Below are 57143 nucleotides of genomic sequence, written 5' to 3'. Positions count from 1 at the left end.
GTCGTTCCAATTTCCTTAAGTCATCCATAGTAACAGTTATTCTACTCATTAGGACCTCAGCATCAATGCTGTTTAATATACTTAATAATTAATAATACCTAATTAATGTACCTAATCCTGTTCCCAATAACCCAGCTGCATCCCGTGGTGCAGCACTAGCTTTACCCTCTTTAGAGATCAACTAGGGTTAAAGAGAACTTGCTGTTGTGCCACATTTTTAATTATGTAAGGACCTCTGTTGAGGATGGAAAGAGTTAGACTAATGAGAGGCCGAGTTGGTACAGTTTCAAATATCTGCGGGGTCAGAGGCTTCTTATCCTTTGCAGTCAACAAAGATGTTGCTGTATCGATCATAAATTCAAATAGTAATTCTGTGCCTCTGTAACCCCAAAGACAGTACACAATTATATGTTTGGTGAAATTAGAATTGTGCCAGCAATCAGAATTTGGTTCAGTTATTTTGTTACAATCAGTACTATAAGTTTGTGGTCTGGAAGAACCATTATAAATTGTCTTAATTTCAGTTGGCCTATTGTAAGCAGACCCATTAGTTTTTCGGCTACTGATTTGTATTGTCTGGCCTGAAGTGGCTTGAAGTTCAGCCATCCTAAGAGAATCATTCCAACTCCATTCATGTTTTGAAAATATTTTGTTTCCATCTAAAACTAGAGAGATTTAAGTCCTTTTTGTTTTGAGATGTTCCAGTGATTGTGCTATACCATGACAATGCATGGTTAGATGTCACAGTGAAACACCTCAGCTCCATGTACAACCACAGTAGCTAAGTTTACGTTTCCCCTGATGGCACATGTTCTCATAATTGAGTGTATTTAACATGGGCTTGGGACCATGGCCATTTTGGGTCTTTTTGTCTATGAACCAAAAGGGATTGCATTAAGGTCAGGGTATAACATAGCATTATCAATCCAAACTGCATATTTGTGATTCTCCACATGCAGTTCACTCAGGATTCCTGTGAACACAAAAGGAAATATGCTTGGTTGTATTCAACCGGCAGGGTTAGAAAGAGGGTGAAATAACAGTCTTTGACTTCCCATGTGTAGGGATATTTGGGAGTAGTTAGTACCATTGCTATTATTCCAATGTGAGGCATTTTCACTAGCACAGGTTGGCCAGTGTAAAATCCTGTAGGATGTTCTTCTGGTTTATAATAAACCTTTGGGGTGATTGTATTGGTAGATGCACAGAAGGCTTTCACTATCTCTGCCATGCTTGGAACTGCGGCAGTCAAAGGTGTGATGTTAGCATTTAACTATCTGTAATCCACTGTAAAATGCTATTGCCTGGTCGGTTTCTTTGCCGGCCACACTGGTAAATTGTAAAGTGAATGAGTCCTTTTAATAATGCCTCTTTCTTCCAATTCTGTTACCACCCCATCAATTCCCCTAAGTGTTGCTGCTGGCAACAGATATTGCTGAACATTTGTGATTTTAGTGGGGGTAAGGGTATGACTGTTTGTAACACACAGTTTCACTGTGCCTGAATCCCTCTGATGTGTCGTGAAACTCCATACAGTTCCATCTGGGAGTTTCCACATTTGCCCATGCAGTATGTCAAATCATGAAGTATTAGTATATGCAGCAATGACTAATACTTCTGACTTGATTAATTTTTGTTCCTATGTGTAATTTTTGCAGTGGGGCAATCTTTTTCCACACCATCAATTCTTGTGAATTTAACCCTGCAATGACCAGGTGTTATGCCCAGGGTTTGTGCTGTCTCATGTGCAATTACCGACATTTGGGCCCCAGAGTCAATAAGAAAGTTTACAAATATTTTTCAGGGTCCAAAAGAATAGCAATGATAAGGTCAGAGTGTTCATTAGAGAGCCATTGAATTGCTAATACCCACCGAGCAGAGTGGCTCACTGCCCTCTGTTGGGATAGGAGGTTTTTTGGCAAGCTTCTGCCTTGTCAGTTAGGCTCAGTGCAGAAGGTGTACTTTCCTTATGGGTTGGGAGTTTTTCAGTTAGGCAATTCTCTCCAGCTGGAATAATTTTCTTACCCAGAGATTGGACTAATATATGGAGGTCCTCCATAGAGGCACCATACAAGATTGGTCAGGGTGCACCCAAAGCTAGGGCCTTATGCCACAACTCACGCCGTTCCTTATTAGGTTTGAACCTCTCTTTGAATTTGGGGTATATGGATTTTTGAGTATGGGTTTGGCAAACTTGCCAGGAGTGATCTGGGGGCTTAGTACTGGATGAACTAATCCAGCCCATTCAGCATCCATACTTATCTATGTCTTGTTCAAAATCACTCCAAGTGGGAATGGGGGAGTGCAGATTTTGTTTACGACCACAATCACCATTCCTGCGAGCAGCTTGTATGCAATCCTGGGTATTTGCCACAAACATCTTAAGAAAATCAAGGAGTCCACGGATGAGAGGGGTTAATCAAGCTGGGTCAATAGGAGCTAACATCGGGGATTTCCTGAATTCATCTCTTTCATATATCGCCTGAATGCAGGCTGCTTTCTGTACTGCTACAGCCAGGTCAGAATTGCTTGTGGCTCTAATTTCCAGTCATTCCTCTCTCTCCTGGGGATCTATACCACCTGCCCAGTATGCAGCTTGTGCAGTTATAGAGTAATTATGGTCTCCTGGTGTGGTGGTTAAAAATACTCCTGGTCCCCAAAAGCCTCTTGCTTCTTCCTCACTCAGCATAATTCAATCTCCTTCTTCAAGAGAAACTCGACACAAACACTCAACTTCTGATTCTCCTGACCACCTTGAGAATTTCTCCTGTATTTTAACCAACTCTGCTGATGACCATAGAATTGTTCACACAGTAGTATGGATCTCATCTTCATCGTCAACAGTAGTCTCAGTTTTAACCAAAGTTCTCAAGGAAATCAATTTATGTTCAGAATCAGCAATTTCTTTGACCTCATCATCACTGTCAAACCAAATATCACCATACCAGCTTTCAGGGTCTGCACTATACTTTAGGCAATTGCTCCACAATCTTTCCTGTCAAATATGGAATAAAAGGCTGATAAAAAGCTTTGTCCTTTTTAATAACTAGAGGAGTACAGTTTATTTGACAAATGCCACTATTTCCTATACCCATCCTCCAAGATATTTTCATAGCAAGGAGAGTAGCTTGACAGGGATTGACAGTAGCTTGACAGGTTTGAGATTGAGAGTAGCTTGACAGGATTCATCTGTGAATCCACAAGGATGCCTTGGAGCTGGATATCTGACCAGGTAGTTCCGAATGATCACCACTAGAGCAGAGCCCTGGGATTCGCCCAGTGACCTGTGCACCTCTGCAGCTGACTGCTGTCAAGGTCAGAGGAGAAAAGTGAGGCCAGTATGGGCAATAGGAAGACAACAGAGAAAAGCAGTCTTGTGTTTGTGGGCTGTCAGAATGTCGCTTCTCCAATACGTCTTTACTGCTTACTTTGAATAGGAAACAGCTCAAGGAAAGCACAGTGTTAATGTCCCAGACATAAAGGATATTTTACAAAAAGCAGTGGAGTCAGCACTAGGCAAGATACTTCTGACGCTCTTCTATCACTCCTGAGTCACTTGGACGTTTACATATAATACCATGAGCTGCAAGGAACCCACAAGGATCACTGAGTCCAGTTCCTGGCTCCACACAGGACCATCCAAACAAATCAACAATCAACTCCTCTGTCTGAAAGCGTTGTTCAAATCCTTCTTGAACTCTGGCAGGCTCAAAGTACTGTGACCATTGCCCTGGAGAGCCTGTTCCAGTGACTGACCACCCTCTTGGTGAAGAACCTTTTCCTAACACCATGCGTGACCCTTCCCTGATAGAGTTTCATGCTGTTCCCTCAGGTCTTATCACTGCTTACCAGAAAGAGGAGATCAGCGCCTGCCCCTCTGCAGTGCATTAATGTCTTAAAATAATGACAGCTGTTTCATAATCTAGCAGGCTCTGCAGGGAATGATAGCAAGGGTATATGGGACATAACTTAGGAGTGGTGTGGAGTTGTATAAGGAGTGTGAGGCCACAAGGTCTGTTGAGGTAGTATGGGAGGGTTGTTCTGGGCTGTAATGCAGCCTTATCCATACAGCCTATAAATAGAGCTGCTAGAGTGATCTTTCTTCCAAGCTGTTCCTGGGATTTCCGCCAGATCAAGCCACTTTGGACACTCAGATACCATGCTCAGGGACTCTCATATATCTGCAGAGATGATTATCTAGCTATTCTCTTCCAGGGTCACTTCTCGGAACAACCTTATGTAACAACACCCACGCACATTTACCTCCATTAAGAAAAAAATATATACTTTCTCACATGGCTTTTAGCTATTCATAAAGACAATACCAGCCGCTTCTCCCCCATGCACATATTTTCAATTCTCCACTACATTGGTGGGATATGACTTTCCTTTACAAAAGCCTTTTTTCTTGGTATGTTGTATTTCTGGAACAGGTCATCTTGAATGCAATCACGCAATGTGTGCAGGACAACCAGGGGATCAGGCCCAGTCAGCATGGGTTCATGAATGGCAAGTCCTGCCTGACCAATCTCATCCCCTTCTATGACCGGGTGACCTGCCTGGTGGATGAGGGAAAGGTTGTTGATGTACTCTACCTAGACTTCAGCAAGGCCTTTGACACAGTCTCCCATAGTATTCTCCTGGAGAAGCCAGCAGCCCAGGGCTTGGACAGGTACGCTCTTTGCTGGGTTAAAAAATATCTTGATGGCCAGGCCCAGAGAGTGGTGGTGAACAGAGTGAAATCCAGCTGGCCACTGGTGACCAGTGTTGTTCCCCAGCATTTGGCATTGGGGCCCATCCTCTTGATATCTTTATTGATGATTTGGATGAGGGAATTGACTGCACCCTCAGTAAGTTTGCAGATGACACCAAGTTGGGGGGAAGTGTCAGTCTGCTGGAGGGTAGGAAGGCCCTGCAGAGAGACCTGGACAGGATGGGTCAATGGGTAGAGGCCAGTGGGATGAGGTTCAACATGGCTAAGTGCCAGGTCCTGCACTTTGGCCACAACAACCCCATGCAATGCTACAGGCTTGCGGGGAGAATGGCTAGAAAGCTATGTGGAGGAAAAGGATGTTGGGGGTGCTGATTGATGCTTGCCTGAACATGAGCTGGCAGTGTGCCCAGGTGGCCAAGAAGTGGCCAAGAAGGCCAATGACATCCTGGCTTGTATCAGGAATAGTGTAGCCTGCAGGACCAGGGAGGTGATACTCTGCTCTGGTGAGGCAGCACCTCAAGTACTGTGTTCAGCTTTGGGCCCCTCACTACAAAATGAAATCGAGGCCCTGAAACATGTTCAGAGAAGAGCTACAAAGCTGGTGAAGGGCCTGGAACACAAGTCCTATGAGGAGCGGCTGAGGGAACTGAGGTTGTTTGGTCTGGAGAAGAGGAGGCTCAGGGGACACCTCATTGCTCTCTACAACTCTCTGAAAGGAAGTTGTTGGGAGCTGGGGATCAGTCTCTTCCTGTAGGTAACTAGTGATAGGACTACAGAGAATGGCCTCAAGTTGTGCCAGGGGAGTTTCAGGTTGGAAATTAGGAGACATTTCTTCTCCAAAAGAGCATTCAGGCATTGGGACGGGTTGCCAGGGAAGTGGTGGAGTCACCATCCCTGGGGGTGTTCAAGAAAAGGTTGGACCTGGTGTTTAGGGACATGGTTTAGTGGGTAACGTTTGTAGTAGGGTGATGGTTGGACCAGATGATCTTGAAGGTCTTTTCCAATCTTAATGATTCAATGATTTCTATGATTTCCCGGTGTGTCCTCAAATTGTATTCATTATTAGCTCCTACTGTTTTCCCAGTGCAACCACCAGGTTTACTGAACCACCATTCCTTGAAATGTTTTTTGAAAACTGGCATTCTGCTAGACAATTTCTATACATCCAATAGCAATGTAGTTTTAGTAAAAGCTCACACATCACAGTCAACAGTTCAGCTGTTTCATCCCGTCTGGTCTTGGTCACTTGTTGCTATTCATTTTGTCTATTTGGCAACAGGCAGAATGTACAATCACCATCATTTTATTAGCTTAACAATTCTGGCATGGAAACCAAACCAGTTCTTCCCAACATCATTTTGATTCTCTGCTGCTACTAGATAACATTCCAAGTTAGCAATATGAACTGGTCTTGTACACAGAGACAGTAGAAATATGAGGACAGTTGTAATTGGGAGCAAGCCAAGTGTGTTGTTCCAGTTTCTTCTGCCTTTGCTTCTGCTTTTGTTGCCAGAAAGAAGGAAGAAGGTAGTTTGTTGCCCTCAAAATGCCAAGGTATAAACGATAGTCTAGTAATGAAGTGCTTTCTAATTAGGCTGCCTCAGGAAAGGCAGAAGGTGAAATAAGGCATTCAGGGTGAAATAGCCCCACAGTCCAACAGGTGATAAGCAATTCTTGTCAGTAATTTACACAGAATATGGATTGCTGCCAACCTCACAACTGTTGAAAAAACCTGAAGGTATGTATTACTGCTTTATGACAGAAAAAGAATGATAAATTTAGGATAGAGATCACCTTTCACCCCAAATAATATATATCATTGACTATTTTGCAGTGCTCCACAGCTAGTTGAAAGACATCCTCAGTGCCTATCCTCCATTATTAAAACAGAATCATTGCAGTATCATACAGTTTTCACAAGTTTAGATTAATATTCTTTTCTCTTTACATAAATTGAAAGATATTTTCTCTTTACATAAATTATCTTTCAACATTTATTTAAAAATTGTCATTTAAAGTCATGCTGACTCATTTTTCAAACGTCAATACATGTGTTTCTCTTAAGTGCAGAAACACTTGCTGAGTTCAGAAACATATAAGATGCATCTTTCCATGAATATGCATGTATTCTGTCACCATTTTTCATTCGAGCCTAAAAATAAACGTGCAATATGTAAAAAATCTGAGAAAAGCTATGGAGGAATCTTCACTCTTTTGCCCATGGAATAGGAGACGATTGGCTAAAAGGCTTCAATAAACAGGACATTATGAAATAAAACTGGGGGGTTACCATGGCTTTAAATTACAGTGAGAATCACAGCCAGGTTGACCTCGTGCTGGGCTTTAGCCTTTCTGATTTTCTCCCTGTATATGCTAGCAACTTCCTTGAGCTCTCACCGAATTGCCTGTCCCTTCTTCCACGGACATAAACTCTTCTCCTGGAGACTCAGCAAAAGTTCCCTGTTCAGCCATGCCAGTCTTCTTCCCCAACGACTCAACTTACGGCACACTGGGACAGCCTGCTCCTCCACCTTGAAGGCTTCCTTTCTGAGCAGCATCCAGCCTTCCTGGATCCCTCTGCCCTTAAGGACTGACTCCCAAGGGACCCTCCCCGCCAGTGTCCTGAACAGTTCAAAGTCTGCCCTCAGGAAGTCCAAGGTCGCAGTTTTACTGAGTCCCCTCCTGACTTCACCAAAAATAGAGAACTCGACCATTTTGTGGAACACAAGTCCTATGAGGAGCGGCTGAGGGAACTGAGGTAGTTTAGTCTGGAGAAGAGGAGGTTCAGGGGAAACCTCATTACTCTCTACAACTCCCTGAAAGGAAGGTGTGGAGAGCTGTGGGCCGGCCTCTTCTCACAGGTAACTAGTGATAGGACTAGAGGGAATGGCCTCAAGTGGCACCAGGGGAGGTTCAGGCTGGAAATTAGGAGACATTTCTTCTCAGAAAGAGTGATTAGGCGTTGGAACGGGTTGCCCAGGGAAGTGATAGAGTCACCGTCCCTGGGAGTGTTTAAGGAAAGGTTGGAGGTACTTAGGGACATGGTTTAGTGGGTGATATTGGTGGATGGGGGATGATTGGACTAGATGATCTTGAATGTCTTTCCCAACCTTAATGATTCTATGATTCTGTCCTGTGGAAGGTACTCCTATTCTTGCTTTTCTCCAGAACCAGTCCCACATAACTGCAACACGATTTACAGCATAGGGAACAGGGTTTATCCCCCTAATGAACAATTATGGGATAAACTCTTTTCCCCTTCATTCTTCTGGGTGTACTGCAATAACATTGACAGAATAATAACCTGTTAAGATGCAGTGATAAAAAGTCAGAAAGGTAGATTAAAACATCACATGATGAACAAATATATATTTGCAGATATAGCAAACTAACTTTCAACTAACTGTGGAGCACTGAGAATAGCTACACTGGATGAGACCAAAAATGTCCATCCAACCAATTTGTGTCAGTTACAGATATACCAGGTTATCAACTGTTTGGGGGACTTAGTGTGGGCAGGTTTACTTCACAGGACAACTTGTTCTAGGAAAAGTATCTTCTCATGAGTACCTGATGGAAAAGATACTGGGTAAGTGTAATATGATCAAATTTATTTAGTTCTGTGAACAGGTGTGTTGCAACCTGCACTAACTGCAGTTAACTGAGGAGTCTTGCTGGGAGCACATGAATAGAGAAAACAAACACTCTTATCCATAAAGAGCAAAAAAATTCTAAGATAACAAAATGCACAAATTGTACAGGTTGTGGTTTGTGTATCTAACCTGTCAGCTACCAAGACAGGCCTACATTTACATTTTACATATTGCTTGACAAAGCCAGAATTATGAGAACTCATGAAGATGCTGTTTCCTTGATGAATTTAACAATCCATGTAAACAGAAGAATTTTACAGAAACCATGCAGATGAATCAGCTGGTATGACAGGTGTTCAAGAACTGGCATAATAGATGTGTAGCATTTTTCTTGACAGATAAATTGCTGTAAAAGACTCCAGCCATACTTATCCTTTGGATAAATTCATATCTGCATAGAACATGTGAAAATAAGTAATATGAACCACAACCCATCAAGCAAGATGGACAATAGATTAATCACATCAATATCACATCTATACCTGCATAGATATATAAAGTGTTTATAGGATGTACCTGGTATTTTTACCTGAATTGTCTTAAAATGTTATTTCAGCTAATCTTCCTGGTACATTATGCTTTCAAAGTCTCTACATACAATAGTTTGTCTAACTGGTTTTTGAACCTAAGTAAGCTTTGAAGGTTCAGCATATCTGACTAGAGATGGAAATTTTTACTTAGCCACAAGAAAAGTCTTCTATATTTCATTAGTTTAATGGAAATATTATTCCCCTACTCATACAATAGGAAGGAAGGTAGACATCTATACTCCTGAATTATTTAGCTCCTTGGTGCCTTACTGGGATGCCTCAAAAAGTCAGCATGCTCAAAGCCCAGACATGCAACCTTTCCATGTCTTTGTATACTCTTTTTCCTTCAGTGTAATGGCTCCACAGTTGCCTGTTTGACAGTTATCAACAGGGGACACTCTCTTTTGTAAATAACACTGGTATCAGCATATAACCAGGAGATGGAGAACCCTCTTAAAGAACAACTTTGTGCTCTGTAAAACAAAAAGCAGCAGCAGTTACGGAGTACACACCATGCTGTTCCTTTGCTGAATAAATGGTGTACAGGGGTATATAGGGCTGCTTTACATATATTCACACTCTGTGAAGAAAAGTAAATGAATGAATGTTAAAACCCAAGAGGTTCTAGTTAAAAGGTCCTTTTATCTACTGGCAGCAAGCAAAAATCTGGGACTGCCGTCACCTATAAAGCTAGTTCCTTTTGGCTGTGTTACGTATGCACAGACCAGGACATGGTTTGCTAGTCTTCCTGAAGCTCATCATTTACGTCTTGCATACCCTTGTTTTTCATGAACCCAGACCCTCCTCTAATAACTTATGAATTCCCAGCCATGGTGGAGGATGATCTTTATTGCTTCTCTTTCATTCTAGATGTGTGCCTTTGAGGTAATCATTGCTATTAACTCTTGGAGTAAGCTACCCTGCACAGGTGACATCCACTATGACCTGTGGCAATGAATCACATCTCTTTTGTTTTTAATTATCATTCTGCTACATTCCTTTGCTGGTTTATAGTTATTGCATTAAAAAGACATTGAATGTTATGACACTCAGGGTTTTTTAGACCTCTCTATTTTACTTTCTCCAATTAATCTTTTTCAAACTGGAGAATCCAAGTCTACTTAGACATTTCTCAAGTGGAGGTTTTTCCATAACAGCTGTTCTCTTCTTTCTTTCTGCACACTTCTAAAAAAAGTAACTTGTTCTGATAATCTGACAAGCAGGTATTTTATTTCAAATGCATCATTAATAATGATTTTGTTGAGATTCTAGAGATACTAGAGGTTCTTGAGATACTAGGGAACATCCAGAGGGCAGCTAGTAGCTTAAAATTAAATCAATATTATAAATGTTTGTAACACCTATTGTAAATAGCAGTCTAATCTTGTTGATATAGATTTGAGGCAAACTTTGAAATACTTGATATGTTAAACTTGATACACTTACTGTCATTTGTACTGTCTTTTTAAGATAGCTTTAACTGTGTTGATGTTTATAAGGCTATACACTTTCCTGTTAAAAGTAATGATGCTAAGAGTACACAGATTTTTTACTGGCTTTCATTTCTTTGTAGTGTTTTGGTAAGCTAGAACACCATAAAATCAACACAGCACACACTATGCATATTGAAAATTGCTTGACTGACAGGTCTTAAAATGGTTCCATATGTGTAGAGTCACCAATAGATGGGTGTGCCTTCAGAAAGGATTGGTTCTTCACCATATAATGTCACTTAGTCACTTTTAATTAAAAATTATATTATGTATATATATATTTATATATAAAGCGCCTACCACCATATTGATAAACACTCTTTGGAGCCACTCTGATGGCAGGGGTAAGAACAGGAGTTGGCCTGCTAGTATCTCAGCACTTCTGTTACCAACCAACTTTAAAAAAAAAAAAGGCCACGAGACTTTGCTTAATTAAAAAGTGACCAAGGAGAAAATGCAAAACCACTTTCAATACGTAAGAATTAGATGAGTAAGATTTAAAAGATAAATAGTCTCTGACAGAGAATAATCTTCATTCCATTATCCCTATAGTTAAGCCAAGGCAGGGCATGCAGGGAAGACACTGAAGCCTGGCCAGCTTGACCAGGGAGCAATGGTATCCACCCAGCAGATGGCCATGGCCTCACGGAGCTCAACCCCCACCACAACTGATGCAGCCTCCCAGACAGACTTCCAGGGGGAACATGCTGCCACCCAGGTGTGTCAGGCTGCCAGGTGTGCACTACTCTTAGGGCAGTACAGGATGGGAGGAGTGAGCACAGCTGTGGGAGGTGTGCCCACGTTGAAGAACTGCCTCACCTGGTGGCAGAGCTTCAGGACGAGGTGGGTAGGCTGAGGAGCATCAGGGAGTCAGAGAGGGAGATCTGGTGTGGCAGAGCTCTGCCATCCCTGAGACAGGTTCCTCAGCCAGCCAGTACACAAGAAATGAAGGTTCCCCTACCCCCTCACCACCAGGCAGAGGGAGGGGACCTAAGAGACAGGGGGGAGTGGAAGCAGGTTCCAGTTCAGCACAGCAGGTGAACCTCCCTACTGCCTACCTCACCTTCCCAGGTGCCCCTGCACAACAGGTATGAGGCTCTGAAACTTGATGGGCAAGCAGAAGACAATGTGGACGAAGGTCCATCCCCATTGGGGGCATTGCTGCGGGCAAGCCAGCCTACCCCTCACAACACAACAACCTCCAACAAGAAGAAAATAAGAGTTATTGTCATGGGGGAGTCCCTTCTGAAGGGAACAGAGGGCCCGATTTGCCGCCCAGACCGGACCCATAGTGAAGTCTGCTGTCTCCCTGGGGCTCGAGTAAGAGACATCGCTCGGAAAGTCACTTACCTGATATGTCCCTCTGATTATTACCCCTTATTGTTTTTTCATGTTGGCAGTAATAAGGTAGCAAAGAGAAGTCCAAGAGTGATCAAAAGGGAGTTCTTGGCTCTGGGGCAATTAGTTGAAGGATCAGGTGCACAGGTAGTGTTTTCCTCCATCCTTCCAGTAGCAGGGATCAATACTGAAAGGAACAGGCAGACCCAGCAGATCAATACATGGCTCTGAGGCTGGCAATGTAATTTTGGGTTTCTTGATCATGGTAAGGTCTACATGACACAAGGCATACCGGCTCCCAATGGAGAGCACTTTTCTCAGAAGGGGGAAAAGGATTTTTGCCCAGGAGTTAGCAGGGCTGATCGATAAGGCTTTAAACTAGATTTGAAGGGGGAAAGGGATAAAACAAACAGCCAAGAGAACTGTGTAAATATGCCAAAGATGTTCCCTAGCCAACCTGAAACAATGACAACAATGCATCTGAAAATACATCTCTTTCCGGATAGGGATCTGAGCAAATACTGTGAAAACATAATAAGACTTAATGGTTTCTAAAGTTAAAATCCTTTTCTGACATTTTTTTTATTGCTTTTAAAATAAAGAGAAGATGAAGTAATGATAACACTTTTTCACCCCTCATCTCCAGTACAAAATAATCTAATGGTAAGAGAATTTACCCAAGCTATGAGAGACCTGAAATCAACAAATCAACTTCTACTGCCACTTCAGGAATTCAGATCCCAAGCTCTCATTCCCATAGGTATATAGCTTTCAGCAAGCTCCCAGTGTGTGCATGTACCTATGTGGGAATGGAACTTTCCTTCTAAAGTTCTATTCTCACTGGTGGGTGGGGTGGGGTGGTGGACTATAGGGATGATTGGGACACAGAGAGAAAAGTAGGGATTTCTACCTAACCTGATGGTTAAGAAATTCATCTGTGGGGGAAAGGTCTACATGCTAAACTTTATTGTAGGTCTCTTTGTATATACTGCCAGCCAGGAACCCTTCTCACTGGTGATCCTTCAGAGCTGTGGTTAACTGTCTCTCCCTTGTTTGTTCTAATTTAGGATTTTTTTCTTCATAGTAGAAGAGTTTCAAGAGAAAGGCTGGCAAGTTTCATTCTTTGCTTTCCTCCCTGCAACTATATTGTAACTGAGTGATAAAGGTGCAGATGAAATTAATGTTGATAATCAACATACATGGAAAAAAAAAATAATCCCATGTTTACAAACAAAAAACAGGTTCTAAGATGAATGTCACCACTAAAAAGAGGTCACTGAGATTTTGCTATTTCTCTGAATACATCAGCTTCTGTGATTGGTAATGGTTCAGAAAGGGATTTATTTATTGGGGTGCAGGGGAGAGAGATGTTATTAGGATATGAATAGAGCACAAAGAGAAACTATTACATGACTGTATAAACACATGATGCACCCACAACTTCCAGTTCTAGCTACATGTAACCCAAAAAGAAGTAAATGAACTGGCAAAGACTCAGAGAAGGACAACAACAGTGAACAAAGCAGTGTAACCATTTCTGAGTTAGGAATTGTATAAAAACATATGGGTAGAAAAAGAGAGTAGGAAGGAAATAATGTTTCACTACAGATGATGCAAATTCATTTTTCAGATGAATGACTCAGAACAAATGAAAGGGGTTGCCCTGCAAGCATGCAATTAATTTATTGACACAGGATGTTGTAAAAGCTAAATGCTTACAAGAGTACAAAAATGACAGAATAAATTCATTGAAGAAATCCATCAAAAACTATTTAATACAAAGGCATATTATCAGGATCAGGGATTCCTTGAACCTTTAGCTTTTGCAGGCTGGGAGAGCACTCTGAGTAAGCAACACTAAATTACATTTCTTCCTGTATATCTGTCTTGGCCATGGCGGGGGACAGAACAATTGCCTTGATGGACACAATATGGCTGTTCTGCTGTTTTCGTGTGAAGGTTTTATTCATTGTAGTATCCCATGTAAGAGGAAGGAATTATATTTATGTTTGCTACTGGAGGAGGTGAGAAGAAGGAAGCAGCTGATTTTAGAAGTTTTCAGTCACACCTGCTTAAGTTAATTTTGTGCTCATATAATGAGACAAAGGAATAGAAAACAGAAATATGGGATGCAATTTATCTAAAACTAGCCAACTCGCACCATTTTAGACATCTCTGTATTTAACAACAATTAATCTCAACTGCATCTCATCACCCAGTCAAAGCTTTTAGCAAATGATGATATTCATCCCTATTGTATCAACATTTATGCACCCAAGATAACAGATATCTACACTTTGAAGACACTATCATTCCCACACATCATCAACTGCATAACTAATATCCAGTAGCTATCACTGTTGCTAGTCCCACCGTGTCAAAGATAGGTCCAACCAGCACCTCCAGCATGAGATCTTGAGAGAATGATTTGTCTGTTGTAGAAATGGCAAGCTCACACAGACATGAGAGGAAAGAGTATAAGCAGAGAGTGGGAGATTTCAAAAAAAAAAAAAGGGGGGGGGGGGCAAATTTTACTTGTGATTCCTAGATTAATTTGGAGCAATAAATAGGTTCAATTAAGTAGGGACTGCAGACCGGAAACTACATAATGCCCAGAACTAAGAACCTGAGGAACATCAAGTGAAGCATATGGGCATGAATACTTTGTGTAACAGATCAGGGTGAAGCACCCAAGGAAAATTATGGTTGGGGGTTGGGGGGGGGGAGGGGAGAGGAAGGGAAAGGGAAAGGGAAAGGGAAAGGGAAAGGGAAAGGGAAAGGGAAAGGGAAAGGGAAAGGGAAAGGGAAAGGGAAAGGGAAAGGGAAAGGGAAAGGGAAAGGGAAAGGGCTTTTGTTCAACATATGTACAAAATTTTAGAGACAACAAATAAAGCCAAGCATTCATGTTTGGCCTTCTACCCCTGTAAGACATCCTCACTACAGGGAGATGTCAATGGTGATGACACTTGTCCAACACTGTGTGGTGCAACAAAAGATAGTTATAGTGTTTCAGGAATAATATAGTTTATAGTACATTATAGTATAGTTTCAGGAATAGTGTAACCAGCAGGACCAGGGAGGTGATTATCCCCTTGTATTCTGCGCTGGTGACACCGCACCCCGAGTCAGTTTTGGGTCCCTCACTACAAGAAGAATATCAAGGCCCTGGAGTATGCCTGCAAGTTTCAGATATTGTAAACCTACAGAATCACAGAATGGGCAGGGTTGGAAGGGACCTCTGGAGATCATCTAGTCCAACCCCCTCACAAACAGGATCACCTAGAGCACCTTGCGCAGGATGGCATCTAGGCAGGTCTTGAGTATCTCCAGAGGAGGAGACTCCACAACCTCTCCGGACAACTTGTTCCAGTGCTCTGTCACCCCCCCCAGTAAAGAAGCGCCTCCTCACATTGAGCCAGAAGCTCCTGTGCTTCAGTTTGTGTCCATTGCCTCTCGTCCTGTCACTGGGCACAACTGAAAAGAGACTGGCTCCATCTTCTCGACACCCTCTCCTCAGATATTTATATACATTAATGAGGTCTCCCCTCAGTCTCCTCTTCTCCAGGCTAAACAGGCCCAGTTCTCTCAGCCTGTCCTCACCTGTGCAACAGGTGCCCCAGTCCTCTAATCATCTTCATAGCCCTCCTCCGAACTCGCTCCAGTAATTCTATGTCCCTCTGGTACTGGGGAGCCCTGAACTGGGCACAATACTCCAGGTGTGGCCTCACCAGGGCTGAGTAGGGGGGGAAGATCACCTCCCTTGACCTGCTGGCAACACTCTTCTAAATGCACCCCATGATACTATTGGCCTTCTTGGCCACAAGGGCACATTGCTGACTTGTGGTCAGCCTGCTGTCCACCAGGACTGCCTGGTCCCTCTCTGCAGACGTTCTCTCCAGCAGGTCATTCCCAGTCTGTACTGGTGCTTGGGGTTATTTGTCCCTAGGTGCAGGACCCTGTACTTGCCCTTGTTGAACTTCACGAGGTTCCTCTAGGCCCAAATCTCCAGCCTGTCAAGGTCCCTCTGAATGGTGCACAGCCCCCTGGGGTATCAGCTACTCGTCTGGGCTTTGAGTTGTCAGCAAACTCGCTGAGGGTGCACTCTGTTCCATTGTCCATGTCGTTGATGAATAAGTTGGCAAACACTGGACCCAGTACTGACCCGTGGGGGACACTGCTAGCTACAGGCCTCCAACTAGACTTTGCACCACTAAGCACAACCCTCTGAATGGTCCTACAGGCCAGGACTGCAAATCCTTCTTGTGATCCGCAAACTGGCAGTCGCCTTACCCAAGCTTTATGTTGACCTTAGACTTGTCAGCACCCTGTACAATGATATAAGCAAACATAATGAGAGAAAAAATCAGTCTCACTAAGTCTTCCTCCTTCTCTATCAGTATGTGCAGATCGACAGAGAAGATAGATGGGATCCATTAAGAACACGGGTTGTAAAGAAATAGTTGTGCACAATTAGGAAAAAAAAAAAAACTTTATTTTTAAAGCTCCTGAAGTCAAGAGCCAAGGGTTGCCTTATTTGGCATTATTAGAGCTGTCTTTGAGTCCCTTAATCTTTTATCCTGGCACAGAGGAGCATTAAAAAAAAAAAAAAAAACAGGTCAGTGCAGCTGACTCCATACAACCTTGAATCAATCCTGTCTCTAAGTAATTCGGAGACAGATCACAGCTTCAACACATTTACAACTAAACAGCAAATTATTATTAACCAAAAATAGAGCACTTGAATGCTGTGTGGGCAGAAGGTTACTTATAAAGAGCTACAGCTGAAAGCAATCTTATTCTTTGTTACCTCAGCATCTCATGGTAAGTCCAATTTGCTTGATTCAACATCTAGGGGTATGTTCTTCTCAATCCCCACTTCTAATATTCTTGTTCATGTTTTGCATGCAGTGCTAAGGTTAAATGACCCACCCCACTTCAGTGTGGTAGCAGAAGTAGTAGAGCCATACTGTAGGGCCCTCTACAAATTTTGCTACCTTCAAGCCCTGTGAAAGGCACAGAGAACTAACTCTGAAGGCAACTGAAATTGATTGGGTTAATAATGTAACTCATCCTTTCCTGGATGCTATATATTTTTTTCCAGCAGATCACAGCAATGTGGGGAGGAACACAAGATTTTCTGTGGGATTTGACTCTAGCTTAAGAGTTGTATGGCTCTGTGTACAGTTCATCTCCTGGGAAAGACTACACAAAGAATGTGTACATGTTTAATAGAGCATATGCTCAAGGCATATGTAGTGAGAGCTAACCAAGGCAATGAATTCTTGATTTAACTCTCTCTGTCCTTTTTTTAACCATTCCACACAGATACTGAAAGCAGATTTTCTCCTGGGCTCTCTGAAGGTAAGGGTTTAACAATAAGGTTGTTTTGCTGTTTGATCCTGAGCTGTAAGTGTAGCTCACCTAGACAATGGTAGGGGTGGGTGGCAAAGGACTATGTTGTAGAACCCGGTTAACTGCAAAGGATATGTTTTAATCAGTAGGAGCACGTTCATAGATCTTGGTAGGAAATACTCCAGTTATGGGGAAAGAAAAGTGACAGATATTCAAGCTTAGCCAAGACGGCATGAAACACAGAGATGGTAATGTCTTTTTGTCATGCAAACTGGTATTCTGGGACTTGTAGACAATTACAACTCATCCCCTACCATCTGTACAACTGCTGGAAATCTGAAACTGAGGGCTGTGCTCAGAGAGGATGCTCACAGTACAATTTAAGAAGGGTTCAAGTTTATCCTGCCTTTAGTTTCCTCTGGGGTAAGGTCTCAAGCATTGTATGCTGACTTATGTATGTATGGCTTATCTATGAGGTTCTGAATACAGAACAAAGTTCAATATGATCTTGTCTCCTATCTGATAGACAGAACTGTTTATGAACAAAGAGACACCTTCATAAAGAACTTATATAGGAACGATTCTCTTCTAAGTTTTCTAGGGAAGATTAGTGACTGGAAGAGTTCACAAGAGTAACAAAAGGAACCATCCACACCTGTGGATGCCTAATACCATAAAAGGCTCACTAAAAGAGTTGAGGTGCTGAAAGGGGTGGAAATGCAAACTATCTATTCAAAGAATGCCTTTCTGTCTTTTCACGAAGGCATAAACCAAAGATGATTCAGTAGTCTAGCAGACTGTGCCTCCCAAGAAAATTTTGAACAACCTATCAGCATTTTCTGATGCTCTACTTAGCCTTTTCATGGCTACAGTGATGTAGTTTCTCTCTTTCTTTCATGTTGCTTCACTTGAGCCATTCAGAGGAAGGATCATATAGGTTAAAAAAAAAAGCTGGGCTCTGTATACACAGAATAATAATTTCAAAGTATGTTAATGGTTCTAGATTTTGTGCTTTGAAGTTCCTGGGTGTTAAAATCTCTTGAGAGATGCAGTTTCTCAAAGTCCTGCAAGGTACAGATTCTATTGCAGATAGGTTTTGCTGGGTGAGCTCAGCAATACTGCATCAATGTGTCCAAAATCAAAACATTGCAAATGCATTTGAACTGCTTTCATTATCTTCTTGGCACCACATAAAAGCACTCTGTGTTGATTACTTCTGTACCTTACTTTTATGCTAGGTTGCAGAACTTTCTGTTTATGTTAGTTTCTGCCTACATTATTTCCACCTGTGTTGCTTCCAGATAGTCTTGAATTATCCACATCAGTCCTTCCAACTGTAGCAACCAATAATATCTATTTGTATTAAAGAATTTTTACTAAATGTTGTTGAAAATATAAAATAAAACTGAACACAAAACCTTCCTATGAAATTTTTCTACTAGAAGAATCCCTAGCAGAATGTCTGGTATGTATTGGTACATACAAACCATCTTTTAATGATTTGTAATTGATGTGGCCCTACATAATATAATCAAGCTAAAAGGTACTTTGACATTGATATTTTTTGAAAGGTAATATCAAGTACTTATCTATCTAGGTAACACTATGCTTTGAATTATTTCCTTTATTACACATTATATTCCTTTATTTGCTAATTTTGTCACTGGTATGTAAAGATGTTTTATATTTCATAGGTATGATAAACAGGTTTGGCTCTAGATGGATGATGATTGTTGCTCACAATTTGTTTCCATGCTTGATACAGAAAGAAACTAGTTGAACTTTCCCTGTTTGTCATTAAAACATAGAAAACAGAAATGCATGAAGAATGCCTCCACTTAGAAATTAAGTATGAGAACAAATCTTAACTCACTAATCTTACTCCTGTCTACAAGAAACTTCCTTTATTAAGACTTCTTCAGTGAATACTTAAAATTGACGCCGAGGTTAGGTGCCTGAGGTTGATTAGTCCTCTTCTTCATTTTAGTCATTGAGTATGATCAATTTCTGGATAAATATAAATTACAAATGCACAGGATACAGGATATCTGAAACTCTTCTAAATTCCTCCAGAATAACTCCAGTCATGACATCAGATGCAGAGATGGCAATCTTTGGAGAAGCTGCTCCCTATTCATGGAAATCTGAGAAGGAGCGAATTGAAGACCAGAATCACCCATTTGATGCTAAGGCAGCCTGTTTTGTAGTGGATGAAAAGCAAATGTATGTGAAAGGTACCATACAGAGTAGAGAAGGTGGTAAAGTCACAGTTAAAACATATGATGATACAGTAAGTGCCATTAACTGTTACTCGTCGTACATAACTCATGCTGTTCTAAAAGTTCCCTGGCTAATATTTCTTCTCCTTTTGCTTCTCTCTGGTTTTGTCAGACTGTAACAGTAAAGGATGGTGAAGTCTTTCCCATGAACCCTCCAAAATCTGATAAAATTGAGGACATGGCTATGACGACCCACCTCCACGAACCTGCTGTGCTGTATAACCTCAAAGAGCAGTACCTCTTGAGTTATGCAGTCTGGATCATCTACGTAAGTACAAACAGAAGGAGATTTGTGCTTCTGAGGGGTTGAAGACACCTTTCAATCTCTCTGAAGATATTCCTGACTTTTCACCTCCTTTCCTCATTTCTGTTTCTTTTTTCTCTCTTGCATATGTTCTCCTTTTGTATCCTATGTATCATTCCTCTTCTTCCTTCTTCCCTTTGTCTTTCCTTGTCATATGGTAGATTTCATCCATTCTGTGATAGGTCATTCCTCCAATTTCATTTCTTCTGCTGCCCTGGTCTTCCCAGCGTTTTGTTGACCTCTGCCTTCTGAGTTCTCCTCAGCAGTCTTCCTTTGGGTAGCTGGAAGGCCTGCTGTGCCAGGCTTAGCAGAAACCAACGTGCCTGTTTTCTTCCTCGCAGACCTACTCAGGTCTCTTCTGTGTCACTGTCAACCCCTACAAGTGGCTGCCAGTGTACAAGCCAGAGGTGGTGGCTGGCTACCGAGGCAAAAAGTGCCAGGAGGCCCCTCCACACATCTTCTCCATCTCTGACAACGCCTATCAGTTCATGCTGACTGGTGAGTCATTTGGCAAGAACATAGCCTGGCTGCTTGGTCAAGGAACACTTAACAGTTCAGGCATCTTGCATGCTTTTCTACTCAAGGCATGTTGGAAATGGCTCCCATAGTCCTATGGCAAAATTCAAGATTAGACTGACTATGGCATCTTAAAGAACCCTGTAGTGTTGGATAATGAAAGAAAGGCAGTAGCTAGCTATTCAGCATTGTGCCAAAGTAAGGAATTTGAAGAAACAATATGGAATGATCATAGCAGAGAATCTGACTCCAACTAAACAATACTCAATCCAAGGTCTGTACATAACCAAAAGCAAATAATAAGTGGGGAAGCCTTATAAACAACCACTGCTTAACGTTATAGTTTGGACGGCTCCATCTAGCTGGGAGTGCAAAAATCCACATACAGACTAATGCAGAATTCACCTTACCTGGTTACAAAATGATACGGTTTCGATATAATTCTTTCCCTTGAAGTCAGTCAGCTATGTCTGAGGAATAAAAGCCCTCCACATCTCATTTGAAGAGCTCTTTCTGTGGCTTTGTTTTCAGACCAGGATAATCAGTCAATCCTTATCACGTGAGTATATTTTAATGTGTGTGACAACGCTGACCAAAGTAAAAATGTGTCCTATTTCCTATAATAATATTTTCATTCTAACAGTGGAGAATCTGGTGCAGGGAAGACTGTCACAAAGCATGTCATCCAGTACTTTGCAACAGTTGCAGTTACTGGTGAGAAGAAGAAAGGCCATCAGCCTGGTAAAATGCAGGTATGTGATAGGCACCCTCTTTCAGTGTTTTGCTGAGAAAGTTTCTGCTCTGCAGACAAAATCAATGCGTATTTCTGCATTGCAGTACCGTTAAAAGAAAGTGTCTGAGGTGACAATCAGGATACACAGTCTGAGCACACCTATGCTCTGCTACCCCTGCTAACCAACTTCCATCCCTCTTATAAATACTGGAAGTCCACCTAAAAAAATCAGAATCATAGAATGGCTTGGGATGGAAGGGACACTGAAGATCATTTAGTTCCAACCCTCTTGCCATGGGCAGGGACACCTTCCACTACCCCAGGTTACTCAAAGCCCCATCAAATCTGGCCTTAAACACTTCTAGGGATGGGACATCCACAACTTCTCTGGGCAACCTGTTCTACTGCCTCATCACCCTCATAGTAAATAATTTCTTCCTAATATCTTGTCTAAATGTACCCCCTTTTAGTTTAAAAACATTGCTCCTTGCCCTATCACTACACTCCCTAACAAAGAGTCCTTCTCCAGCTTTTCTGTAGGCCCCCTTTAGGCCACTATCAGGTCTCCCTGGAGCCTTCTCTTCTCCAGGCTGAACAACCCCAGCTCTCTCAGCCTGTCTTCACAGGAGAGGTTCTCCAGTCCCTTGATCATCTTTGTGGACTCGTTCTACTATGTCCATATCCTTCTTGTGCTGTGGGCCCCAGAGCTGGACACAGTGCTCCAGGTGGGGTCTCACGAGAGCAGAGTACAGGAAAAGAATCACCTCCCTCGGCCTGCTGGCCACACTTTTTTTAATGCAGCTCAGGATACAATTGGTTTTCTGGGCTGCAATTGCACACATCGATGGCTCTTATCCAGTTTTTCATCCACCTGTACCCCAAAGTCCATTTCCATAAGGCTGTTCTCTATCCACTCATCACCCAGCCTATATTCATATTTGGGATTGCCCCAGCCCAAATGCAGGACCTTGCATTTGATCTTGTTGAACTGCATGAGGTTTGCACAGACCCACCTCTCGAGTCTGTCAAGGTCTCCCTGGATGGCATTCCTTCCCTCCAGTGTGCTAACTGCACCACGCAGCTTGGAGTCAACCTCAAACTTTCTGAAGGTGCACTCAATCCTACTGTCCATATCACCAACAATGATGTTAAATAATACCAGTCCCAACACAAACCCCTGAGCAACATCACTTGTTACTGGTATCTTCCTGAAAATCCAGCTGCTGACCACACCTCTGGGTGAGACCATCCAGCTAATTCCATATTCACCAAGTGGTCCATGTGTCAAAGCCATGTCTCTCCAATTTGAAGACAAGAATGTTGTGTGAGACAGTACCAAAAGCTTTGCACAAGTCCAGGTAGGTGACATCTGTTGCTCTTCCTTTATCCACCAACACTGTAGCCCCATCATAGAAGGCCACCAAATTTGTCAGGCATGATTTGTCCTTAATGAAGTGGTGTTGGCTCCCCAGTCACCTCTCTATTTTCTATCTGCATAGTTTCCAGGAGGATCTGCTCCATGATTGTGATCTCTTTGCCAAGCACAGATGTGAGACTGACTGGCCTGCAGTTCCTCAGGTCTTCCTCTTTTTCTCTTTTTAAAATCAGGGTTATGTTTCCCCTTTTTCTAGTCACTGGGAACTTCACCTCACTGCCATGGCTTCTCAAATATGATGGATGATGGCTTAGAAACTTCATCTGTTAGTTGCTTCAGGACCCTTGGATGCAGCTCATCAGGTCCAATGGACTTGTGCACATTCAAGTTCCTTAGATGGTCTCAAACCTGATCTTCTCTTGCAGTGGATGGTACCTCATTCTCCCAGTCTTTGCCTTTGGATTCTGTGAGTTGGGAGGTGTGGCTAGAGCACTTGCTGGTGAAGACTGAGGCAAAAAAGTCATTGAGTATCTCAGTTTTCTCCATATCCCAGGTAACCAGGTCTCCCATTTCCTTCAGCAGTGGGCCAAGGTCTTCACTACTCTTTCTTTTATCACTGGTGTCCCTGTAGAAGCTCTTGATGTCCCTGGCAAGATTCAATTGTCTCGGCTCTAGCTTTCCTGTCCTGATCCATAGCTGCTTGTACAATGTCCCTGTATCCCTCCCACATTACCTGTCTTTGCATCCATCCTCAGCAGGCTTCCTTTTTGTGTTTGAGCTTGGCCAGCAACTCCTTATTCATCTATGCAGGCCTCCTGGCATTTTTGCCTGACTTCTCTTTGTTAGGATGCATTGATATCAAGCATGGAGGAGGTGATCCTTGAATATTAAACAACATTCCTGGGCCCCTTTCCCCTCCAGGGCTTTATCCCATGGTACTCTACCAAGTAGATCCTTGAAGAGGCCATCTTTTTAATGTAGGAAAGTTTCAGTTCCTCTCCAGTCCTCATTTACACAAAGGAAGGTTTGACCAAAGGAAGATAATATAGCAAAAGTTATATAAATAACAGCAAAAGTTCTCTCTGTGATGGATGCCTGCCTGTCTGTGTACCTGAGAGATCTGCCATCTCCACCCGAGTCACTGAAAGAGGTCAGTTGGTTCCCACTGGCATGTGATTGTGTTACAACTCCCTGTTTTGTTCCTCTTGACAAGGGAACTACAGTAACTTTGGACTCCAGAGAGGTTGCACTGAAGTTAAAGTAATTTCAATTGCATCACACAGAAGAACAAGCCAGTAGAAATTACTGCCTGTGGTCTATGTAACAGCCCTGAGGGGCAGCATAAAAAAAGTGTCAGACTTGGGACAGCTGGGACCACTTGCCAGACAATTAGAAAGTAACCTCAGAAGGGATCCTTCCAGGGAGGAAAGCACAAGCCCAGCTGCTGCAATCTGAGCCCACTAGTGCATTTGCAAGGCATGGGCTAGCACAGAGCAAGCAACATCCTTGTGGCACAAATGTGTCATCACAGTATGTGAGAAGGTATGTGCATCAAAGAGGGTGATGCCTGTCTGTGTTATTTGAGTACCCAAGGGCACAGCAGAATCTAAGGAGATTCCAAGCCTGAATATTCTTTTCTCACTCAGAGGCAGGTGTCTGTGATTGATGGGTTGTTATGGCAAAGACAAGTTCATCACAAGCACTCTTTCCATCAGCACCGTTTCTGTATCTCTTGGGCTCAGCTTTCACCAGCTGCTCACTATGCTCAGACTGATCTCACAAAAACATTGAGACAGCTGAGATGTACTGACTGTGTTTGATATAAAAAAATTCACCAGGTTTTCAGATGGACAACAAGCTGTTCTGCTCTCTTCTTGACGTTATTCACAGAATACTGTATTTCTTTAGTATTCACAATCTCTAAGAAGTATGTTTCTCTTCATAAGACCACAAAATAAAACACCATTATAATTATGTCTCTCCCAGCATCCCATCTCAGACACAGACTGAAATCAGATACCAGGTAAGAGCATAAAATAAGGGAAGTATGTAACAAAATTTCTCAGGACTACTTTCTCAGCTCAAGCAATTTGTAACCCAGACTGTACTCCAGATTGAATTTATGTAAAGAATTGCCAGATATTCTACACTGTTCTCCATTCACCGTGCTCCCTTGTCTGTTCATGGCTCACAGCTGTGCACTAGAATGAGGGTTTTTTGTGTTTTTTGTTGGTGGTGTTTTTTTTGTTTTTGTGGTGGAGTCAGCAGCACTGACACACACGTCTCTTAAAGGAGGAAGTTCATTTAGGAAGCTATATGTGAGAGGACATTACTCTATATATGCGAGATTTTTTTATTAAAAATATGTGTATATATTTAGAGAGAGAGTTCTTATGCTACTGTGCGGCCTTAATTTTGTAAGGTGTAGCTTCATGTTCAAACTAACTTAAATCCTTTGCGCCACCTGCAGACCGTATTGGGGATGGCGCTGCCTCTCCCCTGCAAGATCTTGAAGGCTGGATGCACCATAGTACACCAAGCAGTATGCAGCAACTTGAGCTCTGCCACCCATGTCCTACCCGTCTTTTCAAAGCATGTCTGGAGATTTATTTCTGCATTCTGAAAGGCTGCTGGTTATTTGAACATAACTGCAAAACTTTACATTATCCCTTTTTAGGTGCTTCCTACTTTAGGTTTTGAGGCTGTATCACTCTCTCTCTGTCTTGTGCTTGAGTAACCTCAAGAAAAAAATCCCAGATTTTTCACGTTTTCTTTAGCTGTTATGGCCTTTGTGAGCAGTGAATGGGAATGCAGAAGTGCCTCTCTCATACAGATTACAAACATTCTGAGCTCCACCAAAATTACTCTGGATATTATACACAATACATGATAGCATGGACAAAAAGAAAACGAAGTACAGATCAGTCTTTCAGCACTCTTCCCTGTGAAACCAATTCATGAGTGATAGCTGATGAGTTCTTAAAACATTTGCTAACTAAAGGTTAAAATCATGTGTGAGATGTAATAATGACCTGTTTGTGATGTATCCTTTGCCATATTTGTTATTAAATAGTAGTGAAGTTTGTTAAGAACCTTTTTCTCGTGTAACTAGGGAACCCTGGAGGATCAGATCATCTAGGCCAACCCACTGCTGGAGGCCTTTGGAAATGCTAAGACTATCAGGAATGACAATTCCTCACATTTCGTGAGTTCATTTCTTTTTTGTTGGAATGGAGATTTCTACTATATATGTCTCATTCATTGATCGTTCTAACCGTTGGGTCGATCTCTACTACTCAACAGGGAAAATTCATCCGGATTCACTTTGGAACAAACGGCAAGCTGGGCTCTGCAGATATCGAAACCTGTGAGTTGGAGCTAGTCAGCACATGCAGAATTTGTGCATTCGTGATCTCAAGTTTCCCAGGAGACCAGTGGCATCTCTCTTTTTCGTAGATCTTTTGGAGAAATCCAGAGTGACTTTCCAGCTACCCAGTGAAAGGAGCTATCATATTTTTTTACCAGATAATGTCCAATAAGAAGCCAGAGCTCATTGGTGAGTGCCAGCATTTCTGGGCTTGGTTCAGTGCGTTCTCTTTGCACTTTTCCCCTGTACCATAAAAGGTGCACTGTATGCCTGCAGATCTCCTTATCTCAACCAATCCCTATGACTTTGTCTATGTGAGCCAAGGAGAAATCACTGTTGCCAGCATTGATGACAGCGAGGAGCTGCTGGCAACGGATGTGAGTATGACAATGGCACTCCTGGCCAGAGGCAGGCTCTGCTCTGGGTGCAGAGGTGACCACTGCCACCAGAGCAGCCCTATGATCAGACAGGCTGTAGCCAGGGAGGTGCAGCCTAGCTGGGGGCCACCAAGTGCTGGCCTCTGTCATTCTGCAGTAGCCGTGGCCACTCCCAGCCGCTGTTGCATATGCTTGGCGCTGGGCAGGCATGCAGGCAGAAGCAGAAGCCGCAACTTGTGTTTTTCTGACCTTTCGCAACTTGTCTGTTCCCTCTGGAGAGTGCCGTGGACATCCTGGGCTTCAGCCCTTATGAGAAGGTGGGGATATACAAGCTGACAGGGGCTGACGGGAACATGAAGTTCAAGCAGAAGCAGCGGGAGGAGCAGGCAGAGCCAGACAGCACAGAAGGTAGGGGTTGACTGCAGACTTCATTTGTGAACTGCACCAGGAGGCAAGAGAGGAACCTCATCCAATAAAGTTCCCATCACTTCAAGACGGTTTCTGCCCTTCTAGAAACTAAATTTTACAAATTTGTGCAAGTGCCACAAAGTCACTGATTTAACTTATGCTCCACGTGGAAACTGATTCATAGATGAAGCACTGCTACAGCTCCCTAGGCATGGAACAGGAGTATGGTGCAGCTGAGACAAGCTTCCCTTGACAACAGGCACGTCTGAGTAGTGTCTGAAGTAGGCTCCTTGTAACAGAAACATTCTAGAGGACCGTGACATCTTTGTCTATGTTGAACTCCTTTGCTGTATCTCTTCCTAGTGGCTGACAAAGCTGGCTACCTGATGGGTTTGAATTCTGCTGATTTGCTCAAGGCTTTATGCTATCCCAGGGTGAAAGTTGGGAATGAATACGTGACTAAAGGACAAAATGTCCAACAGGTACCTAGAGAGCTAATTGGTTTTCATTTTGTTCAGACAGTTATTTCAACTTTAAAGCTAATCCAACTTTCTTTACTGCTATGGCTGTTTCTTACAGGTATACAATTCAGTGGGGGCTTTGGCTAAATCAGTCTATGAGAAGATGTTGTTATGGATGGTTACTCGAATCAACCAGCAACTGGATACAAAGCAGCCCAGACAACATTTCATCAGTGTCCTGGACATTGCTGGCTTTGAGATTTTTGATGTGAGTTACAGGTAGTATGTTTGCTAATTGATAATTTTTCCAAACTAACTGGCATTATTATATTTGAATTTGTAGTTCAACAGCCTGGAGCAGCTGTGCATCAATTTCACCAATGAGAAACTGCAGCAGTTCTTCAACCACCACATGTTTGTGCTGGAGCAAGACGAGTACAAAAAGGAAGGAATTGACTGGGAGTTCATTGACTTTGGGATGGACCTGGCTGCCTGCATTGAACTCATTGAGAAGGTAGAGGAAATCTCATTTTAGAAAAGCACATTTATTTCCTGGTCATTTATTTTAGTCCTTATGTTCTTTATAAATTGAATCATTACTGTTGAATGATTCTCCCATCAGAAGAAGCAGTTTATAAAATCAAACTTTTTGGATTGGCACACTGCCTCTCCACAAAAAAAAAAAAATGATTTTCTGAACAACATGGCTGGGATGGAAGGGAGAGAGGCACAATGTTAATTTTGCTTTCAACAGTAGACAGTAAGGTGAAACTTCAAGTCTTAGTCCTTGCAGTAGCTGACAGAATTCAGAGTTCCTGGTTGTAGCGATCTTCTTCTTTCTGGTTCCTTTCTCACTGCCCACTGCCACTATGCTGGTGTCTTGATGTCAATTAACCCCCAACTACAGCATTATGAGCAAGTGTCCAGTGCTTACTTGTGCACAGCACTTAAATATGTGCAAATCCACTGTACACACACCCAAATATCTTCCTTCTCAGGAGAATACAAGTACCTATTCCCAGCCTGGTGCCCATTCAGCCATTCCATGAGCACATTCACGACTTAGTATTCATACCCATGGATGATGCCTTTGCACATAAAAGCTTCACATTTCTTGCTAACCTCCCACTGTTCCCACCACATAGTAGCATCTACAAACAACTCTACCATTCACAGCTGGTGCCTATTGCTATACTTAACACTCAAAATCCACACTTACTGCTCAGTGTCCACATATTTTGTGCCTCATGTCTATAAAATGTAGAGTAGTTAGAGCCAGAGGAATTACACCACCTACATTAATCTAGCACTGTAGTCACTTTTGTAATGGCAGGAAAGAAGACGCTTCTAGGATACAATTCATCTCATAAAATACATCCTGTTATTGACTCTGTGAAATCTCTGCATAATGCTTCCACTGATTCTAGAACAATATGGACATCTATCTCAGATCTACATTCTATTTTAGAGACACCTACAGCCAGGCAAGATGAATCCTAACCCTAGAGTTCTCACACAACAGCCACACCTAGTGGGCAAAAGTTTAATTCAAAATTTGGTATTCCTGCCCAACACCCAGTTCCTGTGTTTGCTGATGCTCTGTAGGATCCCTACTTCTAGCTTTGGCAGCTATCTATCTGACATCAGATGTAAGCATCTGATCATCTGATAGTCTTACCATATTATATATAATAGGTACATTAAAAGAAGGAACTCCTAGAATACTATCTAGGCCAATGAAGTGCAAGTCAAATCAGTGTCTTCAGCAAAATTAGAGGACATATCTGCACTATCAGAAGATTCCTAATGTAGCTCAGATGAAGGCTCTCATGTGGCTAAGGATATGCCTCTGTATCAAAATATTTCAATTTTTAAATACATTCTGTGACAAATTAGAAGTCAGTGGGTATTCTAAAGCACCAGATTGCTGGCATTTTTGCCCCATATAAGATGAGGAAAATCTAATTCATCATGCATATCCATTGGAGACCACACAGGACTTGTTAGATATTATCTGTGTGCATTCCTGAGGAGCCATCAAACTAAGTTCAACATTGGCAATTGCAACCTGATGACTTGTAACAGACTTACAAAACATCATCAGTCCCATGAACAGGGCACTGAAACCTGCCTTCTGAATTCCTATTTTGATTTCACTGGTTTACATTCCAAAGAGTTTAGGGCAAAGATGACTGAAGCTGTTGAATATAATGTGCATGACAAGCCTCTCACTCAAAGATGTGTCTAAACACTACTGCCAAGTTGCCATTTTCATAGTAGTGGCTTGAGCAGCAAAGGCTAATTATAGTATGTCTCATTATCATAGTAACTAGTGATGTATTAAGAACCTGTGCACTAGAAATTACAGTCACTGTAACAAACTACAAAACACATGCAAAGTGAATTTTTATTTACTTTATCTCTCCCTGACGATTTCTTTCTTCATGTATTCATATTTCTCCCAGCCCATGGGCATCTTCTCCATCCTGGAAGAGGAGTGCATGTTCCCCAAGGCAACTGACACCTCTTTCTAGAACAAGCTCTATGACCAGCATCTGGGCAAAAGTCCAACAACTTCCAGAAGCCCAAGCCTGCCAAAGGCAAGGCTGAGGCCCACTTCTCCCTGGTGCACTATGCTGGCACAGTGGACTACAACATCTCTGGCTGGCTTGAGAAGAACAAGGGCCCCCTGAATGAAACTGTTGTTGGGCTGTACCAGAAACCATCTTTGAAGCTCCTGTCCTTCCTTTACTCTAACTATGCTGGTGCAGAAACAAGTAAGTGCTTTTTTCAGTGATGATTGATAAGGCAAGAAAAAAATGAAGTCTATTTCTCCTCCTTGTTGTACTCTCTAGCCTCTCATCATCCCTAATCTCACCCTATTCATGTGCACAGATATGTCAAACTAAGATACCACCATGAATAACTGCAGAAAGCACCATATTTATGTGGTGTGGTGCATAGAAGCAATGCTCAGCAAGTCCAAAACAAAATGACAGGCGTTGGATGTTTCCTGGCTTACTGAGTTGTGAATCATATGCATGGTCAGCCATCGTCCAGGCAGGTGCCAAATATATGTGCAAAGTGTAAGCACTTAATAGACTTTGGAGACAGAGTTTTGTTTCTTTAGGTGAACTGGAAGAGCTAAAAGTAATGGAGAGGTTCACAGCCTTACACCTTCAAGGAGATCACAGAACTATTTCATATTCAGCTGAGCAGTCCTGGTGCAACAGGAAAAAAAAAAAGAGACAAATTAATTTAGAAGTCCTCTAAGGGCATCAGAGAGCAGTTCAACCTCTTGCCCTTTTTTTGTGACTTAAGGCTGTCAAGTAGGACAGTCAATGGGTCTGTCTTACCAAAAATGGCCATACAGATTGCCACAAAAAACAATATTGCGGAAGCTTGGATGCTAGGCAAAAAGAAGTGTTAGTATAGAGTAGTAGTCAACTCAGCCATCAGGCAAATGGACAGCTGGGTTTGAGGCTCAAGAGGGTATTGCATACTCCTAGGAAACAGTGGGGATGAGGCAGTTGTGGTCTTTACTGGTATCATCAATACAAGGAAGGTGAGAAGAGAGGACTCCATTTAACTCTCAATTTAAATGACTTCAACAGTACAGCAATTCTGAAAAGGTACTGAGCTTCTTGGGTTTGTATTCATGAGACTATATTTCATTTCTTGCCTTGGGGATGCCATAACTCAGAATAGGTCCCTATTCTTCAACTGGAACATTAGAACAAATTTTTCCTAAAGGCTTCACTGCATTCATGAACAAATGTCCACCGCTGAACCATTCATGTGGCCTTTCACCACATTACAACAATACAAAAATAATTTGAGAGTATATCTTTAAGTAAAACCAATTTCCAGTGGCACACAGTATACTGCTATGGAGCTTATGTCAGACCATAGTGTTACATACCACCACAGCCATATACATTATGATGCAACTTAAGTCGTGCATCTGAGACCAAAATATACCGTACACTGATTAATAAATAACCAGCTGACAGCAATTTACATAAAACTCCCATGCAGCAGTGAATCAGTCTTTCACATTAAAATATAATGTTTATATTAGTCTATAACATACTGCCTACTCTAACCATTCAGCTCTTATGTATTTCTTCCAAGGTGATAGTAGTGGTGGCAAGAAAGGTGCTAAGAAGGGGGGCTCTTTCCAGACAGTGTCAGCTGTGTTCAGGGTATGTGAATTTCCTCTTAAAACTGAGCCACACTTCTTTGACATCTGAATAAAAATGCAAAAGCTTTGTACCTCAGAGCTCAAACCCCATGTTTTGTTCTATCACAGGAAAATCTAAATAAGCTGATGACTAACCTGAGAAGCACATATTCTCACTTTGTGCGTTGCTTGATTCCTAATGAGACCAAGACACCTGGTAAGTCTGTTATTATACACTGAACTGACCAGAATTGGGCTGTTCAACTTCCACAGCAACTTCTTCCAGAACAGCTCCCCATGCATGTAAAGTTCCTGTGGGGGTTGGTCTATGGAACAGTGCTCAAGTAAGCCTTCTTGTATTTTTTCATGATTGTAAAATTTTGAGCATTATACGGTCCACCACACTTACTCATCTTTGCTTAATGTGTGTACAGAGCTGATGATAAGGATGGGATGTATTAGAGCTGATGAAATTGCATGTCGCGATTAACAACAGTAGCAAATTTCTAATAAATGCCTATTTTTAAGGACCACTATGTCATTCAATGCTGTTGGGCTCAGCTCAAGACAATTTAACAACTCAAAATATTTCGTGTTAGAAACTGATTCACTGAGCTGGAGGACTGACAAAGAAATCATGTATCATTTGTAGAATTCCCTGTATAGGCTGCTGGGTACTGTTTGCACCTGAAAAGCATTGTGATATAAAGTTATTTTTGTTCATTTATTGAATTAAATATTTAACTCATGCAGAGTTTAGTCTCCAAGAACAGTCAAGTTTGGGGGGTATTTCATGTGGCTGTTATGTACCTGGGGAGAGTTGCTTGTGTGGGTTTTAAGAGTCTAATCTATAGGAGGTCTGATACTCTTGGAATGATAAGGTGTAATGGATGTAACAAGAATACAAGGAAACAGGAGCTTAGCACCTATTTAATCTGCTCCAGAATTTCAAAGCATTTCTTACCTTTCTTGTTTATGTCTCTTTGTATAACCCTGAAGACCACAAGCATGGTTTCAGCATCACACATATGTATGACACTCAGATTTCAGCTATTCATCTGAACTTTTATGTTCAATGGAGAGAAGCTGGCATTTTAAAGTATAACTCATTTGGCTGCTTTTATGTGTCTTAGGATGAGACGAATCACATCCTAGAAAAAAATGCTTCTGCTTCACTCCACTGACTATAAACGAAGCCCATATGGAATGTCCTATGCTTCGTATCCCTAAAGTGAAGAGAGAGGAATCCCACTGGGGTCTTGACAGGCATAGAAGGTGTAGGTGTATTAAGGAAATCTACTGAAATATACACGAATGAATGATTTTGCCAAATATGACTGTCATTTTAATATTCAGAGGTGACTCAGAGGAAATTGGACTTTTGCCTTCTAAGAAAAAGAATAGTAGTAGTGTGTGAACAAAATTAAGGATTGTAAAGTGAAGAGAAACTGGTCATTTTCTGATTTTAGCTGATTTTAGGCTGCTTATGCTTGACTTTTCTAACCATTTCTTTGGTTACACCTTTATTGATTACAATGAAAAGGTAAGTGTTAACAATATGTACCATTCTGCATTAATTAATGCCTCTAGGAGCTGAGAAAAATTTCTTCATGACCAAGTGATTCCAAGAGTATTTTATTCAATTGTACTTTGTTTGCAATACTTGGAATAAGGTTAAGAAATATAGTTGATTGTTATACCTGATAGATACTACAGGAGAAGAGAGATAATTATTCCAATTTCAATCAGCTGTCCTTTACAGGCAGTTAAAGGGATTGAAAGCTTTAAGCATCTTGCTTATCCTCTCCTGTGTAGGAATCTATCTATCAAATCTAATCAAGGTTAAGTATAGTCAATACTTCCACAGCAAATCCAAGGTAAAATCTTACATAACATGAAGAGCTGATTATCCAGATGGTATTACATTTTACATTGTGCCACCTCTACCTATATCCAGTGAGTGATATTTTTCAGCTGGTCTTCTAGAGTACTTTTCTGTCATTTTTGAGAAATGTCTCTCCCTGTGCCTTTTGACCATGTGAGATTCACAAGCATTGCCAGCCCTAACATTCGGAGTAGTAAAGCTCATCTGATTGATGCAGCTCCCTGCAACTTCTGTGAATTGAAAACATGTTCTGTCTTCATTTCCTCCATCCTTAACCAAGAACTGGCTGAATTTAACAAAAGGAGAAGTTGCACTGTCATGCTAGTAAATATGGAGACTCTCGGGGGTGGGGGGGGGGGGGGGGGTGGGGGTGGGGAAGAAAAAAAAACGGTCATGATGTATGTATCTTGTTTAAGGTGAAATGGACCATTACTTGGTGATGCATCAGCTGCGGTGCAATGGGGTTCTAGAAGGCATCCGAATTTGCAGGAAGGGGTTTCCAAGCAGAATCCTTTATGCAGACTTTAAGCAACTGTAGGTCTTCAGTTATTAGTCTGTTAATTTAAGAATTCAGTAAACCCAAAATTCAGGTGACAAACCTGGTGACATCATGGAGACACATCCTTTGAAACAGACTAATTCAGTGGAATTTGAGAGAATGTCATCATAAATACTGTCTTAGTTTTCTCCAGTCTTCTCCCTCTTTGATCAGAGATTTGTTGATTCATCAGAACCCGTATCATTTCTGAACTGTAGTCATTGCCTGGTGATTCAAAAAGACGCAAAATGCTTTTAGGGCAATGAATTAAATGGCATAATAGATTGCTCTTTCTAAGTCTTCTATAGGCTTACAAAACAATACAAGAATAATAATATGTCAGTGCAGTCTCCTTAGAGTGCACTACCTAAGCATTCCAAACTCCAAGGCTTTGTTGGTGCTCTGTCAGTTGCCTGCATCCTGTGCCTTGCTTTCTCTTCTTTAAGAGATAATGAAACTGGCTCAAGTGAGCTCAATTGCTATAAAGTGCTGAATCTGAATTGGTTGTTATTATTAATAAATGTACCAGTAGCATCTTACATGCTGACCTGGTGTAAAAAGCTCTTCCCCTCAAGAGGACATAGCCTGTCTGTTTCTCCCCTCTGTTCCCCTCCCTCCCCTTCCCTTCCTTCCCCTTCCACAGGAAATTGATAATTTTTCATCTTTTTGTGACAAGAGTATTCAGACTTCGAGGAAATGCAGTCCAGGATGCAGGACCTCTCTGAATATGTGTTGCAACCTGCTGTTTAATTCACTATGGCATTAGCTGGTCTCAATTGTCAAATCATAATTTGATGTGACAAGGTGAAGGGATCTCTCCATAATGGCCATGGTCCAGAACCAAAAAGTGCTATACAGTACAAAAGAAATGTGCTGAGGTTTAGGAAGAACTACAACAGAAGCCTAAAATACAGAATAAAGTTCTTGTGCCACTTTCACTTTCTTGATTTTATATATTTTCTTTCAATATCTACTCGAGAACAAGAAGTGCCCCAGAGTACAATCACCCATCCTCATTGCTGTATCTGAGGAAAACACTTTAGAAGAGTGAGGTGATCCTGTCCACGACACAGGATTACCTTAATAATTAAGCTACCTTACAAAATGCTAAGACTTCTGTTAGCTAAAAAATAATATTGTGCCATTTTTAGCCCAAACTCAAGGCTTCATTGGTAGAACTTGTACAGACAGTGACTTCTGCAAGATCTGTATTGCTTTTGGAATATAGATTATTTTTGTCAGCAGTTCTAATTTATCTTCTACTTTAATTTAAATAGCCTTTTTCTGATCAATGCAACAAGATGAGAAGAGAAGGTTGACATGTTCTCACTATGTTCTTCCTAATTCCTGGACCTGCAAACACTGTTAAGTATGCACATTAATTTTGTATGTAACAGCATACCATGTTGTTACACAGCCAGCAGATTCCTTTGAAAAGTAGACATATCCTCTTGTCATCATGTTCTGTTCAGCCAAGACTGTCTAGATTTCAGATAGCATATTCAGTTGCTTTCAGACAGCTCAGTTTCCAATCACATTATCTTATGATATATGATGGCTCCTATTCTCCTCACACCGTTTGCAACCAGTGCCTTGCAACTTGTCTTACCACAGGTACAAGATTCTTAATGCCTCAGCCATTCCAGAAGGCCAATTCATTGACAGCAAAAGGGCTTCAGAAAAGCTTCTTTCCTCCATTGATGTGGACCACAACCAATACAGATTTGGCCACACCAAGGTAAAGTCCTTGTGGAAGAGTGGGTATAATCAGTGGCAAAAAAAAATACTATTTGTTTAAAGAATTTCTTCCATATGAAATCAGCCTTCATGATGACTAGGAAACAAAGTACAACACAAGCAAGAAGGAGCACACAAAACTTGTCTGGTTCTTGGGGTATGTGTGAGCGTAGGCCTGTCAGTCCAGGCAACACCATGCTACCAGAATGACCCTGCGTGGCTGTAACTAGAACTAGTGCTGCCCCTTTCTCCTGCCAGATGAATTCCCTGACATCAGTGCACATTAGGCAAGCTAAGGTAAGTTTAGGAAGACAGACTTCTCAGGGGATTTAGGCACACACACGTCTGTCTTCCATATCCAAAGCAGCATTAGGTGGGACACATTCTCTGACCAACACAATCAAAGCAGTACTATCTCTGGACACAAACCCAACTGTATATACTATTATATGGACATAATCATGTATGGCTCTCAAGCCATCTGTATGTCAGTTTACAGAGCCTGACCATTAAGATACAGAAGGATACAGTGAAGCAACAGGATTGGATATCATACTAAGTTGCAAGTTAACTCTTTGTTTTAATAACTATTGATGAGCTAGATCTTGCACAACCTACTCTGGAGTGTGCCTCAGATAACATTGCAATAGTGTGATTAGTTCACATATAAAGTGACTTGTCATCAATCCCAGGAACACTGAGGATATGAACCCCAAATTTCTCTAGCTGTTCAATGTTTACTCTGCAGGTGTTCTTCCAAAACTTCTTTAAACTACACTGCATCAGCTTCCAAGGGTTGTGTATCTGCCTAGCCCTCAAACTATTCAAACCTCTTTTATGTTTTAGGTGTTCTTCAAAGCGGGTCTCTTAGGACTCCTAGAAGAGATGAGAGATGAGAAGCTTGTGAGCCTCATCACTCATACACAAGCTATGTGCAGAGGGTACCTTCATGAGAACTGAATTTAAAAAGATGAATGAAAGAAGGTAATACAAGGACACACTAAGTACCATATTGCGTCAGACCAAAAGTCCAGCAATGCACTATCCTGTCTCAGGCAAAAATCTGTCCCCAGTGAAGACCCTTAGAAAGACTAGGGGAAACAGAAAAAGCAGAAACTAATACTTTCCTTGTTATAGCCTTCCAAATTCTCGCAATGGCTGTTTAGCAATTGGACTGTGTATCTGGACCATGATATTTAATATTTAACAGTGAACTGTTCCTCCAGGAATGCGCTAACTTTTAGAACCATTTTCAACCTCTCCCTGTGATGGAGACAGACAAACCTTTCCATTTGTTCAGTTGGCTTTTTTGGTATATGCTGTCTGATAATTTTATTGAATCTCATTAGTCCGGTTTTGTAAGGAAGGGAACAAAATCACATTCTGCTCTCCTTCTCTTCAATTTTCTTTCATGATTTCATCATCTAAGATGAAGAATTCTAGCTTGTACAGAGAAGGCACTCTATACTTTTGACCATCCCACATACCCTTCCAAATTCTGTTCTGTCCCTTTAAGGTGGAATGATTCATGCAAAATTTGGAATGTAGGGATGGCAGCAGTGGGTGAGCCAAGCAAACTGTCTCAAACGTTGTTGACAAGTGAAAGCTTTAGGGAGAGCTAGGATGCTCTTTGCTAACCAGTTGCTTTTATCTATAATATTCTACAGCATATAATTAGTTCAGGGACTTCCTGACCCAGGCATAGTTTCTAAGAATTCAGTAACTCTTATTGGATTTCCCTGCAATGAACTGTCGAAGTTCCCCTTGAACCATGGGCATAAACAAAAATTCTTTGGCATTCAATACCATAAAAAAAGATTTAATTTCTGTTTTCGTGTTCTGTCTTAATAATTTCTAATACTATAGTTGCTATTTTTTGTGACCCAAAAGCATCAAGATACTGCTTCCACAATTTACAGTAACTCCCATATTTATAATCTCAACCATAGTTCATGGAAATCAATTTTCATTCTGGTTTTACCTGAGCACTTGTACTTTCTTTGAGATTTGGGAAAGTCTCAGATTTCCAGGCAACATTCCAGAGAAGTTTGTCTGTTTTTAAGTATTTTTCTCTCTTATGCCCATACATAGCTATTGTTCATGCTACTGAACTAGTCATGCATCAATCCAGGGCCTAGAAATGACTTTTAATAGAAAGAAGCAAGGTGAGATTAAAAAGTTTCACGCAAAACTTCCTTGAGCAAAATGCTGATGCTGTGTGACCAATAACCAGAGTTTGTTTCTAACACAAGTCTCACCAGTCTGATAATCTGTATCACTTTCACGCGTTTTCAGAGAATCCATTTACATCATCCAATACAATGTTAGAGCATTCATGAATGTCAAGCACTGGCCCTGGATGAAGCTGTACTTCAAGATGAAGCCCATGTTGAAGACTGTAGAATCTGAGAAGGAGATGGCAAATATGAAGGAAGAGTTTGAGAAAACCAAGGAAGAGCTTGCAAAGTCTGAGGCAAAGAGGAAGAAGCCGGAGGAGAAAATGGTGTCCCTGTTGCAAGAGAAAAATGACCTGCAGCTGCAGGTTCAGTCTGTGAGTAGCCTCCATTTTCAGATTCACCCTACTGCCTCTTCAATTCTCTTTTCTGTTGTCCTACATAAACAGACAGGTAACAGGGTCAGATTTTCTGCTGCTTCATATTAAAGGTTGGACTAGATGATCTTAGATGTCTTTTCCAACCTGAATGATTCTAAGAATCTATGATTTATACCTAAGCAAAGTGTGTATAAAGTGCATATATAACATTACCACCAGCATGAATAAGTGTAAAGGAGTGTTTACACTGTGTTTACACTCCAGTGTAAACCCATTTCACTATTAAGCAGTCACCAGAGGAAGAATCAGATATTCCACTATATATGCAATGTGCACCAACTGTGGTCTCCAAATCTGGATTAAATACAGACTGTTTCCTCATTTACTGACCATTACAATGTGGAGCCAGAGATGGGGCTGCTTTTCTGTCAGAGAAAGGACTGAAACTGTGGAACAAAGACATGCTTTTCAGCTATAACAATGCTGAGCAGAGACTGAAATTGCACAAGGCAAGAAGGTATTGAAATATAATAAAGATTCTCTGTTGCCAAGGGCAGTCTGGTGCAGGTGGACCTGTCACTTGATTCTATATGCTCCCAAACCAGCTGGCTTTGGACAGTCCTGTATTGTTTCAGGCCCCAAGGACGTAACCATGCATGTTGAAAACCAGATTCCTTACCCGAATCCTCCTTCAGCACTTCAGCTTAACATATTTTTTTGAGTTTCTTTGTACCCTTTTTGGTACTTAATGCCCTGTCCTCCAGAGCCAACCTAGTCTATAAATGTTTCAGGCTTCACTTTAACCCCTTCATGGATGGTAATCCAAAAAAGGCAAGAAGACCGTATTTAGCTAACTAACTTCCAGGTTAGGATACCATTTGAAGCATTCAATAGTTTCAAATTTCCAGGCATAAAAGAAGTCCTAAGATATGATCATTGCCCTCAGAGTGTTGTCTGGTTCTTTCTTGACTCATTTTCTTACCGTTTCAGCACTATGACAGCCCTTCCTGTCTGCTCATTAAGTCCCATTGCTGTGTGAATTTCAATCAACTCTGCTTGAAGGGTTCCTCAAGAGCCATCTTGTCCATGTTTATTATCAGAAAATGCACACTTGATAGCCATGAGTTTCAGTAGGAATCTGAGAGAGAAGTATACACAACATGCTACATTACTGCAGTGATGTCTTTTGGCCACAACTCTTCTGGGAAGCAACATACACCTTTTCTGGTATTCTGCCTAGAACACCTCACAGTAGCATTAATTTGGGTAACATTTTATCTGTCAATCATGTTGCTCAAAATGATAGTTATAGTAGAAGTTGCAGGCTAAAATTCAGGTTGAGCAATCCTGTTTAGCCATGAGCCTGAGTCTTGGCTGAGAGAGAGTTTAGAGAATGATGGGAGCAAGGAAGTCTCATGTGAATTAAGTGGCAGAAGTTGGGGGAGAGACAATCAGACTTGTGTCATTAATTGGAAGAGCTTATTACAGATAGAATCATCCCCAACACTCTGAAAGATGACTATGAAATACTGTGTGTTTTATAAATCCACATCTAAGCTCACGCTTCCATGACATCCAGTTTGCTGACCCACCTATTTATATCACTGATACCATAGGCTCCTTGTTATGACACAAACTGGTCAGTTTTTATGGCATGTTATTACAGTCAAAATATCTGACCAGCTGAAAGGAAGTGTCTCTGTTGTGGGATTATGTTCCACTTTCCTAAGCCATGACAAAACAGGACAATCTCCCCATGATTAGATCTTGTGCATTACTGTGGTTTGCATGCAAAATTTTGCTCCGACTTATGCAATTCATTTCCTGGAGGTGGCGTTTGAACAACATATGTTAACTTTCATAATTTTTATGATAAACATAACATGCCTTCAATATGTTCTAACAGGATAGTGAAAATCTAGCTGATGCTGAAGAGAGATGTGAAGGTCTCATCAAAAGTAAAATTCAGCTGGAAGCTAAAATTAAAGAACTTAGTGAAAGAATGGAGGATGAAGAGGAGATGAATGCTGAACTGACAGCAAAGAAGAGGAAACTTGAGGATGAGTGCTCTGAGCTGAAGAAAGATATTGATGACCTTCAACAGATTCTGGCCAAAATGGAAAAGGAGAAGCACGCAACAGAGAATAAGGTGACAGGGGGATCATGAAATTATTCTTCCCCAGAATGTTTTCAATTCTGTGGGAAGTTGCAGAGTTTCCTAAGTGGTCTGAATGGAAGTGATATGTTCCCAAGGCATAGGAAAGGTAACACTTAACTGCCTGTGACATAAAAAGTTTTGCTAAAATTATAACTTCCTCTTTGGAAAAAAATATTATTTTTTCCTGTGGCAGTTCAAAAAGAGTTAACTTTTTTTTAGGTGTTGAGGTGTTTGATGGAGAACTTCTATCTTCTGCTATTTTCACACAGAAGGGACCAGTATATTTGTGTCTCCTGTGGATGGAGAACTAGTATGCTTGTGGGAGGCTCAGTACAAAATGGCTGTTTTGATCCTTTCTCATGTGCATCAAAGAGAACTGATCTTGCAGATGCCAAATGTTTTCTTATATTTCTCTTGCATTTAAGAAGCCCAGGTCTCAGCAAGGATGGACATCCTTTCCTTGTATTGACTTGACTACATAATGAGAGTTCTTCCTGAATTCTCAGGACCAGACTGTCAGTATAGCAAAGTCTATATCAGGTGGTCATTAGCTCATTTATTTTCCAGTAAAAGCACAGATGTCTTCACATATGCCTCAGTAATCAGTGTGAAGAGACAGAATTCAGATATTAGAATTCAAAAGCCCATGTCTGATGTGACAATGTTCAGTCCTGCTGTGGAAAGAATACTAGCAGAGATGTAATTACACCTTGAGGTTCCCTTCAGTGACATTACTGGGAACACTATTGGATCCTAAGTTTGTAATTTCAGATGTGTTGGACATTTCTATACTAACGTTTAGAGGAAATCTAGATGGTGCTGGGCCATAAGATGAGGGCCTTATAGCTAAAACACCTCGCAGAGTGGACTTTCCTAATTGATACTGTTAGGCTTTCCCATCTGAATGAGGAAAGTGGGAAGCAAGCATCACACAGACTTGTACAGAGAGCCTGACATGTTTGAGATAAGGTTCCTGGTTGTGCATTGCTCCATGAAGAAGAGGGAATAAGTTTCCAAGATAAAGCCAGCAGAGTTGCTGTGTCCAGAGGCCAAGTTAAGAGGTCCAGCCCTAAATTCATGATCACCTGTTCAAGGGCAGAAGTTTGTTTATCATTATTGTCATGATGCTTTCACTTTTATGGAAAATTTAACATATTTTTGGCCATCATTTGTGTTTGGTAATAACTTAATAAACCTAATTTTCTGAGAAATTACATCTGTGTGCCTAGCAAATGTATCACACTTAGGAAATGCATTTTTTGTGCAAGAACAACCCAGAGGCCTTTAGTAAATCCCAATAAAGTAAAGCTTGCAGAGGCAGTGAAGATCTAGCACACATTCCACTACTAAAACTAGCAGGATAGAACTGGTAGTCAAGACCAACTCAAGCAAGAATTCTTACCATTGAAGGGTCAGACAGGTGCGCCAGCCATGATGCTGATTACTCTCATCATTACATACCTTAGTGGAGAGTATGTACTCATCAGTACATACCTTAGTGGAGAGCACTTTGACATAACCCATACAATATTTTGCAAGGGTACACTCACTGCTCTTTCTTAGTCTATCATTTCCCATGGCACCCCCTCATAGTATGGATGCTTGCTGCCTAATAGGTAAAGAATCTAACTGAAGAGATGACAGCTCTGGATGAAAATATTTCTAAACTCACCAAGGAGAAAAAGGCCTTACAGGAGGTGCACCAGCAGACACTGGATGACCTGCAAGCTGAGGAAGACAAAGTCAGCACACTCAACAAAACCAAGACCAAATTGGAGCAGCAAGTAGATGTTGTAAGAAAAAAAAAAAATGGAGTTTTGTAGGTAGGTGCTCTGACAGATTAGGAGAGGGTAGAAATCTGTAGCTAGGTGTGTAACCAACAACTAAAGCAGCCAAGCCAGCTCTAGTAATTTCACTTAATAACTCATGGGCAGTTGAGAGGGTATTGTGGAATCCAGCGTTTCTTCCATATTTCCTCGCCTGTTTAATCTATGTTCATCACTGGATATCACTGGATATTCCAGCATTGTAGGCCTTTGTGCCCCCATTTTAACCAATTAACTACAGCAGTGTATCTGTGGCATTCTGAAGCTTGCTGTGAACTTATAAAATTCATGTACATTCCGGGACACTGTGGACACTGGGAATTTGTCAATGTTTTGCAGTCTGCATGCTAAGAACTGCACTAACTGAAAAAAAAAATAATTTTGGTATTTTTCAAAAACTTTCATTTCAACTGTGAATGGCCAAGTTGTGGCCAGCTTAATATCTAAAGCTAAACCCTGACTCTGTAGTGAGTGTATCAAAAGTAGAGATGAGAAGCATTTACAGTATGATTGTTTTCTCTAGTTTTCAAAATTCAATTTAAGATTTTTAAATCAGGAATATTTACTGTTGAAGTATGTTTTATGTGTTTCAAACTATGTTTTATGTGTTTTAGCTTGAAGGGTCTCTGGAACAAGAGAAGAAATTGCAAATGGACCTTGAGAGAGCAAAGAGAAAACTGGAAGGGGATCTGAAAATGGCTCAGGTTTCCATCATGGGTCTGGCAAATGATAAGAAACAGATGGATGATAGGCTAAAAAAGTATTGCGCTGACATTTGAATTCTAAACTTCATATTTTATCTTAACCATATTGAATTTGCATTCTTGTTCTCTAACAGAAAAGATTTTGAAATTAACCAGCTGCAAAGTAAAACTGAGGATGAGCAGGCTCAAAGTTCTCAGCTGCAAAAGAAAATCAAGGAGCTTCAGGTAAAGTCTAAGGGTTATTGATATTTTTAGTAGCTGAGTACAGCTTTGTATTGGGTTTACATGGCAAGGGTTTGGTAGCAGGGGGCTGCAGGGTGGCCTCTGTGAGAAGAGTTCAGAAGCTGCCCCATGTTAGATAAAGGCCAGTTTCAGCCAGCTCCAAAAGGGACCTGCCACTGCCCAGAGCTGAGCGAATAAGCAATATCGGCTGTGCCTCTGGGAGAACGTATTTAAGAAAGGGAAAATAAGATCTCCACACTGCAGCCCATGGAGGAGCCCATAGTGGAGCAGGTGGACCTGGCCTGAAGGAGGCTGTAGCCTATGGAAAGCCCCCACAGGAGCAGGCCCCAAGCCGGAGCTGCCACCTGTGGAGAGGAGCCCACGCAGGAGCAGCAGGCCTGGGGGGAGCTGCTGACCCTGTGGGACCCATGCTGGAGCAGTTTGCTCCTGGGGTATGGACCCTGTGGTACGGAGCCATATGGTCCGTATGCGAGCAGTTCTTGAAGAGCTGCAGCCTGTGGGCAGCCCCACAGGATCAGTTTGAGAAGAAGGGCATTCCGTGGGAGGGACCCCACCTGGAGCAGGGGCAGACAGTGACTGAGGAGTGGTGGAGATGAAGCATTAGGGACTGAGCACAACCCCCATTCCCCTGTGCCTCTTGGAGGAAGGAGGTGGAAGAGGATGGATGGGGGAAAGGTGTTCGTAGTTTGTTTTTAGTTTCTCACTGCTCTAGCTTGTTAGTAATAGGTAATAAATTTCATTAATCTCCCTATGCTGAGTCTGTTTTGCCTGTGACAATTACTGTTGAGTGATCTCCCTGTCCTCATCTCAACCCTTGAGCCTTTTTCATCATATTTTCTCCCCTTTCCCTTTGAGGAGGGAGAGTGAGAGAGCAGTTGTGGTGGAACTTGGCTGCCCAGCAAACTAAAACCACCACAAGGTTCCTTAGAATTAATATTTGATAATCAATCAATTAATAATTTATATTTTCTTAGACTGTTCTATAAAAATATTTATCTACACATGAATAAAACAATGAACATGGGTGCTATTCCAATTTCAGGGCACTTTTACAGAGGCTCTGGTCTATAATCATAGCTGGCTATATAAGAAATTACTTAAGTGAACCTTGTAGCAGGCTTCAAAAATGGATCCAATGCTGACTTGTAACAGTAGTGAAGCTACTAAGAATTACCTTTCTAAGAAAACAAAAGAAAGTGACGTTTTCTCATCATCAGGGTAGAAATCACCTTCCAAATGGAGACACAGGAAGACAGCTCCCTTCAGTGACGTTATCCCATGGTTGCTCATCCCAAGGTTCCTTCCATCTTGTTTGCTGCTGGAGATGGCCTGCCTGACCTTCTGCAAATTTCTAAGAAACTCATATTATTTTATATTTGTCAGTGGCACATCCCTCATGCCTTTAGAAAAGTACAGTACTAGGTCTGTCATTACATAATGAATCTATTCTGAAATACAACATAAAATGAAGTATCAGATTTTACATTCACTGTTGCTCCAAAACTGAGTACTTTAAGTCCTAGGACACAGTTCAGTGAAATTTCTAGTGGTGTTTCACTCTCTATGCTGATATAAATGGAAGCGAATGTACATTCTTTATTCCTTAAAGGTAATTTCAAGTATTTCTATTCAGAAATCTTCATTTAACCAATTAATTTTCATAGGCTCAAATCGAGGAATTGGAGGAGGAAATTGAAGCTGAACGTGCAGTCTATGCAAAGACTGAAAAGCGGTGAGCTGAACTTTCCAGGGAGCTGGAGGAGATCAGCAAGCGCCTGGAAGAAGCAGGAGGGGCTACAGCAGCTCAGATTGAGATGAACAAGAAGCGTGAGGCAGAATTTCAGAAGATGCGCCGTGACCTCGAAGAGGCCATACTGCAGCATGAAGCCACAGCTGCCGCCCTGCGGAAGAAGCATGCAGACAGCACAGCTGAGTTTGGGGAGCAGATCGACAACCTGCAACGAGTCAAGCAGAAGCTGAAGAAGGAGAAGAGTGAGCTGAAGATGGAGATAGATGACTTGGCCAGTAACATGGAGTCTGTCTCTAAAGCCAAGGTTGCTGCATAGGAAAAAACATTTCTCATCGCTATTATTGTTCTTCTGAACAACTGGATGAGCTGACGGATATGCTTTCTATTTCTTAACAGAGCAATCTGGAAAACATGTGCTGAGCTCTTGAAGACCAGTTCAGTGAAGTCAGAACCAAAGATGATGAACATATGCGGCTAATGATCTGAACACACAGAAAACACGTCTACAGACTGAGAATGGTGTGTCCCTAGACAAAATATAATTGTCCTGTGCCAAGCACTTAAATATGTTGCCTGAATGCCTGTGTATTTTCTTATACATTCATCACTGGGTGATCTGAGCAAAACTCAGACTGTAGAAATCCAGACTGGCAGTCATGGATACTCCTCCCAAAGAAAAAAAATAACCCAAAAGAACCAAAACCAGTGTGTGGTTTTTGCAGTCAGTTCATCCCCTTTCTTTTGATGCTAGCCTAGTGTTCATCTTTGATAGCTTTTTCCTATCCAGTGGAAATTAAATTGTTACTCTCCCTTCTTTTTACCACATTATATCTTGTAATCTCTTTCCATATAATCTCTTTTCTCATTCATATGAATTTTATATGTCTGTCTGTTCATATTTTTCTGTCTAAAAAGGAGTGTTTTCTCATTAGATGAACTAACGTAGCAACTAGAGCAGAAGGAGTCATTGATTTCTCAGTTGACTAGAGGCAAACAGTCTTTCACGCAGCAGACAGAAGAGCTGAAGAGGCAACTAGAGGAAGAAAATAAGGTGAGTTGTTTTAATTTGGCCTGGAAAATTGTAAAATAAATCAAAGGCAGAGACATGAGAACAGTGGAACTTTTAAGCTTTGCTTTTGAATATAATACACAGAAGAGACATTATAGAAATTAAATAAGACAGTTTAAGCCCTTCTCGCCATGCTTTCTGAAGTTCAAAAACATGAAAGAAGTGAATAAAAATAGCTCTGTGTACATACCTTACTCCTATGGGAAATCACTCAGGCAAAGGGTAGAGCAGAAGTGAAAAAAAGAAAAAGGCACTAGTGGAGTACCCAGGATTAGAAATGACAATACAGTTTAAAGTCTCTTCCACCTTCAGATAAACACTAAATTCTACCTGAAAAGCTTACAGGGAAACATCTTCTGGAGGCATTATTCACACATTTCCTGTTGCTGAATTTATTGCATCTTTGCCTGAAGCACTTCGTGCTGATGTGTTTAAGAGGCAGTATCCCAGACAAATTGGGCAAAAAGAATTGATTGTGATTAACAATATCAGGTCTGAAATACAGAGTCCCAAATGCTATTCACTTTTCTCCTCCAGTTACCCTAGCAACTGCTGTACATAAGCAGTGAGATGTGGAGGTTTTTTTATCAAAATGTAGTTAAAAGGTCCAGTCACAAATGGTTAGTGTTCTGACAATTTGTATAATTCTAACTACACAGGCCAAGAATGCCCTAGCCCACGCCTTGCAGTCTGCTCGCCACGACTGTGGCTTGCTCCGGGAACAATATGAACAGGAGCAAGAAGCCAAGGGAGAGCTGCAGCGTGCCCTGTCCAAAGCCAACAGCGAAGTGGCCCTGTGGAGAACCAAATATGAGACAGATGCTATTCAGTGCATGGAGGAGCTGGAGGAAGCAAAGTATGTGGAGGGATGGTCTTGATCAAGTTGAAGGACATTTATGTAGAAATGTGAAAAGGAACTGGAGGAAACCAGTATATGTTTGTAGTGGGAATATGCAGAGCAATGTGCTTTGTAATGTGTTGGGACTGAAAAGGGGAGGGAGTAAAGGTTTAAAGGAAGAGAAGTGGAGGTTTGTGAAAGTTTCTACAGAATGGACAATTCCAGTGTATTAACTATAGAGTTAAACATAGTAGTTGAAAAATCGCATTCTTGACACTGATGATACTGAAAGTGTGTTTCTGATTCCACATTGGTGTAGGCTACCCCTTGGATACTCTTGTTTCTTCACTGATTCCACCTCACATTTCACCTCTCTCCCAGGTTTCTAGGGATTCCCCCTTCCAAGTTATGATTACCCACATGTCCGTATCTCCTGTGTATTCTCCCAGCCTACACACCACTCCAAGCATTCTTTGTTATCCTAGGCTCCTATTAATGTTATCTGATCGTACTATCACAGCTTTGTATGTTGGCTCTCTCTTCTTCTTTCTCCTATGCCACACTCCTTTCCTGTCCATTTTCTCAGAATGTCAGAATTTTCCTTCTCTCAGTACTGATTGTCTTGTCCTGCAGAAAGAAGCTTGCTCAGCGGCTGCAGGATTCAGAGTAGCAGACTGAGGCTGTCAATTCAAAGTGTGCTTCACTGGAGAAGACAAAGCAGAGGCTGCAGGGGGAAGTGGATGACCTCATGATTGATATGGAGAGGTTGAACGCAGCCTGTGCAGCATTTGATTAAAAAGCAGAAGAATTTTGACAAGGTTCATTCAGAAAGCCTACCAGATACGAATATCATAAAAATCTGATAGGCCAGGCCAAATTCTGAAAGCATGAAAGTTCTGCACTCACAATAAGATAAATTAAATTTTATCCAAAGCAAAACTGTGGGTAAGGAGCACCAAACAGGACATGTAGTAATGATAATGTCACAATGTGAATAATCTCAGGTAACCACATCAGATAATAACATAGATTTCTGATAGTTTTAAAAAGCATGAAGTTTTCACAAGGGAGAATGGGAAGACCTGCATCAAGTCTTTGATCAAGTAGACTGAAAGTTTTCATATAAATTCTAACAAGCCCCTACTTTTGGCTGGTGCTAGTCTTCCAGCCTTTTATTCAAGTTAGGCATAGCTTCGACCTCCTTAATCAGTTCCAACCTTCACTGCCTTTAATAACATTACTAAAAGGCTCAACACTGTTTGGCCAAGTGATGTTGCATAGCCCTGTGTATGTGGTTGAAATGGGTAGATGAGCTAAAGAAGATGGCCTGCAGGGCTGCGCAGAAGACAATAGGAGAAAATAGCACGATCTTTTATGGTGAGCTGAGTGCAAGACCACCATAATAAACAGGCTCACACAGCCTCATTCAGACTAACCACATTGTGTCCAAGTTGCTGTGAAACCAAACACCTACCTGTGAGCTTGGGGGCATACACTCCTGTTGTCTGAAGAGGATAATATAAGTAGCTGCCCTTGAAATAGATGAAGTATGTATCCCAGCGAATTGATTGTCACAGGCAGTGAATGTGCAATGAAGAAGATTTTGTGACCCAATGATATGCCTCTAAGGTTCTTGTTACATATACGTGCAGGGACAGGGGTATTGAAGAATGGGCCATTCTTATGCTCTGATGGTTCCTGTCACTCCAGGTTGCGGCTGAGTGGAAGCAGAAGTACCAGGAGAGTCAGGCTGAGCTGGAAACTGCCCAGAAGGAGTCTTGCTCCATTAGCACTGAGATATTCCGGATGAAGAATGCCTATGAAGAAGTTCTTGACCAGGCAGAGACTGTCAGATGGGAGAACAAGAACCTCCAGCATAAGTTCTCAGATCTCTTTCAGCTGGGATCTATCATGCTAAGATGCTTCCATGTTTCTGGGGTACCAGAATTCTGCCTCTTCCCAAGCTTTTGTTTCTTATGGTTTTCCCACAAAACTCAGGTTAGGTGACTTTCCTTCCTGTTCAGCTCATCACAAGGTCACCTATAAGCACATGAGTACAGCTTATGATAATATCCTACTTCCTCATGGTTTCTAATGCCATCATTATATTTCCCCTCCTTCACACCATCATAATCCCCTTCATGGATAGGAACCACATTAACTGAACAGACACAAATGTTGATGAAAACAGATACTCAAGTTTTTCAGACCACTTCAGTCATTACCATTAGAAAAGACCTGGTGGGCTGTTGTCTGCCTTCTGGTTGGAGCACCATGCAGATGTGGCACAACAGATTGGCATTTAATCAGCTAACTAATTGTGTAAAGGAATTCAGTTCAGTTTTGTGAAGTTTAGTGATCCCTGGAGAGAATTTGGGAATGAAGAGAGAATCAAATAGAACTGTCTCTGGAGATATGATTTCACTATCCAGAGGTAACTGATACTACTCTCTGAGCTCCCTCCAGTTGGTCCCCCTCATTTTTAAACTTGCACATTGAACTGGAAATAGCAGGTAATCAGAAATAAATACTGCACACGAGACAGAATCTGTTATTTCCTCTCACTGCCATTTCATAATACACCATTATCTCTTCTGTCACTCCCCCTGCCATACAGCAATTGCAGGTGCCATTGACAACAAGATGAGCTAAATGTGTGTTTTCTGTGTTACAGAGGAAATTTCTGATCTTACTGAACAGATTGCTGAAGCTGGAAAAACTAATCACAGACTGGAGAAAGCAAAGAAGCAAACTGAACAAGAAAAATGTGACCTTCAGGCAGCATTAGAAGAAGCAGAGGTAAGTGTCCTCAATAAGGGGTCTTGTTTTGGGAGAGACCATAAATGGAGAAAGCAGAACAAATAACATAGAGACTGCCCCTCTCCTAATGTAGCACAGCTTGTTGTGCCATCTTGCACACAAAAAAAAAAATCAGTCCCAGGCTAAAACTAAGCTCATTTTGCACCACTGGTTTGATTTTGCTCCTCTGAAAGGCTACAGAAAGGTCATTTGTTTCAAAACTCTGATGGTTTTTGCTCCCTAGTCAAAATACATTACATTACGCAGAGCCTTGTCTAATTGTTTTTTGTAATTTCCAAGGATGGAGATTTCATAGTATTGCTGGACAACCTTTTCCCTTGCTGCATCGTTCTCGTGGGGGAATATTTTTATGCTTATGTTCAGTTCGGATTTCCCTTGTATCAACTTTTGACTGTTGCCTTTTGTGATGTCCACTTCCATGAAGAGCTTCATTTTATTTTCTCCATAACTCTCCTTAGATAGAATAAAATGGAATAAAAACAACTGACATCTCTGATCTTGAGATCACACTAGATGGGACAGCAGTAGGAACAAGAGTTATAGTGGCCATGAGAATCCGTCTGGTCCAATTTCTGTATCTAAATGTCAGCAGTCTAATCCTGAATTAGTCACCATAGGCTCTTTGTAGAAACAAGAAGGAGAACTAGGTATCTCTGGAGGGTCTGTTCTAAAAAGGAATGCCAGGGCTACATCAAATGCTTAATCCTCTGGATGTGCTTATTTCTGTCCGCTGGTTCTAAAGACCCAGCCTCAAACTCTAATTCCTAAACACTGTAAGCTAGATGATATGAATATCACAGGGAAAAGGCTGTATGGAAGGGGAGAATGCTCACACAGTTGTTGGGGCTTCGCACCTTGGGAGGGACTAAGTGCAGAGTCCCTAAACAGAATTCAGCATTGAGACGCAAATGACGGCAAGCTTCTTCTCAGTATGAGGCTTGGTTTTCCTGTCAATTTAATGTTTTCACATGTTTTGTTATCTCTGCAGTGTCAACATAGCTCTCAGTGCCCAGAACTTGTGGTATTGGAGTCACTGTTCTAAGAAATCTTATTACTAAATTATTGATTACTATCCCACTAAGGTATAATAATTCCTGTATATGGGAACAGCAGTCTGCATTTGCAGAGCTAGGCCTTTTCTAAAGGTCCACAGTAATGCAAACGTGTGTGTTACTGACTGTGAAGTGTCAAAATTCTGCATGGGCATTTCCTAGCAATGGACACTACATAGACAAATAATATTGTTTCAACACTACTAGGGTTCTTTAGAACATGAAGAAGGAAAAATCTTGCGTGTTCAGCTGGAACTGAACCAAATGAAGTCAGATGTTGATAGAAGGAGTGCAGAGAAAGATGAGGAAATTCAACAGCTGAAGAGGAATCACCAGAGGGTATTAGAGTCTATGCAAACTGCGTTGGATGCTGAGATTAGAAGCAGAAATGATGCTTTGAGGCTGAAAAAGAAGATGGAGGGAGATCTAAATGACATAGAGATACAGCTGAGCCATGCCAACTGTCAGGAGGCAGAGACACAGAAGCACATCAAAGGCATGCAAGGGCAACTCCAGGTAGGGATCAGAAGGGCACCTGTCCTATAAAGACTTTGACACTCTGCTTGCCTCTGAATCTCATGGTGCTTTCAATTTCAAAGGATTCCCAGCTCCATTTGGATGATGCTTTGAGAGAGAATAATGACCTGAAGGAGCAGCTTGCTATGGTAGAGTGTAGGAACAACCTGATGACAACAGAACTTGAGGAGATGAGAGCTGCCCTGGAGCAGACAGAGCGAGTCCGGAAAGTTTCTGAGCAGGAGCTGATAGATGCCAGTGAGCGAGTGCAGATTCTCCACTCTCAGGTATTTGGTATCTCCTTTGTAATAGGCATGTTGGTCTGGCATGAAATGGTATGTGAGCTGTCTTTGGACTGTCCCAACAGAACACAAGCCTCCTCAACACCAAGAAGAGACTGGAAGCAGACATTACTCGTTGACAGAACGAAATTGAAGAGATCATTCAGGAAGCCAGAAATGCAGAGGAGAAAGCAAAAAAAGCAATCATAGATGTGAGTTCTCTTGCTTACCTCTCTTCCATTTTATACTACTCCAGTCACATTTACACTTTAGAAAGATAGCTATCAGGCGGGGGAGAATTGATTATTCAACTTAGGAACAGAAAATATCAGTGACGCACACTCCCTCCTACCTGGGCCTTGCACAGCCTCTGCCCTACTGCTTGTCATGGAAGAACCTTTCAGTCTAGGTCATCTACTCATGTTCTGTTACCAGTCTGTATTGAAAAATCATCCCATCTCCTCTTTTTAATACCTACTTTGTGGGTATTCACTTTGACTTGAAGTAAATAGAAAGCAAAAAACAGATGGTGGCAAAATTGAAATGGGAAGAATAGCCTGAACCAAGTCTTATTTAGATACAGCAGAAAACAGGAATTGAGACTAAAATCATACATGCTTCTCTATGCAAGAGATACAGGAAATAAAAAGGGAGAATAGAAATATTTTATTTAAACAAGGAAACTGTTCCACAGTATCAGAAGAAACAAATCTTAGAACTATCTAGAAATGGTGTATGAAGGTGAAACAGAAAATTGTTACACTATTGCATCACATCATGATGCACGTGGGTCTGAAGTACTGTGTCTAGTTCTGGTTCCCCCTCAGCAGCCATGCTGCAGGTTCCCCTACAGCTTCTCTGTCCTTTTTATGAAACCATGGTGATAGCTATTCCGGATTCTGAAGAGTTCAACAGGCACAAGCTTTTCATTGTAATTAGGAGACATTCAGGGTCATTTAATTGGTAAAAACTGCTTAGGAGTCTGACTGAAACTTAAGCCCCAAACAGCCAGATATTTAAAATCATTTAGGAGTACCAGAGATGCTTTTAAACTTTGGATCCTGAGTCATTTGGATGCCTTTTTTTTTTTTTTTTTTGTCATCAACCCTGCCCATACTCCAAGGCAGAGTACCTGTAGAAATACCAAGAAATGGTGATCGTTCTTATATGACAGACCCTTAGCACAGCCATAGGCACTGACTGAGAATGTGGAGATCCAAACACCAATATGAAGCTGGTCATTGTTCATTGCTCCCAAACGGAGCACAGAACTGCCAGTGATGTGAAGATATAACTGTACTATAACCAGGCAGCCATGATGGCAGAAGAGCTGAAGAAGGAGCAGGATACCAGTGCCCACCTGGAGAGGGTGAAGAAGAATCTGGAACAAATGGTAAAGGACCTGCAGCACCATCTGGATGAGGCTGAGCAGCTGGTACTGAAGGGTGGAAAGAAGCAACTCCAGAAACTAGAGGCAAAGGTATGGGAGAAACTGGGGTACACTAAGGTCAGGGTCCTGAGTTGGTCCTTGGCTGCTGGAATCTCTTGGGAAGGTTACAACAGGGATTTCCAGCAGGTTTGATGAGTTACATTGAATAGTGAAATGCTGCACTGCGTGTAAGGAACTTGAGAACAACCTCATAAAACCTAAATGAGTGGGCAAAGATGGTGGCAGATGAACACCAGTGTAGGCATACTCCTAGGGAAAAATAATTTAAAACATACTTACATGGGGACAAATTTGGAACTGGGAGTTACAGTAAGAAGAGATCTCAATCCATGACAGGTCTCAGAAACTGCTCAATGTGCAGTAGAAGCAAAAAGCCAAAAAAAATATATAAATAAAGAGTTAGTCTTTATTAGGAAGGGCACTGAGACCAAAGACAGAGAGAGAGATAGAGCATTACTTGCCACTATATTATATGTACTACATGTAGTTTGGTCTCTGCATCTCAAGAAGAACCCACCACTTAGAAAACCTTCCAGGGAATGGCAGATGAGGGGGTGAAGCCTTATGATGAGAGACAAACAAGGCTAGGACTCTTCAGTTCGGAGCGGAGATGGATGAGGAGGATGCGATCAAAGTTTACAGAATCATGAAAGTAGTAAACTAGATGCATACGTGATGGTTAGTCATCAAAATGCACAATATTAGAAGGACAAATGATACAGAGCAGATCGTTGCCTGGAGGTCAGTTTAAAGCAGATACAAGAAAGTACAGACTGGGCAGTGAAATTCTGGAAACTGCTGTCACAGAAAACTGTAGAGGCAGTGGTGGAAGGTTCAAAAAGGGATTAGGAATCAGCTAGTTTATAAACAGACGCTTAAGGGAACAGGCACAGATATGTCAACTGAAACTCCTGATCTAATGACAGTGGAAGCTAGACAAGTGTGAGGGGAGTAGGCAGTGGCCAGGTTTCCATGCTGTCCCTAAATAGCATCTGCTATTGCCACTCCCAGAGACAGAGCACTAGGCTAGATGGAGCATTTGCCTGATCCACTTACTGCACTCAATCTATTCCTTTTACAAGATATAGCACATTTGACTGGGAGTTAGGTGCTTTTGGTTGTGGAAGGAAATATCCACTGAAAAAGAAAACAATTGGTGTCCAAATTTGACTTGCATACACTGCAGAACAGCAATAGTACGATGGGAGCCCTCGTCAGACAGGTTGTTCATGAGGGCAAGCTAGACTTGAAAATTACAGATGAAACAGATGTTTCCTACTTATCTGAAGAACGCAGACAGAAACCTCCCTTCCCTGTTTCAGTTTCCTCCTCCCTGACAGATTTAAGCCTGATTTTTGTTAAAGCTGCCCCAGCTACACACAGCAAAGTTCTTTGTATAAACAAGTGTGGAGTCACACACCATGTCACTACTAATGTAGCATGGTGAATGGGTTTTAGCTAGTCTAACTCCAAGAAGGAGCTGCAGGAAGCTGCTCTGCACTGCCACTTTCTCTGCAGGCCTTAGTCTGCAGAACCCTGGATCCTATAGTGGTATCAGCAGCCCTTCTTGGCAGCTTGCTGTCTTTATCATGATACTGTGTTTCAGATTCAAGAGCTAGAAAATGAGCTTGACATGGAGCAGAAATGAGGAATAGAGTCAGCGAAAGGTGCTTGCAAGTATGAACAAAGACTGAAGGAGCTCACTTACCAGGTATTTCAAATCCTCTGCCCTATTCTGTATCTTTCTTGTATTCTAAGTGCATCACCTTGGTCCATATTTCCAGGATGACTTTATTTTCACTTCTCACAGTCTGAAGAGGATAAGAAAAATATTTTCCGGCTTCAGGAACTGGTGGACAAGCTGCAGTTAAAAGTGAAAGCATGCAAGAAACAGGCTGAGGAAGCTGTGAGTGCAGGACTCTTTAAATCTTTGTGGGTCCTGGGTGGTTATTTCTGAAAAGTCTGGTCTCCCGGATTCATTAAAATAAGTGAATACTCAGTTTGATAGGACATCGGTGGCCATTACCTTTGAATATTCCCTATATTTTGAAGAGTTTGGCTTACAACAGAGCAGGCACAGCTGTAATTATCATGGAGTTGTTAAACTTTTGGAGTCACACCAGCCAGTTTTCCTAGTAGTCATGTTGCTGTTTGTAGTACAAATGCACTGAGTTCTGGCACTGCAAGGACAGAGCTGTGAGGCTGACTGTAGTAGGTTACATTACTATGGAGCAGGTGCAGGGTGTTAAATGGAACAGGGTGATGACAGTTTGTGTGCATGTCACTGATGGCACCATGATTTCAGGAAGCACAGGCAAACACTAATCTCTCTCGATGCCGCAAGACCCAGCACAAGTTGGAAGAGGCTGAAGAATGAGCTGATATTGCTGAAAGTCAGGTTAACAAACTGCGAGCCAAAAGCCATGATATTGGAAGACAGGTGAGTTCAAGGGCTGCAGAGGACCCTTCCTATTCACCAAGTGCCACAAAAATCTCTGCTCAAACACCTGGCAGCCACAGCTGTCTTTTTCCCACTTTTGCACTGGATCGTCATCATAACGGAAGGACAGAGTTGGCACTTATTCAAAATCAGTGTTTTTTGAAAATCCTGTTGGTGCCTCCCAAGATATATACCAGATATAATCTACTGTAAGAAACCAGGTCTTTCAGCAGAATTGGGAGATAATACTTCTTTACCAGTAATATGGCATAACATGTGCAATAGCCACAGACCTGTAACAACCCCACAAGTAATTCAATTACCCCCAATAACCTATCTATTTATTTATTTAACATTTAGAAATCAGAAGAATGAGGTCCATGACCAGAGCTGCTGCAGGCTCCCTGACGCTAGAGACTTCTATGTATACAACAAATATTCATTACCTGCTTCTAATCACTAGGTATGCATGTAACTGCTGTTTGGCCTCTACATTCTTAGTCAACCCTAAGTAGATGTGAGAAATAAAAACAAACCTGCATGACACACTGGTGACTGTAAGGGCTATCAATTTGTAATGAGACTGAGTGTAAACGCTTACAGCAGGTAGGGCAGCAGTTACCCAAGTATGTGTTACATCCGAGGCAGGGAAAAGAATTCCCAGGGTAATGGGCACAGACACCTCATTTGTCCTCTATGTTTTCAACTTTCATGCTTAGATACAGAAGTTTAACAATTAAACAGGAGAACAGAAGAAAAAAGAAGGGGGGGGAGGAAGAGGAGGAGAAGGGGTGGGAGTCAGCAAAAATCTCTCCATAAGGTTGGAACAATATCAGCACTTAGGAACTGCTCCATCCTTCTGTCTGCCTTAGCCGTCCCTGACAGTCCTGTGGGAAAGAGGAGAGCCTCTGCTCCACACAGTGCATGTGTGGGGATCTGCGGTGTCTAAGGGATGTGTGGGGATTGGCTGCATACGCTGTTTCCTGTGGTGTAGAGACCTGCTTGTGGAAGAAAGGGAAAATGAGGTGGTCTGCTCCACGCTGCCTGCGTGGGGCGGGAAGGCTGGGCCGTGAGCGTCCAAGACAGGAGGGAGGGGAGATCCGCCGCACGGAGCGCCGTGGGGGGAGGAAGCCGCATGGCTGGCGCAGCTTCCACGAGGACCCCGCCGAGCCCCCCCTCCCCAGGCCGCGGAGCGGGGTAGCCCAGCGCCAGTGCTCTCCCGCAGCGCTGGAAAGCCCCGGCGCGCCGTGGGGCCGCAGCGGGAGCTCCCGGGAGGCCAGGCTCGGGGCGGGCCGTGCCGCCGCCCGGTCGCGGAAACCCAGCCTGCGGGGGCCGGCGGCGCCTGCAGAGGGCGCTTCCTCGCCGCGGCGGGGCCGGTGGCGGGTGAGGCCGTCCCGCCCTGGGCGCTGCTGAGTCGGAGCCGCTCGGCGGCGGCCCGGGCATTCCGGCAGGCGTCCCGGGCTGGGCCGTAGGCCTTGCGGCAGGGAACGTTTTTTCTCTTTCCGTCCTTCGGGGGAGAGGTGCTTTCACCGTACGCAGTGTCGCGGCTCCTCAGCCTTGGTTTCACTTCCAAAGACGAGCAAGCTCGTGTGTCCCGAAGTGCAGGCCCAGTGCCTGAGGGGCGTCACCCACTGAACTCTAGTCGGGGTCTCCATGTTCAACGTTTGGAAACGTCAGCCAGAAACCTCTTCCCAGCCTGGTGCTGGAGCAGGGCTATGTCTGAGTCCTCGGCCTGTCCTAGGAGCCTCCCGAGGTAGCCCCGTCCCTTGCCACGGTTCCCCTCCACCAACTTCAGGCTTCTGTAACATGGTGGGATTGTACTCTCACCTCAAAGTGCCACTCTGACATACTGTGTTTCAGCACCCTCTGTGGTGAGTAGGGTCAACACATCGAAAAAGAAGGGGCTGTTCTAGGCCACCATGGCCCAGGTCTTTATTGAGCTGCTTGTCATTTTCTAAGTATCAGACCTAAGTGAAAAAAAGGGATCATTTAGTAGCATCATATAATCATTTCTCAAAAGCAAAGATAAGGGGCCAATTAATTGGCTGTAGCTTCAAATTTTTCATTTTAAAACGTCTTTCTCAATGGGAACCATGTGGGGTAGTCGTGTTCAGCCAGGTGGTTCTGAGTGTCAGTGGCTCTGATCATTATTTTGTTTCATTTTTGTATTTGGACACAGGTGCCATCGACACATATCAG

The 57143-nt window shown here is 42.1% G+C and overlaps 1 pseudogene; it reads left to right on the top strand.

Moving 5' to 3' along the window:
• Positions 1-19166: 19166 nt before the first annotated feature.
• LOC118255588 (myosin-1B-like) lies at positions 19167-56416 on the top strand (annotated as a pseudogene).
• The last annotated feature ends 727 nt before the right edge of the window (positions 56417-57143 follow it).

The sequence above is a fragment of the Cygnus atratus genome, chromosome 18, assembly GCF_013377495.2.
Source record: "Cygnus atratus isolate AKBS03 ecotype Queensland, Australia chromosome 18, CAtr_DNAZoo_HiC_assembly, whole genome shotgun sequence".
Lineage (NCBI taxonomy): Eukaryota > Metazoa > Chordata > Aves > Anseriformes > Anatidae > Cygnus > Cygnus atratus.
The sequence above is the reverse complement of the archived record's forward strand: the minus strand, read 5'-3'. Positions and strand labels throughout refer to the sequence as shown.